The 71,573-nt window shown below is 47.7% G+C and overlaps 1 protein-coding gene across 1 annotated transcript; it reads right to left on the minus strand.

Annotated features, from left to right (window-relative positions):
• Positions 1-8,356: 8,356 nt before the first annotated feature.
• Ptpn5 (protein tyrosine phosphatase non-receptor type 5) lies at positions 8,357-59,536 on the minus strand. Its single transcript, XM_035441653.1, has 14 exons — positions 59,421-59,536; positions 44,595-44,671; positions 21,980-22,173; positions 21,339-21,446; positions 21,006-21,089; positions 20,352-20,593; positions 19,147-19,336; positions 16,788-16,872; positions 13,804-13,883; positions 13,476-13,613; positions 12,588-12,698; positions 10,032-10,192; positions 9,829-9,942; positions 8,357-9,506 (listed from the first exon to the last, which is right to left on the minus strand). The coding sequence occupies exons 1-14, from the start codon at positions 59,534-59,536 to the stop codon at positions 9,413-9,415; spliced, it is 1,794 nt and encodes a 597-aa protein (XP_035297544.1). The 3' UTR covers positions 8,357-9,412.
• Between the last annotated feature and the right edge of the window lie 12,037 nt (positions 59,537-71,573).

Genomic DNA, 71,573 nt, shown 5'->3' on the forward strand with positions numbered 1-71,573 from the left:
AAGACAGAAGAGTAGGATTGTAGGAGATGAGGAAGGAGCTGCCACCATTCATAGAATAGTCATTATGTGCTTGGGCCCAGGACAGGGACTCTATAATTATATGGTTAGTGCTTAGCAAGAGTTTGTCAAATAAGCCAATATATGACAACAGAATAAACAAATATATGGGAAAAGTATAAATTTTGCTGATGTAGAAACTGAAACTCAGAGAGATACCTAAGACAGTGGAAGTGGGATTTGAACCCAGGTCTGTCCGAATCCACATGAATGCAACTGGGGAGGTGATATGAGTAAAGGTAGGAGGGTGAGAGGTTCTCTCTCTGCATTTGTGGTAGACAGCCTGCCTTGTTTGAGGGACAGGAGAGAAACCCAGGCTTTACTCCCAAGCCCTTGCTCCCTGCTGGGCACTGACCTCCCCTCCACTTCCACTTTCCTCTTTTTCCCTTTGAGCTTTTTGAGCAGCTCTCCCAAGTCAGGGAAAACATACTCCATACTACAGACCTTTGCAAAGTCCTTCTTGGGTACCTCAGCCAAAATCCCCAGCATCTTTCTCTTCTGTCACTGTCTGCTTCATTTTTCAGGTCCAGGGAGCCCTAGATTGTTAGAGGGGGACCAAGATTGTTACTGACTGTCTCCCTCAGAACCAACCTTAAGATACCCCTCCACACTCTGTGGGTTCTTGAACTCAGGTCTCTCTGACAAAGCCTTTGAGAGGCTTCAGCTGGATGGGGAGGAAGTCTGCATCCTAGGCAGGGAACCCTTCGCCCAACCTCCCATCTTCTTCCACAGCTTCTCCTCCTCCTCCTCCTCTTCCTCCTCCTCCTCCTCCTCCTTATAAAATTTAAATTAGAAACAAGCTTCTTTTACATGTCAATCTCAGTTCCCTCTCCCTCCCTTCCTCCCCTGCTCCCCACTGACCCCATATCCCAACCCCTTTCTGCTTCCCAGGGAGGGTGAGGCCTTCCCTAGGAGAATCTTCAAAGTCTGTCATATCATTTGGAGCAGGGCCTAGGCCCTCCTCAGTGTGTCTAGGCTGTGAGAGTATCCCTCTATGAGGAGAGGGCTTCCAAAGTTCATTTGTGTACTAGGGGTAAATACTGATCCACTACCAGTGGCCCCGTAGATTAACCAGACCTCCAAACTGTCTTCCTCTTTCAGGGGGTCTAGAACAGTCCTATGCTGGTTTCCCAGCAATCAGTCTGGGATCCATGGGCTGTTTCTGTGGGTTTCTCCAGCCTGGTCTTGACCCCTTTGCTCATCACTCCTTCCTCTCTGCAACTGGATCCAGAGTTCAGCTTAGTGTTTAGCTGTGAGTGTCTGCGTCTGCTGCCATCAGCTACTGGATGAAGGCTCTAGGATGGTATATAAGGTAGTCATCAATCTCATTATAGGGGAAGGGCTTTTAAGGTAGCCTCTCGACTATTGTTTAGATTGTTAGTTGGGGTTGACCTTGTAGTGCCAGAATTCTCTTTAAAACTATAATGGCTCCCTCTATGATGGTATCCTTTTTCTTGCTCTCCTCCATTCCTCCCTGACTAGATCTTCATGCTCCCTCCTGTCCTCCTCTCCCCTCCCCCTTTCCCCTTCTCTTTCTTCTAACTCCTCCTCCCCTACCCCCATGATCCCCATTAGCTTAGGAGATCTTGTCCCTTTCTCCTTCTCTGCTGCCACAGCTTCTTGATCGAGTTTTTTCTTGATCTGAGGACAGAAAGAGGGCACAGTCAGACAGTCAGATACCTAGTTCCTAGGAGGAAAAACCAGGAGGAGGAGACAGGCTCACCCTGTTACCAACAGGGATGGTGTAATGGCATCTGTGTGCTCATTGCTTGCAGCACACCTGTTGTTTTCCCGAATCATCTGAGGTCAGCCTATCCAGCTGTCTCAGAGTCAGACCATGGGGAGGGATTCTATGAGATGGGAAAAGAAGAGTTTTAGAGGAGGGGGAAGGGAGCTGAATGCTGGGGTCATGTGTGAAAAACTGGGTGGGTATGAGCATCTACTGCCCAATTCTAGAGCAACAACATTGTCAGCTTCCCCACCAGATCCTCCCTTAGCTATGAGCTCCTAAAGGGCACGGACCTCCTGAGTTGGAATTTATATTCCATTTTCCTGCAGTGGGAAATTTAATGCAATTTCATTTAATGCAATTTATTTGTTCATTTCAGGCACTAGCCTGGAACCTCGAGGGAATGGGAGTGAATAAAAACTTCCTGGTTCTTGCTTGCATGGTGCTCATAGTGAGGTGGACTTTCAGAGAGCCTGCTGAATGGCTGGCCTTGTTCAAGGGGTGCCCTCTAGGAGACTCTAGGACAGCTTGTGTGTGGGCAGGAAATCCAAAGACCAGGTTTTGGGAAAAGAAACCAACTTCTGTTGAGGGAGGGAGGCTGAACTTTGCCTTTCACAGTGGGAAGTGGGGAAGGACCTGAGAAATTGTAGGGTCTTCCAGGGATTCATCTCTGCCGTTCATGAGCCTCTGGAAGCCAGACATTGCAGCTGGGCAGCCCTTTTCTGGAAGTGATCCAGAATGATACCTTAAGGATAATAAGGCTCTTCTGGAGGGCCCAGGACCTCCAGGCCTTACTACTACCCTATGTACCCTAGCATGGTCTCACTCCATCCATTATGGTCCCTCTTTGCTATCCTCACTATGTAGCTATCCTGAGTCCTTGGTTTTATCAGTTAATCATTTGGCTTTCATCTGCTGGACTCCATGCTTCCTCCATCTGGCTGTATTGCTGCCGTCTGGCTTGGCCCTAGTTGTTGCTTTCCCCTGCAGATAATTTTGGGCCCTTGCTTGCTCTAGCAACATCTCAGCCCCCAAGATCTCTCCCATCCTGCAGTGTCCCTTCTCGAACCACTAATTTGGGTTAGGCTTTCTGAGGCCTGTATTCGGCTCTGGCAGGGGGTCAGGTGAGGGGAGTGATGGGTGGGAGGTCTTTACCTCCTCAGTGTCCAGCCTCATCTTTAGCATGTATTTCTTGTTGATCTTGTCATAGAAGACCTTAGCAACCCCCCCCCCACCCCCTTCCAGGACACAGTGGGTTTGAGGTTTCCCTGCACCAGGGCTATGAACACTGCTTTATTCCCTGTGGTGGAAACATGCCATGTTTTACTTCACAGCCTGAAGGTTGGAAACACTGCCCATTCCTTACCTCCTCCTGGGGAGCTGGGTCCAGCCTGGAGCAGGCAGGGATACAATACTCAGCTTGTGCATTGGGGGACACTGGGGAAGGGGCTGGAGAAGAAAGAGGAATAGAGGAGACACAGGGAGAGACATATGCCCAGGAGAGATGATGGGATGAGGTTACTCATGAACTGGGACACTTCCCCAGGCAGGGTGCTGGAACTCCAGCAAATGAAGAATGACACTGTGCTGGACATCTTTCTTGTCACACTTCCTGTGGGCCAAGCGAGAGATCTGGAAAGGCTCTAGGTGGGAGTTCATCTTGGGATTGAGGGATCACATTTGCTTGAGTGGGTGGAGCATGGATAGCAAGAGCAGTGAGGGCCAGAGAAAACAGGAAACCATCTGTGGCTGGAATTGATAGTCATCAAATTCTGTCAAATTTCAGCCACTAGGGGGCACTAACACTGCTTCACCACTCAGTGGTCAAGGACCTTTATAGTCTTGATAGCATGATGCTGATATATAAAATGAGACTTCCCTTTTAGGATATCTATCTATCTATCTATCTATCTATCTATCTATCTATCTATCTATCTATCTATCTATCACCTACCTACCTACCTACCTTTCTTTCTCTTGAATTTCTCTCCTGGGAGTTCTGGTCCCCTAGTATAAGGTACTTGGGCCTGCTTCTCCTTGGGAGGGCTGCCACTTAGCTGAACTCTGTCCTAGATTTTTCCCAGCCAGTCTGTGGGCTCAGGATTAGTTTTCTTAGAAGTAGTGATTCCTGGGTGAGGACAGAACACATTGACAATCCAGAGGGCCTGTCTATGGACATCACCTTAACTGACAGAGCATATACCACCCCATCCCCTCCTTGTTTTGTTTTCCTGAGATGATGGGGAGTGAGCCCAGGGCCTTGCACGTGCTGGGCCAGTGCTCTATCACTGTGGTATAAACTACAGAAGATCTTCGTGGCTGATGAAGTTATCAATGAATAATAATTGCTTTGTTACAAAGCCCTTCTCCTGTGCCCTGGGCTGTGTGAGGCACATATCAGAGGTGATTTTGTTAATCCTCAGGGCAACCAGTGAAGTAGGTGCTTTTGCTATCTGCACCCAGGCTGAGATGGAAAACATTTTGTTAAGAAGCTCTCGGCTTGATTTTAAATAGCAACTAGAGTTCTAAACAGACGGTGTGGAGGCTGTACTTTGCCTGCAGATGTCTTGTCTTTGACCTCCACGGTGTGTAAACAAAGTAGCCAATCATGAAAAAGGAAAGATGTCACATGTGAATTTTGATTGGGAATTAGTGGGAGGTGAACCACAGCTGTCTCTTTAGAAGGGTGTCCTCTCAAGTGTCCCCCGCTTTCCCTCCCACATTTGTGTTTCCCCATTTCCTGCCTGACTCTGTTGGTCAGTCCCGTCAACCCTGGCTACACACCAGAATCCCTGAGGAGCTTAAAAAACATTCCGGATTTAATGGTCTGGGAGAGACCCAGGCATGGCTAGCTTTTCCAGCCCCACCCCTAGGTTGAGATGGCTTTAATTCACAGCGAGGGCTGAGAATGATGACTATAAACCATTTTGCAATTTTTGGTCTAGATCATAGATAGACCTTGAGTGCTGGCTGCTTTACTTCAAGGCTCTGTCTCACTGGCCAGAGCAGTATGGTGGTTTTTTTTTTTTTTTTTTTTTTTTTTAATCTCATGACCTTGTACACAGAGGACGTAGAGAGACTCTGTCCTTCTGGGACCTTGAAGGTAAATGCAATGGTTGTGAGGAAAGATACCTTGGCCTCCAGAGATCTTTTAACCGCTTCCACCAGAGACAGCTGAAAGTCTGTCCTGCTTGAGACCCCTTCTCTACTTTCCTTTGGTGCTCTCTCCTTCAAATCTGGCCTCAAAGGATCAAGAGCCTGGTTGCTCAGGGCATTTGTTTATGTGCTTGTGTTGCCTCTTCCTGTGGCTAGGTCTCCCATTTCTTAAGAGAACCAGGATTAGTATTGCTCAATGTAGGTAAGGTGTCTACCTTCCTGCAAGCATGACATTCACGCAACCCATTTGCCCCTGGCTCTGAATGTCTTAAGCAACAAAAGAGTTTATCAACCTTTTACACACATCTGTGGGATTGGTGTTTTTCCTAATCTGTTTTCCCACAGATTTGGCCATCCAGCTCAAACCTTAGATTAGAAGCACAGGTTGAGAGGAGGTTGCTGCTGGTATTGGGGTCTCCTGAAGGGCCAACTCACAGCAAAGTCCGAGGCCACCCATGCGTGGATACAGAAGAAGAAAGGCTTTCCTGTCCTTCCCTTCATACTCCCTCACCCATTCCACCATCTCCCACCATCTTGGTAGTCTGAGAGGTCTGCACGTCGGGGATGGAGCTGGAGAACTCCATGGACACATATTCCTGTACCATCTGCTGGTGGTAAGTGGTCGTCATGGTGACAGCAGGCTTGGGCACTCACCCTGTGTGGACCACAGAGAGGATGAGGCCACTGAAGATAAGGTGGTGGGAGGGATGTTCAGAGGGGTGTGTGTGTGTGTGTGTGTGTGTGTGTGTGTGTGTGTGTGTGTGTGTGTATGTGCGTGTGTGCTGTGTCTACAGACACAAGGGAGAAGGGAACACACAGCAAAAGAAAGTCAGGCAATGGACCTTTACTCTCTGGCTTCTCTTTGCTTCCCATTTACTTTTCCCTGACAGGTTACAAGGACTAATGGGCCTGTCCATTCACCCAGTAACACAAACAGTCCCAGGTTCCTGGAGAGGGGGGAGATGGGGCTTAAACTTACCCAGATAAGTGAGAATCACTCACAGGGAGCTGGGGTACCTGTTGAGAGGTGCATGGGAGAGGAAGACAGTGCTGGGCATTTCATAAGGAGGGAATGAAGTCAGGCAAAAGGAGGGATCCCCAACTATGCCTTTCAAGGAAGCTGACCAGCTTTTCTTTCTGGGTCCTGGGATGTGTGGTATTTGGAATGATGAGACAGGTGACTGTGCTTCCTCAGCTCTGTTTTCACTTGTCACGGGACAAAGGCAAAGGCTTAAATTTTATTTTTCATACTTCTTTTGAACTAGTAGTTTAATACATTAAGAACATAAGATACCATATACACTTTCTTCCCACCTCCCAGTCTTCCAGATAGGGACCTGCATGCAATCTGGGGTTCCCTCTGGAGCCCTTCCAGGGTTGTGTGGCCTTCCCATTGTACATTCCAGGCAGCCTGTCACACACAGTCCTGGCCCTGCTTTCTCTCTGTGCCTTGAAGATCTCTGTATACCGGTTTATGACAGCATCAGTGTGTTAGTGTGTTAGTGAATGGAAGCATCTGCCCCCTAGTTAACTTCTGTGGTGGTCTTTTTTTTTTCCCGAGACAGGGTTTCTCTGTTTAGCTTTGTAGACCAAGCTGGCTTCAAACTCACGGAGTCTGTCTGCCTCTGCCTCCTGACTTTTTTTTTTTTCAACATTACCTTTTTTTTTTTTATTAATTTTTTTATTTTATTAGTTCTAGTTAGGGAACAAGCTTATTTCAAGTCCGTTCTCCCTCTCCCTCCCCTCCCCCAAACTTCCTCCCCACCTCCAGCCCACCCCCACCCCATCCACCCACCACTCCCCAGCAGGGTAGGGCCCTCAACGGGGGCTCTGCAAAGTCCAACGTGGTGGCTTTTAAGAACCTATTTTGCATATGAGGAAATGTTTCTGATTGAAGTGACCTATCCAAATTGTCACCCAGAACAGATTCTGATCTTCTTGCTCCTCCAGAGAATCCAAGGCCTTCTTCTGAGCTGATAGTCTGAGGCTAACTCCCGTATTTCTACCTCCTACATCTTCACCTGGGTTGCTTCTGTCTCTGAAAGCATCCCATATTCTGCCTCACTTCGTCTCCCCCTCTGGCACAGAAAGTACCAGTTTATGTCTCTAGAGGGAATGGCAGGAAGCCTTACCTTCTTTACTAACCTGAGCCTTCCAACCCTTGAATGCTGTGCCTGTGGCCTGGAGGCTCAGCTGCTGCCCTGGCAGTAGGATGGACAGTCTCCTTCTTCATTCCAACAGTGGGCATTGATTGTCACCAGCCCCTTAGATGCTGCATCCTTGGGGAGGGCTTTCTTAGGCTCTTATTTCAGCTTGATGACACACAGCTTGGCAGAGGGAGTTGGGGAGTTGGGGGACGGAAGCAAGCTGGATGCAGGAATGGATGGAATGCTGGGGACCAGGCCTGGGGGAAGCTGATGTGGCAGGCCAGGAGTCCATTTCCTGTGCCTAATGGTTGAGGCTCTGTTTCTCACTGTTGCAGGGTAGGGCTTCTTTGCCCAGGGTTGCTGTCCCTGCTTGGACACATGAACACGTGCGGGGTGACAGGGTTGGGAGCAAAGCCAAAGGCCTTTGTCTCCCCAGGACTGGGAAGAGGTGAGTCATGTGGATGTGCCACCTTGCACAAATCCTTGGGACTACCATTTGTTCTGCATTGTGTGGCCTCTGAAATCTGGGTAGAGGGGCCCATCCTCTGGAGGGACATCTGTGTGAGCTGGCAGCCTTGCCCTGGACCTGTTGGACCAGTCTCCTTACATCCTGTTGGGCCTATGGGGCCCAATAGCAGCTGCAATTTCCAGCAGTTTCCATTGGAAGGCCTGAGCTGAGAGTAGCCCTTCCCAAAGGGCCCCAGGGAACTAGATCCTAAGCAATCTGGGACACTTCTCTGTTCTTCTCCCCTGCCCCTGGGATGAAGCAAAAGTAGCTGCCCCTGATGGTGAATGGAGGTCACCCCAGGGCAGGCTGCTGGCCAGCTAACACGGCTTTCAAAGATTCAACCATGGAGAGGATGGCACAGACAATAAGAAAAAAATAAGGGTGTCTGAAGCTCAGATGGGGTCCCAGAGAAAGTTAACTAATGCCCCCTTATTCCACCCCTGGCCTCCCTGACTCAGCTCTCTAGCTGGTGGCCTGCTAGCACATTGCCTTCCTGGAAGCTTTTCATACCCATCTGTGTGGTTCCTTGTGGTGCAGTGTACTTCTGTGGGATGGAGCTGAAGACCGAGTGAGAATCCTGGTGTATTAATAGACTAGGTTTTCAAATCCGGCTTCACCTATATTCCCAATCCCCACAGGGGGCGCCAGGGAGCAAGAGGGCCAACTATGTACATGGGTAGAGAAGGAGAGGCACAAATTCTGGAGTGCAAGGAAGCTGGGAATGGAGGGAACTGGAAATGACAGACCCAGGAGACTTAGTTTTGCTCAAAATGCTCTGTTTATTGCTCTATTCAATGACCATGAGCTAATTATAAAAAGACACCAAATGTCTCTGTTTGCCATGGAATAAATATTTAAAATCAGCAATAAAAACACGTGGCTCCAAGATAACACATGTTGCCAAAGTGTCATGCATGCCCTGATCATGGGCTCTCAACACACACGTGGACACAGGGCACACACGCAGAGCGACACGCAGCAAGACTTTTGGGCTTTCCCAGAGTGACACAGAAAGATGTCTTACAGGTCTGGAGTTGAGTCCCCATCCTACTCTTGGAGGCCCCCCTCAGGGCCCGGCTCTTTGGGGTTCCCCACCTGCATTTGTCCTCTTCCTCTCCAGTGCCTCACAGGCTGGTCATTGCCTCCTGAGAGTATCGAACACTCAGAAGCCATCTAGAGTAATGCCGACCCTTGCCCAGGAACCTTCTTTAGCTGGAATCTCTCTGTCAACCACCACGTGCTCTCCTGCCTGATCTCTGAATCCTATTCCTGCCATCCACATCCTGGTGGCAAAATGCAAAACCTGCCTTTCAGAGGAGCTGGTGGAGCCAGAGGCAGGTACCTCTGCCTTGGGGGTTTGGGGACCGAGGGGCTAGAGCTCAGTTCATTGCTCCTTTCCTGGCTGAGGGGACACAGTGTCTGGTACAGATAGCAGAGATGATGGGCAGACAGAACACATAGTGGTAGGACACTTGGGGCATGGCGTGGAAACACTTTGGGCCAAGTAGCAGTGGAACCATGGTTAAAACTGAGGCCCCAGGTCCCTATGATGTGGGTCAGGCCCAGGGGCCCCAGGCCTGGCCTGGCATATTCCTCCCCTGCCCTCCCCAACTCTGCAGTATGTACAGTAGAAGAGCTAGGCTGGGGGTAGGGACCAGGCCAGGATAACAGAGGGGGAGCAGACTGAAGAGAAGGAAGAGTGAGGGGAAGGGCCGGGGAGCAGGCCCAGGACCCAAGGCCAGATCTTGGGTTGTTGGGGTGAAGGCCCAGACTCAGGCTGGGCAGTGCCCAGAGGAGCTCAGAGGAAGAGTGTGGTCACTCTGAGGACTGGTGGGACAGCTGCTTCTCATAGAGGCTCATGACGTGGTGCACAAACTGGTACTGTTCGCATGTCTGGATCATGCCACCCCTGGCCAGTAGAGATGCAGTGGGCTGCGGGAGGGGTCCTCAAACACTAGGGCCACCAGCTATTCTGTAGCTCAGGGAGACTAACTCTTCCCAGTTATTGCCCTCTGCCCCCTCATTTCAGGGACACCCCTTGTTTTCAACCCCCGTCCTTTCTACCAGCTGTTTGTCTTGTCTTCCTGCAGAGAGCTGCCTGGATTCTGCACTGTCCCGTTTGTTTTTTCTGCTCCCCATCTGCCTTACAGACTATGTCTGGTTTGTCAACTGTCCCTCGATTCATGCACACATCACACTGCCACCGTCTCCTCCCCTGACCAGTGGCTGACCTGTCCTGACGGAGCTGGCATGTGGTCTTTAAGATGTCCACGGTGCCCTCGAGTCGCAGCTGCTGACAGCAGATGCTGGTGGCGATGAAGCAGCCAGTCCTCCCAATCCCTGCACTGAGGTTTGAGAGGATAGATGGCTTGAGGGGCACAGTAGGCCAGGGATGGGGGTGGCTGCACCCCAGTGGGTGGACAGGAAAACCTACCTGCAGTGAACGATGATTGGAGAACAATGGGGTCCCTCTTGTTGGGCTGCCTCCTCCACCTCCCGTACCAGGTGCAGGAGTGGGGGTGCCCGGTCCGGGGTCTTCTGGTCAGGCCAGGATGTGAACCAGTAATGCTTCAAGCCTCGCTCTTCAGTCCCTCTCTGAGAGAGAGACAGAGAGAGAGAGAGAGAGAGAGAGAGAGAGAGAGAGAGAGAGAGAGAGAGTCCTCCCACCCCCCAGATACATGTGAGTGTTCCAGGACCTAATTCATGCAAAGATGGAAATGGGAAGGGAGGCAAGGGAGGGGTGCAGAGAGTACAGGAATCCTTAGTCCCATTTACCATATTGCCTAATGGCACAAGGAAGATCAGAGTTGTGTGTGTGTGTGTGTGTGTGTGTGTGTGTGTGTGTGTGTGTGTGTGTGTCTGTGTCTGTGTCTGTGTGTGTAACATTGGCCTCTAAACTCTAAAATCATTCAAGAAAGGCAAAGAGCCTTTTCTTTAATTCATTACTATCTAGAAGTTCCTTGTTCTGACAGATGTTCCAGGCACCTCTTAGTCACATGACCTAGAGCACAGGGACTATGCTCTGCTTGCCCATCCAGCTGTCCTCATTATGTGCTGCCAGTCTCCTCTCTGCTCTACCTACCCACTGTGGGAAGATCCTACCCTCCTCCTTTCTGACTATCAAAGACCCATAACATCAAAATTCTCTCTCCCCAGCATCAATCTGGATACGTAGCACTGTGTTTAAGGCCTTTTGCTGGCTGGGCCTGATGGTGCCGGCCTGTAATACCAGCTACTTGGAAGGCTGAGGCAGGAAGATCAAGCCCACATGATCTACAGAGCAAGTTCCAGGTAAGTCTGGGAAACTTAGTGAGACTGTCTCAAAACAAACAAAATAATAAAAAGGGCTGGGGATGTAGCTCAGGGAGAGAGTTGTGTCTGAGTGTGAGAACCTGGGTTAAGTCTCCAGTACTGAAAACCTTACTCTACACCAAACCAGCAAACCCTTCACCACAGATTGAATGCTGTGGTTTCCTATCCTCCGCCTTCATATGTTGAAATCTCCTATCCATGGTGTGGGAATCTGAAGGTGGGGCCTGTGGGTTAGGAGTGAACACCTTCAAATGTGATCCATGCCCTTAGATTAGAGACCCCAGGGAGCTTCCTTACTCCATCATCCTTTCTGTTGTGGGAAGACATGCTATAGGAAGTGGCACATGTGTGTGCTTGCACATACAGCTGCTCCTTCTGCAGGCTAGGAAAGCGTCCCTACTTGTTTGCTCCAGGTCACCCCTTACCAATCCTCCAAGACCCCATACAGCACTTCTGGGAAGCACCCTCAGAGCATTCCATGTGTCATGTATCCTTCTGTAGCCTTGTCTATCACTAGTTGGTATTTAGCATCTCATGGGTGCTCCTTGAAAAGAGTCCAGAACGCAGCTTTGTCCTGAGTACCCAAGCCAGAACCACACCCAGAGCAGGTGCTTGTAAACACCCTAGTCCTTCCCTAGTTGGTCCCATAGCACTGAGAAAATGAGCAGCCCACACCCCAGCAGCCTGTTTCTACTTGGAAGCTGGTTCCTCGTGTCCTTGGGTTACATGGCTGTGACAGTGACCACAGCATCTGCCCCTCACTTCCTGGCCTTCAGTATTTCCAGGGAGCCTTGGTGTTAGATGCTCATGTGGACACTGTCATCTGGGGGTTCAGGCACCTTGGCATCTTGTCCAGTTCTGCATCCAGTGGGAGACAGGGCAGCTCAGAGGGACAGATGTCAGGCCCTGAACTACTTTCTGTGGCTGAACTTTGTGGCTGTCAGCATCAGTGACTTTTCCAGGCTGTTTCTGAACAGGAAATCAGCTTCCTGGTGCCCAGATTAACTTCCCTACCCTTCTGGGTGATCACAAGGGACTCCACCTTCTGCAAACACACCACTTCTCCAAACTAGAACCTTCTAATGCCCCAAAGGAACAGTATCTCCTCTTCTCCTTATCCTGGGAGAAGCGCAACTTTTGGGTGGGAGGAGACCTTCTCCCCCACTCTTTGGGGCTGCTCTGTGTTGCTCATATTTTGTGTGTTTTCCTTTTTCCTGCCATTTCCTGTAAGCATGATTGTGTGTCCTAAAGCAGCAGGGAGTGCCTGCCCTCTGGTGGTAGACATATTGAGTGCATCAGACCAGAAGCCAGAACCCCAATAGAAGGGACATTACCAGCACTCAAAATCATAAAGAACCTTCCATTATGATAAGGATAATGCTTGAAGCCTCCTCACCAGGACAGTCCTGGCCTTGGGAGGTTGTAGAGAAGAGCTAGAACTGTTGTGAACAGCAGTGCACAGGAACAGCTTGATGGTACATGGAAATAAGGTTTGGAAAATGTAGCTGAGGCTCTGTCTCCACCCTCGTGTCCAAGTCTATCCACCCTGCTTCCCGGTAAAACCTGGGTGTGGCATAGGCCTATGCATCACCCATAGCAGGCCTTTGAGCACTTTTTTCAGTTGGCAGTCCCAGTTAAGCCTCCCAGCTGCCCTGCCCTATCTAGCTCCAGGCCTCACCCTGAGAGAGATGAGTCGCAGCCGATAGTCCTCAGTATGGATAACTTTCTGCACGGTGATCTCCACGCCGTCGTGGACTACCTGCTCTTCTGGCCAGTATTCTGTGCACTTCTGCAAGGACCAAGATCAGGCTGTGTTATACTCCTATTCTCTGTACACATTTCCTTCCTGCTCTGCCGAGGCCAACAGGGCACATAGGACAGCAGGCTTTGTTATTAGAGCATTGTGTTGAAATCTTGGCTTCATAACCCATGACCTACTTCTCACTTCTGAGCCTCAGTTTCCCCATTTGAAAAATGAAAATGGTACTCCTTTAAGGACTTTGTATGTGTATGGAGCCCAGAGTTTAACCCCAAGTGTTGTTCCTCACATGAAGTCTACCTTGGTTTTTCGGGACAGAATCTCTCGTTGGCCTGGAACTAATCAAGTAATGGGACCGGCTGGCCTGTGAGCCCTAGATCTCCCTGCTTCGGCTGCCTTAGGACTGGGAGTACCATGCCTGGATTTATTTACATAGGTGCTGTGGTTAAAACTCAAGTCCTCAAGTGAACTATGTCCCCAGCCTTCCCCCGAAGGACTTTTTAGTGGAGATTCAATTAAATGAGCTGCTCATCATGAACTTCCACATCAATGGCAGACTGGGAGGCAGCAAAGTATGAGGGTTGAAAGCATGGCCACTGAAGGGGAGGGAGAAGTCAGCTCCAGACTCTGCTCTGCTCTATGTGGCCCTGAGTGTATACCTTAACTCTCAACACCTCCCATTTCCTTATGTTGATAGTTGAGTGCACACCAGGGTCACAAGATCCTCATAAAAATTAGTATGCAAATGAGATGCTTCATGTGGGGGCAAAAAGCAGGGAGCACTGAGCAATGGCACAGGGTCCCTACCTCGTTCATCTCCTCGATGTTGGTGATCATGACAATGATGGGTGTGTGCTCCTGCCACACCATGCGCCAGAAATCGGCCACCGTGCTGACGATGGGTCCCTGTGTGGCGATGTACACCTTCTCCTTCCCACTGTAGCCCTGCAGCCAGTCAAGTCCAGCCTGTCAGGTCAGGATCAGAGGTGGCACTCCCAAGAACCCATCTCACACTTAGAATCCCCTTGGGGCTTGTATGAGCCACATTGGCTTGGGGACAAATCTGCAGGATAGATCTATCCCACCAGCTCACGCCTCTCCTTTGGAGGAATGCTCTTGAGATGGAGCTACGTACCCGGACGTAGTTGGCATTGATATAGGAAGTCAGAGGATCTTCAGGGTCTGGTGAAGTCAGACACACTCTGCTGTGAGGATCTGGGGTGGGAAACAGGTGAGGCTGTGATCTGGGACTTCTGGTACAGGGTGCAACTTGTCATAGCACCCACATTTCCTGTGAGGTCATAGGCAGTATGTGCTCTCACAGGCAGTGCAGGGATGTCACTAAGAGTCATTACCTGATGACCTCCTTTATCTTGTAAAGACTAAAAGAGTTAACAGTGGGGATAGTTAGATGGCTCAGAGGGTAAAGACATTTGCTGCCAAGGCTGAAAACTTGAGTTAGATTCCTGGGGCCCAGCATAGCCCCAGGGGCAAACAGAATCTCACACATTATCCTCTGACCTCCACAAGTGTGCTCTATAATACTTATATGCATTGTATTCAAAATAAATATTATTAAAAGAGTTAAGGGGAAGAAACAGAGCCCCAGGGGAGAGCATACAATAACTTATGACAAATGCTATGCAACGGGCACTTGCTGTTATCATGAGTTTCCAGCAGACAATGGGAATGGAGAAGAACCTAGGGATGATGGCAGATGCCTCTCGTCTCCACCCCCTGCCAGCCCCCATCTCTGCCTGGGTCATGGCAGGTGATATGGGGGTGGACAGTTCTTGTCAAGAGGGTATAGAAGTGCTGCAGGGGTGGGGAGGGGTAAGATTAAGTAGGGGGGCTTCTGCATAGCCAGCAGAAGAGAGTGCTAAAGCAGACAGCTCTGCCTGGATGTCTTTGTTTTGCCTATCCAGGTTAGGTGCTGGAAGGACAGATGTGGACGCTGCCCTCTCTGGCCAGATCTCAGAGCTTTGTGATCAGGGAGTCACTGTGGTGATAGGAATGGTTACATTCTACAGCCCCTAGTTCATGCTGGCTCTGTGCCGTGCTTGTGAGAAGAGTCTTCCAGGTCAACAAGACACGCATGGTCCCTGCCACAAGGAGGGCAGAGTGTTGGGCAGGAAGACAACAAGCATAGTCAGAGAGCTCTGGGGCTGGAGGGACAAAGGGGTCAGTGATTGGGCTAGGGTGGCTGTGCTTCCCAGAAGATGTGGTACTTTTCAGAAATTAAAGGGCCAGGAGGATAAACAGGGAACACTGTCTGACCAAGTGCACAGGCCAAGGGTGAGTGAGATTAGAGAGATGGGAGTTGGAGAGGAGCCAGGTGCCACAGCCTCACACACCATGCTTAGAGAAGGTGACATTGACTGTTTCAGGAGGAAGGTGACATGATTAGCTTTCTGTTGTGCCCCATTGTGAGAGTGACAGGAAGGAAGGAGAAAAAGCACAGGTCAGGATGTGATTGCCACAATCCAGTAAGGAGTGTCAAGGTCACAGGTTTTCCTCCCTGGCACCTCGCCCAGGGACATTTATGCCAGTGTACCATGCGTCAATGCTTCTCATTAGAACTGGACAACATAGAAGACCGAACCCCCACAAAGTCATTTGGTAGTAAGGATGGAAGGGAGGGGGCTATATCTAGAGACTCATCCACTCATTCATTCAAGAAGGACCAGGCTGTCTTCCAGCTGCTTGCACTCTTTTAGAGCTTGAGGTGCAGATTGCGACAGTCATTGTGTCCTGCTGGGTCAGTGCTCACCCTGGGACAGAGCTATTTCTTGTGCCTGACACCAAGCTCTGTGCACAGAATCCAAATTTTCAGTCCCTGGGATGGGACTCAGGAAACGTGTTCAATCAATGATAGAGCAAATCTCAGGGGGTTCCCACCCACCCTGTATCCCAGAGGATGCCTCTGCTGAGCCTTCTATGACCTTTGTCCCTCCTCCCCAGTCTAGTCTTTTACACTTCAGGGTCAGCTCTGCCTGGCTGGGCAATATTCTATGTTGGGTTTGGGGGGCCTGGGGCCTGAATGTTGAGGGCTTGGTTGGAGGAGCTGGGAGCCTGTCAGCTATCCAGCAGGACCACATGGACTCTGGCTGACTTCAGTGGCCATTCTGAGGAGCCAGCAAAACCCTAGGTTCTGGGATACCCGGGCCCCTGCCTGTAGGGAGAAGAGGAGCAGGGGGGATAAGTTGAGAAAAGAGGTGAGCAGCCCAACTAAGGCATCCTGGCCTTAAATGGTGCTTTGTTTAAACATAACTACCTAGAGACTGTGTAACCATAGCAACCACAAGTCGATATTGTAAAAGTTAAAAATAAGTCATGACATCTTACATGCTGTTGGAGACGCTGATGGCAAACTGCTTTTTAAGGGCTCACTATTCCACAGACTGGTTGGAATAGGTTTTTGGGGATTCACTTTCAACAACTCAACCCCCTCCTTCTGAACTAGCCCCAAGAGGGCCTTGGTCAAAACGACCTGACAGTGACACCATGGGATGGAATAGGAACAGTAGTAGGTCACCTGGTCTGACCACCTCCAAAGGAGAGAAGCCCTGCTTAGGCCTTACAGGGGTTTCTCTGTGTAGCCTTACTCGGACAAATCACTACAGGATAAAGGTACCTCATTCCCTCTGGGAGGTGGCTTTGCTTGCTAGAGGACTGACAGTCAGGTCATAGAGAACACAGGTACACAGAAGAGCCTGAATCTGGGGCCATAGAAGCCCAGGTTTAGAACAGGTCTTTGTTTACTAACTGTGGCTGTGGATAAGCCACTTATCTTCTCTGAGCCTATTACATTATGTCTTCCTCTTAAAACATACACATTCAGGAAAGAAAGGCCCTGCTCATACTTCAGTCACTGCTCACTGCCTCAGAGCCACCCTTTCTCTCAGAGCTTCTACAGAGCTCAGTGCCACTAGCCAGGAAGGGCAAGTGTCCAGGGCCAGAAAGGCAGCCAGTGTCTGCTCTCATTCCCTTCTCCTCCTTGATTGGCCTGGCCTCTGCCCCATCTCCTGTGATGATTGTTTGTTGTCTCTGGACTTGAGGCCTTCCTGGATGACAGGACCCATCCCCTCCCCTCCCCACCCTGGGGCAGCAGGTACTCACTGGGAAGGATGGTTCTGTACCGATTCTTCCGCACCAGTCCTGGGATGTCATACTCTTTTGGATCCACAAAATTCATGGGGATTTCCTACATGAGGAAGACATGGGGCTGTGAGCAGCTTCAGGCTGGTCTCCTAGAAGTCCAAATTCAGGGGCTGCTTGCCTCTAACTGCCACTGCAGGGGCTGTCTTGAGTTCATGCATTCATTCGACAATTACTACTGAGTGAGTTAACACACACACACACACACACACACACACACACACACACACACACACACACACCACACACATTTAGAATAGTCACTGGCATATGCCAAGTGCATAAAATAAATAACACAGCAATTGTCTGTTGAGGGCCAGCTTGGTTTGAGATAGACATTCAATAAAAGGCCAAGCAAAAACAAGACCTTGCCAATCACCCTTTCCTTCCCTGCTCTCTGTGCAGCAACCAGCCAGGTAGTTTTGGGGATATGTGTTCCTGCTGTGGTCACTCTCACCTTGGACTTTTGTTTGTGATGTTCACTTTTTGGTAGTATTTGACCCACCCCCATCTCTTCTACACATCCTGTTTATCTGAGGTCTCTTCCTCTTAGAACTTTCCCTCATTGCCCAGTAAAAAGGGAACCGGCTTCTCATCCCATACACTGTTTGTCACACTGAAGCATCTCCAGGTCGGATGGGTACCCTGGCTTGTGAGGTCTCTTTGGATCCGGCCTCCTGCCATTGGGTCTGCTTCTCCTGTCCCTTTGCACATGCTCCTCTTATGCTGGACATTGGATCTAGAGCCTTGTGCATGCTGGGCAAGTACCCAACACTGAGCTAAAATCCCAGCTTTCCTCCCCCGTGACTTTTAAATCTGAGGCAGCCTTAGTAGGCTGCTCACTAACCCTGAACTCACTATGTGGCCCAGGCAGGCCTTGAACTTGTGTTCTTCCTGACTTGGATTTCTTTGATTTGTTATTCTCAGTCCTCTGCCCAGGCCCATGGGGGTCTGCATTCATGGCGCCATGCTTCCGAGAGTACTAGTTTTAGCCCTGCACCTTCAAATTGGCTCTAACTCTTAGGTTCACCTCGGCTCTATTCCTTCACCCATGGCTCTGGGATACCTCCCCAGGGATGCCTCACTAGGCACTCCTGTCTAATCTGTCTGCACACTTTAGCACCTGGTCATAAAGCTCACTGTTACTGGATATACTAGATGGTCTTTGCCCAGTGCAGATAGAGATACCATCTAGGGCTCTTGTGAGAATCAAAAGAAATAATAATTAAAAAAATCCCCACAATACACAATTGCAGAACTGACCATGGAGTTGGTGAGCAGACTTGTTTCTTCTCCCTGGCAAAATCTACAATATCTACTGAACAGGAAGGGACACAGAGGACTGTTTTCAAAGGGAGAGGATGATGGTGGGAGCTGAGAGCTGGAGCTGGGGTGATGGAGGAAGGATTTATGGGCTCACTGAGGTGGGAATGATGTGAGGAAGGTACTGGTCACTTGGCCTGCTGGTATTTGGGTGGAGCTCAAGGCTGGAGAAGAAAGCTGGTGCCCACCACTTTAGGTTTTTTGCAGGTGGAGACAAGCTCTGGAGATCTTGGAGCACTGAGCCAAAGAGGCACAGTGGATTAGCTACCTGGCTTGTGAGTTTGATGGGAAAGTGGGCTGTTGGGCTTCAGTTCCTCCTTTCCCCCATTGATGTTCTTTTATTAACTAGGGGTGCAGGCCTGGCAGTGGTAGCACACACCTAAACCCCAGCACCTGGGAGGCAGAGGCAGGCAGATTTCTATGAGTTTGAGGCCAGCCTGGTCTACAGGGCGAGTTCCAGGACAGCCAGGACTATACACAGAGAAACCTGTCTTGAGGTTGGGAAAGGATTTAGGGCCTGAGCTTGAAACCCAAGGGAGAAAAGGGGGGTGGGGACAGGAGCATGGGGACAAACATCTTTGATGTTATCAGGCAGAGGAGGGCGGGAAGATAGGAGAGGCTTTCTTTTCTCCTTGAGGGTTGACCAAGCTTTGTGTATGCTACTAGGCACATGTTCTACCCCTGAACTGCACCACCAGGAGGAGGTTGCTTTCTTCGGATTCCAGAGCACAGTCCTTCCATCAGATCCAGAAGTACTACTGTCTGCCTAGTATATGGTATCGTCACCCTTAACTCCTGCGAAGACCCTGCCATTTGTCTGAATTTCCAGATGAGGACATCAGGTCTCAGAGATTAAGAGCATTTCCAGGATGCTGGGAGAGACGACAAGGGGATACTAGTCTATTCCATGTATGGGTTTGTATACTCTGGGGTACTGACTGGCCGGGTGGTGGACTATTATGCATGCAAAGGTGGATGGTCACTTCAAGGGACTCACAAAGAATTCTGCCTGCAGCAAGAAGGGGTCCAGGGCCTTTTCATGCAGCTCCTCTGCTCGGAGGACACGGGAGGCACTGAGCAGGTACTCGTGGGCTGACTCCTCTCGTGGGGACACCAGGTAGCCGAAACCCTCCTCATTGCAGCCAGGGGTACACATGTCCAGGGTCAAGGAGACATTGGAGCCCCTCCTGCAAGGGTCATAGAAGAAGATACTAGCCTTAGACATGAAAGGAAGCAAGAAGATGGTCAGAGGAGAGCAGGGTGGGCTCCAGGAAGAGGGATGTGACAGGAACCTATCCTAAGGAGCACATGGTTCTGTCTACACCTCTGTCCACTCCTTCTTACAGTGGGGTGAGGGCCCCAGTTCCAAAAGCTCAACCCTTAAGCAATCCCTAATGGCCCTCCTCTGGACTCTGTTGTGGAAGGAGGCCCACTGGGGAGACATATGCTAAGGTGAGCCTCAAGCCCAAGAGCACAGCTTCAGACCCCAGAATCACAGTTCTAGAATGAGGTTGTCATGGCATCGAGTGCATCTCAGCTAGCAGAGGCCAGGGCCCTCTGCATCCAGGGAAGAAAGGAGCTCAAAGACAGCCATTCGCAGCAAGGATATCTATACTGGGCCAACTCCATCATGCTCAGTGCCTCAAACCTTCGGATAGGGGGGATCCTCGTTGTGTAGAAAGGGACACTGAGTTTCAGGAGGGCTCTAGCATTGTCCAGGATTTCACTATGATGAAGTGGCAGAGTCAAAAACTATTGTCTAGGTTTTCTGAGTCCTTATCCAGTACATTCTATGACATCTTCTGTGTACTCCAAACCGTGTGTAAGCTTGCTTACCCAGCCCTAAACTCAGATTGTCACTCCCTCCCAAAACTTGCTCATGGAATCCTATGGGGCACTCTAGGTTTTGGGAAATGGTACCTATTGTCCCTTTGTCAAGTCACAAGGAACACAGTTAAATTGAAGGCCCCAGCAAGCCCTATATAAGGAAACCAACTCTGACTTCCTCAAGCCAAGGAGAGTATGGGTGTGCACTCTTGGGCATTTATCTTGAAGTACCCTGGTCAATGTGCATTACTGGAAAAGCATGTGTCTACACACACTAAGTGATGAGGATAACCTTGTGCTCTAAACCAGGAGCTCCCTTCTAATGGGAGCTGAGAATTTGTGATCCCCAGCCCACCCCTCGTCTACCCCTCCCACCTCTCCTGCAGACCCATGGACTTGACAGTCAACGAGGTGGGATCAGTCTCAGGCTTGATGTCCATCACACAGTCAAACACAGGTGTCTCAGGCACCGCGTCCAGGTCCAGGAAGTCATCCTCTACCTTCTCCTCCATCCACTCCGAATAGGTGAAGGAGGGCTGGCGGCTCACTGATTGGCGCCTGTCCTCTGGGGGCAGTGGTACCGGTGGCTCTGGGGGTGCCTTGAGGAGGTGCCACACCTGGTTGGGAGCATACAGCCTGGGATCATGCTCGCTGCCTGCTGGATTCATGGAGGTACCCCTTGGGATTGAGCTGTCTGATGCTATAAGGTCTACAGCAACCACATTCTCCTGGGTCCTAGATGTCAGGTTCTATCCCCACTCTCCCTTCTCTGTCCCCAGTTTTTAGTGGGTTTAATCCCTCTGGGTAGGTACTAGAGGTTCTTTCTGCCTCAGCCCTTTCTTTCAGGCCTATCACTTCTAGAAAGGAGCCTCTTGCTTTAAGTAGGCATGCTGCTGAAGGCGACAAGGCTATCTTCACCCTATTCAGAACCCAGGTTAGCCTGCCTGGGGATCAGATGGATCTAATGGGAAATGGGGCTTTCTAGAGAGGGAACAACTGCCTGTGGCTGAAGACAAGGAGGCACTTTACCAGGGTGGTGATGATGACCAGGCCCACAGTTACAGAGACGAGCAGCAGACTTGGGATTCCCCAGATACCAGAACCCAGCCAGGCCTGGGGAACATCAGACAAACTGGTCAGTGTCCTGAGGGGTTGGGGGAGGACAATATTCTTATCTATTTCACAAGTAATAAGAAAACCCATCCTGGGTCTGGATGGGATGCACACAGATGGCCTTTGGGTTCTTGGAAACATCTCTTGAACTCAGAGATGCCCCAGCCAGGAGTAGTGAGGGAGGGATGGGAAGTCCCAGGTTATCCCACTCCACCCCCATTGTTCTAGGGGTCCCCAGAGTTTACTCACCACAGGTCCCAGATGGTTCAACAGTGTGAGCGAGGAGGAGATGAGGTCTGTGGTGTTCTGCAGCCAGGAGTGGCCATGGCCACTGAGCCAGAGCACCCCACAGGCGAGCTGGGGCAGTCAGGGGAGCAGACTGAGCGTATAGCTGCAGCCCGTTGCCCCTATATTGCCCTGCAAAGCTCACCTTCAGCCCCAACCTGGGTCCCAGGAAACTCGTGAGCCTCTCAGACTGGGCAGTAGAGGGAAGGGCCACCCAGCATTCTTTGGGAGAAAGACTAATCACAGGTGGCTGAGACAGAGCCCTTCCCACAGGAGACCCCACAGGCATACATAGAAGTGAAGCTCCCAGAAAGGCTTTCTTAGACCAGAAGTCCTCAGAGGGGACTCTGTAGGACCAGGGCTCAGGAACTGGGGATCCTGTCTTCCTAGATGATAAGGGTTGTCAGGACATGAGGAGCTTCATTCCTGAGACTGTAGCTCAGAACCCTTCCCTTCACTCTAGTCAGAAGACTTAGAGTAACTGAGGACCACCAGAAAGGTGCTCGTCCCTCAGCCTCCCCAGGCAGCCATCTTGGGAAGAAGTAGAAGGCTGTCCCTCAACCCACCCTCTCTTCAGGCCCTAGTGAGGCCTGTGACATCCTTACCAGGAACTGAGAGGCAGCGAACAGGCACAGGCTGCTTCTGACAGTGAGGGAGTGGCTCCCGGAGCCTTGAGGTGGCAGCTTCTGAGCTGGCTCAGAGGGTGGTGAGGGTGGTGGGGGTGGTGGCATCTCCCTTTGCTTGCTGGGGAGCCCTTCAGCCTCGTCCAGTGCTTCCATCTCTACCGGCTGGGGGAAACCTGCGGAAGATGGGACAAGAGGGGTTGGTGACTCTGGCCTCTGTCTGAGCACAGGGCTCTGCCAGCCTGTGGAGGTCTGGCCCCTTTCAGGGTTGCTGTGGCTTCCTCTCAATCCTGGCTCAGTCAGCGAGGCTCCACTTCCAGCAGTCACCCTCGATTAGCAAAGCAATATTCACCTACCTTCGTCAGAAAGAGCTACGTGTGGGTGGACAAATTATTTCTCTTTTATTTCTGCAGTAAGGGAGTTAAAATGGCAGGGGGTTTTCAGAGTTAATACCGTTGTATTTACGCAGCTTCATTCTTTTCCATTTCTTAAGGAAACAAAAACAACTACCTCAAACTCAATTAAAAAAGCAAGGAAAAAAAAAAAGAATACAGCATAAGCAGGCCATGACCCTGAACAACACACCTACGCCTGCTCTCCAGATTTTTGTCTTTTGTGATACGTGCCCCAAGTGGGGCTGGAAGACTGAAATCCTGGGGTGACTATGGCTGTGCATCTTTCCCACTTTGAGACCCCCCACACCAACTATGAAAGGGAAATCAGTGCAGTATGGAAGAAAATTTTGGTGAGACAAATAGAAAATGGCTATCTGGGGTCTAGTTTTAGTACGACTACAATTATCATGACTCAGGGCACTTGTTCTTCAAACCTCAGTTTCCCCATCTGGGAAGTGGGGGTTAAACATTAGTCTTTCCCTTTTAAGAAAATGAATACATTTTGAGGGGCAGTTTGGAGACAGGGTTTCTCTGTGGCTTTGGAGGCTGTCTTGGAACTAGCTCTTGTAGACCAGGCTGGTCTCGAACTCACAGAGATCTGCCTGCCTCTGCCTCCTGAGTGCTGGGATTAAAGGCGTGCACCACCACCGCCCAGCAAAAATGAATATTTTTAATTATGCATAGTTGTATGTTTCTGGATGTGGGTTTATGCATGTGAGTTCAGGTGCCCAAGAAGCTGGAGGCATTGGATCCCCTGGAGCTAGCGTCAAAGTTGGTTGTCAGCTGCCTGACATGGGTGCTTGGAACTAACCCTGGGTCCTCTGCAAGAACAGCAAGTGCTTTGAACCACAGAGCCATTGCTCCCACTCTCAGGCTTTCTCTAAAAGAAACATTATTCATTGAGAGCATGCATGCATGCGAGTGCATCGGTCACAGGCTAACTTTCCAGGCAGAGCCTCTCCTGTTTTGGTTGCTGTGTTGCAGGTGCTTCCAGCTGGTTCTTTTTCCTGTCTCTTTCTCCCTTCTCCTCCTAGAAATGCTGGGATTGCATACGCAAGACATATTCAGTTTTTCTCTGTGAGATCTGGGATTTGAACTCAGGCTGTCAGGCTTGCATAGTCACCCTCTTGGCCCCATTTTCTTTTTTTCCTCAGGCAAGGTGTCATGGAACTCAAACTCACTATGTAGCTGAGGATGGCTTTGAACTTGTGATCACTGCCCCTCACCTCTGGAGTGTTGTGATTACAGGTGTGCACCACCAAACTTAGTTTATGTGGTGCTGGGGATCAAGCCCAGGACCTGGTACAATCGAGGATAACCACTTTACCAATTGAGCTATATCTTCAGTCCACTCCTGGTTTTCTAATTGAGCTTTACAGAGCCCCTGCATCACCAGAGTGCCTCTGCCTGTGCCTTCAGGGCCCCAGTCCTGAGTCCATCGAGACTACTCAGAAAGAGTTCCATCTCTAACATGTGTGGGGAACCAGGTTCATCTGAGTTCCAGATGTTGGAGATGTCCATTCAAACTCAGCTCCGTATGCCACCAAAAAGAAAGAGCCTAGCAAAATGGATGTGTACAGCTGGGCAGGACAGCTAGGAAGGGCTGCCCATGATCACTATGCATGTGGGACTGTGGACTTGCTTTCTGGTTGGGTGACAACAGAAGCAGGTGAAGCCAACACAGCTGTACATGTGTTCAGTCATTCACTCAACATTTACTGAGCCTCTCACCAGACTTAGATTGGCAGGGTTATGCAAGAGCCCTGGGTCCTGGAGAAGCCTTGTTAAAATCGCAGGCCCCTTACTGACAGCTGTGGACCTCAGATGGCTTCCTGCTTCTGTGTTCTAGCCACATCCCTGTAACTCCCTAGGTGAGCTGATGCTGAACTTTCCCTATTATTCCCTCTACTAGACTATCTCTCCAACACTGTGCCTCCCCCTGTCTCTGTATATGTCACCAAGGAAACCCTATTCATCTTGTAGTTGTCAATTTAATGTCACTGGAACTAGGTTCTGCCCTGTTACCCATGCCACTCTTTCATGCTACCATCCATAGTAAGACACCTTGGCATGACTCTGTTCTGAATGATGGCATACATTGATTCACTTATCATTCACAGCATCCCTAGGAAGTTGGCAGTGTCATCATGCCCCCCCCATTTTGAAATTTTTAAAAATTTTTATAATTTTAATTAGACCAATTTTAAATTAGAAAAAGCTTCTTTTACATGTCAATCCCAGTTCCCTCTTCCTCCCCTCCTCCCCTGCTCCCTCCACCCCCTATCTCAACCCCTTTCTGCTCCCCAGGGGGGGTGAGGCCTTCCATGGAGGATCTTCAGAGTCTGTCATATCATTTGGAGCAGGGCCTAGACCCTCCCCCATGTGTCTAGGATGAGAGAATATCCCTCTATGTGGAATGGGATCCCAAAGTCCATTAGTGTACTAGGGATAAATACTCACCCACTGCCAGAAGCCCCATAGATTGCCCAGACCTCCAAACTGACACCTGCTTTCAGGGGGTCTGGAACAGTCCTATGCTGGTTTCCCAGCTACCAGTCTGGGGTCCATGAGCTCCTCCTTGTTCAGGTCAGCTGTTTCTGTGATGCCCCCCATTTTACAAAGGGGAGATGGGAGGCAGAGTGCTAAGAGGTTGTGTCCCCCCACCACCAAGGTGGCCTACTTGGTAGGTGCAAGAGATGGGTTCAGTCTGTGGCAGTCTCATGGGACTCTGCATGTACTACACTCACTATGGTTTGTAGAATGTCACTATCTCTAGTCACCTACAAGTCCCTGAAGGCAAAGTGGTATCAGTGTGATTTCTGTGATTGTCTATAGCATGCAGCACATGTTTGCTGACATGTAGGTTTTGATACACATTGACTGGGTGAGTGCCTGATGGACAAGTGATATTATTTTATCCTGTCTCTTTTGTTTGTTTGTATGTTTGAGACAAGTGTAACTCTGGCTGACTTTGAACTCAGAGATCGGCCTGTCTCTGCCTCTCAAGTGCTAGTATCAAAGGCGTGTGTCGCCGGGCGTTTGTGGCGCACACCTTTAATCCCAGCACTCGGGAGGCAGAGGCAGGCAGATCTCTGTGAGTTCGAGACCAGCCTGGTCTCCAGAGCAAGTGCCAGGATAGGCTCCAAAGCTACACAGAGAAACCCTGTCTCAAAACAACAACAACAATAACCCCCCCCCCCAAAAAAAAACCAAAACCAAAACCAAAACAAAACAAAAAAATCAAAGGCGTGTGTTACCCTGCCTGGATCTTCCTGCCTCCCCTCTTCTTCTTTTACTCAACGGGGATGGGGGATATATACTTTGCAAAGATGCTATAAGACTTCAGATACTAGAGAAGAAACACTGTATGATTCCTGATACTTCAAAGGTGCCTGATACAATTCTTGCTTTGGAATAATGGTTCCTACTTTCACAGGAAAACCAGAACAAATGAATGTGCACAGGTGATGAATTGGAGTGCTAGTAGAGTCTAAGAGGGAAGGAGGAGGACAGGCCACCATGGAGGGGCACAGCTGGTGAGCACTAAGTTCAGCTTGACGCTGGGTGCAAGGAAAGGCAAAGCAGCTGCTAGAATCTGGACTGTGTGGGAAGCCTGTTTCCACCCTGTAGGGGGTGGATTTCTCAGGGGCAAGGTCGTCCGCCCCCTCCCCGAGCACACATTGACTGTGATGTCACGTAGGAATGGGTGGAAGGTTGCATGCCAGGGCCACTGGCTTCTCTGCCTCAGCTTAAGCTGCAGACCCTAAGCGTCTTTCTCTCTTCCCTGGGCATTTCCTTATGCATACACACAGGGCCTTGAACTGGAATTCTGTTCTTGTCTGTTTCTAACCTCAGAGGGTAAGAACATTGAATTTACATAAATTGGGACTTTGTTGCTTTTTTATTTTTATTTTTTTTAAATTACAGGTTTTCTCCACCCAACACTGTGGTTTATCTGTGCTCATTTTGATATTGCATTTTTCCCCTCCCAAAGTTCTGAATCAAATTTGTGCTTCAGGAAGGTGACATTTATCCTGTGGCTTTGCCCTCAGGGTTACATGTACTCCAGTCTGAGAAGCATGAAACCTGCCTGCAATAAAGTATCATGCAACCATTATATTGTGATTCTGTGGATGAATATTTAATAACATGGAAAGAAAGTTTGGAAATTTGGAGTGTGAAAGGTGAGGCTATGACACAGTATGATCTTATTAGCTTTAACATTTAAGAAAAATATCAGTGTGCTTAGGAGAAGATGGAGCATGGCAAAGATAAAGATGAGTTGCTACTGCAAGCAAGCAGGTAGTGTGATGAGTTTGATGCACAATAGCTGTTTAATAAATGTACATGCTAAATGGAAAGAAAACAAGCCAGGTGTTAACTTTATTTATTGAGAAAGGGTATTACTGTGTAACTCTGTTGGTTTAGAACTCTCTAAGTAGACTAGGCTGGCCTTGAACTCACAGAGATTCATTTGCCTCTGCCTCCTGAGTGTTTAGATCAAAGCTGTGTGCCACCATGTCATTCATGGGGGGAAGGGATGGTGAGAGGAGAGGTGATTTTATTTATATATCTTAAATTCCCTGCAATATATATTATATACACACACATATATATTTATAATATTATATATATATATATATATATATATATATATATATATTCTCTCTTTTTCTATATATTTGTAGCAATAAAGATATTCTTAAAAGAGATAAGAGCTCTGCATTCAGGTGTTATGAATCCTAGTTGATACTCTCAAGTTTCAGGCCTTGACTCCACCTGTCACACTTAGAATCGTAGGATACAGAGACCGACTGTGCACATAGCTCTTCGAGAGTGGCTCACATGGCAGTCACTCAGAAGGCAAGCCAGCCCCTCTGAGAACCTGTGCTCATTACATTTGCATATAGGAGATGGCAGCCTAACTGCATGTAAATGCTGTGGGTGAGAGGGAAACATAGGCTGAGGGGCCCTGATTCAAGGTCTCAGAGACAAAGGTGGATGCTTTGCCCACAGTTTTTTCTTTAGACGGGGTCTCATGTGTTACAGGCCGCCTGCAAACTTACCAAGGTTGCAGGACAAACCTGAATTTCTAATCTTCCTGCTTCTACCTCTCAAGGGCTGGGATGATAAACACACACCACTGAATCTGATTTTATATGGCGACAGGAATCAAGCCCAGGTCTTTGTGCATTCTAGGCAGGCATTCTGCAACTGAGCTATATAGCTCTAGACCAAGGCTCTGCATTTAAAGAAGAGAATCCCTGGGGTTCTGATGAACCAAATGATAAAATTTACCAGGCACCAGGCAGATATACATCTTTGAGAGCTGAGTTTATTTAAAATAATTTTCTGGGGCCAGCTAGATGGACTCAGTGGCTTAAGGTCCTTGCCACACAACCTGGTAACCCGAGTTTGATCCCTGGAACCCACATAAAGTTGGAAGGAGAGAATCAATTTGACAAAGTTGTCCTCCGATCTCCACATGTGTCATGGCATGTATGACCTTCCCAATATCCAATCTCTCTCTCTCTCTCTCTCTCTCTCTCTCTCTCTCTCTCTCTCTTTCTCTCTCTCCTCTCTCTCTCTCTCTCTCTCTCTCTCTCTCTCTCTCTCTCTCTCTCTCACACACACACACACACACACCCATAATAATGACAATATGAAATTTAAAAACTTGGGGACCAGAAAGATGGCTCAGTACTAAGAGCACTTGCTACGCTTTCCGGGAACCAGAGTCCAGTTCCTGCACCTACATTACGAGGCTCACAACTCCCTGTAATTCTAGCTCTGCAGACACCACATGAATGAGTGATCTATCTATCTATCTATCTATCTATCTATCTATCTATCTATCTATCTATTTATCTATCTATCTCATACACATGCATAAAATAAAACAATAAAGTCTTATCCAGGCAGTGGTGGCACACACCTTTAGTTCCAGCATTCAGAAGGCAGAAGCAGCTGGATCTCTGTGAATTTGAGGCCAGCCTGGTGATCTACAAAGCAAGTTCCAGGACAGCCAGACCTGTTATACAGAGAAATCATGTCTGAAAAAACTGAAGCCAAATGCTGGGTGTTGGTGGCGCACACCTTTAATCCTAGCACTCGGGAGGCAGAGGCAGGCAGATCTCTGTGAGTTCGAGGCCAGCCTGGTCTCCAGAGCGAGTGCCAGGAAAGGCTCCAAAGCTATACAGAGAAAAACCAACCAACCAACCAACCAACCAAACAAACAATAACCCCCCCAAACCCTAAACAAAACAAAAAAATCCAGAAACTTTTTACAATTAAAAACTTGTTTCCTGGGAGCTGGAGGACGGCTCAGTAGTTGAGAGTACTGGCTGTTTCTCTGGAGGACCCAGGTTCAATTCCCAGCACCCACATGGCAGCTCACAACTGTCCAGATGGATCCAGTTCCATCGCACCAGACATGCATGTAGTGCATATATTTGTGCAGCAAGCAAAATACCCATACACATAAAATAAAATAGAAATCTTAAAAAATGTTTCCTAGACAGAAATTAGGCACTTTTTTTTTTAATCAGGTTAGATACACTGTCAAACACACACCATATTATGCATACAATCTGGAGGGGGTTCCATGGACCTCACATTAAGAAGCCCTGATCTCCAGGGGTGGGAGTGGGGGGTCCCGGAAGTGGTAGTGGTAGAAATCACAGATGTGGAGAACTGTGTTGGGGTGGCATTGCTGACTTGTGGGTGAATTCAGTGCACACTTATTTACCACCAAGTACAGGACAAGCACTGGGATCACAAGGATCTGCTTCCCTGCTGTTCAGTGAGGATTTGTGTGTGCTGATGTTACCAAGCACTGGGCCAACCTCTGGGGAGTGAACAAGCAGTTCAGCTCTCGAAGGTGCCAGAGTCCTGGCCCATTAGTCCTCTTGTCTCTTGTCCTTCATCTAGAAGTGATGCCTTCTTCTTCTTCTTCTTCTTCTTCTTCTTCTTCTTCTTCTTCTTCTTCTTCTTCTTCTTCTTCTTCTTCTCCTCCTCCTCCTCCTCCTCCTCCTCCTCCTCCTCCTCCTCCTCCTCCTCCTTCTTCTTTTTCCCAAGACAGGGTTTCTCTGTGTAGTCCTGGCTGTCCTGGAACTCACTTAGTAGACCAGGATGGCCTTGAACTCACAGAGATAGGCTTGCCTCTGCCTCTGAAGTGCTGGGATTAAAGGTGTGGGTCACTGCCACCTGGCTAATGATGCCACTTCTTATTGTCCTGTCCTGCCTTTCATTCACTCTCACGTTCTGGGAAAGGACATCACCTCACTGGGCTGCTGACTGTGCAGTTCCCAAAGAAGTTGCACTGGCCTCTCTATGGCAGGTATCATCATTAGCCCCGTTTGTCAGTGAGAGGCAGATGCATCTATCCAGGGTTAGCTCCTCAGTAGTTCACAGTAAGGTAGCTGCTTTACCATGCACAAAACCCACACAGAGGCTGCTTGCTTACAAGTAATTTCATAGGATAGGCTTGCCTCTTTGAGTGAAAGGGATTTTTTTCCAGGTGAGGAAATGCAGGCTTCAAGAAGTCAAGCACCTTTCCCATGTAAATACAGCCCCAAGATTTGAACTCTGGACTTTTTTTTTTTTTCTGCTGTATGACTTCTTAGGAGAGGGTCACTGCAGCACAGACAGGGAGGATAGTGAGAGCTTAGAGACTGAAGAGGGAAAAAAATATATGTGTGGGCCTTGAGCCCTAAACAGCTGTCCAGGGTGTTGGTTATTCAGCTTTTGCACCTGACATCTGGCAGATGGATCCTGGGATGTTAAGTGATGTTGAGGGAGGGGAAGGGTGACTGAGAGGCATGATCAGTAACCTAGGCCAAAACTTTGGATGTTCTGGGTAAAGGGTGGAGGCAAATGGCCTCCAGATGTCACCTGGAGCATGTGAGGACACGCTGATCCCTTTTTTGTATCCCAGCTCTCAAATCACACCATTCAGCCTTGCAGTTCCTCTGCCCGGGGGCTGGTTGGAGCTCCCTGGTGACTCATCTGCCTGCTCTCAGCGTCAGCCCACCATAACTGGAGCTGAAGCCTAGCTTAGCCTGCTCCTGTTTATGTGAGGAAGAGACTGTCCCATTCAGCTCTTCTTTCTCAGAGTGGCTAAGAGTGACCTCCCAGCCAAGCCTCCTAGTCACAGGAGACCATGCCTGTCTGAGCATGGCATTTAGTCCTGTTCAGGTTTCCAAAGCCACTGACTGCCAGAGCCTGAGAATTTGAGTCAGGGATATCAGGCTCAGCCTGATGATTTCTTTGAAAAGACTGAGGACAACTTGGGGACATGACTTGCCCAAGGTCAACAGGTGGTGGAGCATGGGGGCTGACTGTTATCCCAAACATTATAAGCAAACAGATTCCCCCTCCCTGCCCCCAAGCTAGCATCTTCTATAGTAAAGCTAGCCTTGAACTCTTCATGTAGTCAAGGATGATCTGCAACTCCTGAGCTTCCTGCTGTCTTTTCATGAATGCTGGGATTGCAGGTAGGAGCCACCATGCTCAATGTCTGGAAACAGACTGTTAGCCAAACACTGGTTCAGCTTCCAGAGCTCTATGAGTATTGGTTCTCAACCCTGCTAAAAGCCCAGGAAATAGGGGTGTGCACGTGTGTGTGCATGTGTGTCTGCGTGTATGCACTCACCTTTGCCAGGTGCAGGCCAGCAGGGTTCTAGGAATCCTGGTGAAAAAAATTCTGACTCCTCTCTACAAAGGCAATGGGCAGTAGATGTAGATTTCTGGAAATGTGTATTGGTTCCCCACCACACCTCTGCCTCATCAGTCCTGCTAGCCAGTGAACACCAAGACCAAGAGATCCATAGAAGGTGCAGTAGGATGACAAGAGCCTGGGGGAGGAGCAAGTCTATCCTGGATAGTAAGCTGGCTGATGGTGGGACCTGCATCTTGTATTTGTGTGTGCATTGTGTGTAGAGGCCAGAGGTTGACCTCTGCTGCTCCTCAGGCACTCACTGTCTATTTTTTTGAGGCATGGTCTCACCTGTTAGGCTAGACTGGCTGACCAGTCACTCTGTGAATCCTCCTGTCTCTGTGTCCCAGGATGGGTAGGGGATGGTGGATTGCAAATGATGCCATACTTTTTAAATTTGTTTTCGTGGATGCTGGGGATCTTGTGTGACAAGCACTTTCCTGAGCAAGTCATCTCCTCATCCCCAATACCACCAGCTTATTTATCTTCCTATTTCTCCAGGCAGGCAGGATGTAGTAACATAAGAAAACTGATTTGGACCTGAGAAGGTTCTGGACTAGGATGCAGGTACTCAACTATTCTCAGCCCCAGTGACTCGGGCAAGGTGTGAAACCTCTGTGGTTGTTTGAATACATCCCTCAACAGCTGTTTCATCAATAAGTGCAGTCTATGCCCCCACCCTAAGGCAGAAGGGATGTCACATACAGGATTGCCAGGCTGGTAATGGAAAGCCCACATAATGTTTGCTGGCTTCTTGCATGAAATTTGGCTGCCTGGTGGAGAGAGAAGTGACCTCTTTACAAGCACTGACTCAGTCCTTGAATAACTACATGACAGAGGACTTGCCCAAAGCCATCACCATGGGGTGAAGGGTCAGGACACAGCCCCAGGAGGCCTTGTTCTGACATCTGTTCTCTCATTCTGTCTCTATTACCTCCCCTAGACTGCTGTTGCTGCTTTTGCCTCTCCTCCATGACACGAGGGTTGGGTGGGGCCAGGTATCTGGAGCTAGGCATAGTCAACAATACTCAGTGGGTGGGCTTTTCTGCTTAGGGAGACTCTTATTAAAGTAGGGCTAGTGCCAAGGCAGTAGGGAGGGCTTTGGAAGTCAAGGGTATCCACTGCTTTGTCTGCAGTGGGTGTGTGGGCTGACCACTGCTCACAGACATCAGATTCTACTCTCTGGAAGAGGGCCTGGTGGGAGACTGTGTATGGAAACTCAAAGTAGCAGACTTCCAGGAAACTTGAAGTAGAACTAAGGTACTAAAGCTGGACCAGCCTGTCTTCTGGGCAGACAGCTTTGTGTAGTGGCTAGAAGTCCAAAGATTTAGAGTCCTACAGATTGGGGTTTGAGGCCCAGCTTTGCCATTTCCTACATGCGACCCCGGATAAGCACTGTGGCTAAGTTACAGTCTGAACCTAGTTCTCTACAAAATGGATGTACAAGTACTATCTCGTAGCAATTTTAGGATACTATGTGCTAAAAACACATGAATGCTTGCTTAGCCCAGTGCCTAGTAGATCATGAATGTGCAATAAATTGTAGCCAGAGGTAAGAGGTGAGGTGGGCTGGAGGTGGGGTGGAGAGGCAGGAGGTGGTAAGGACTTCCTTTTCATGTGCCATATGAGCCTCCAGCAGGACAATGAGTGTCCCACCTGGATGTGGGCTGGGGCTTTGAGACTGCTGGCTGAGAACTGGGGTCATTGGGAAGGTAGAATGGGCATGGACTGGGGGGTGAGGAAACAGCGAGGCTTTGTCTCTGCCAATTAATTAAATCCAGAATACTAACACGCTTTCAAAACAGAATGCAACTCAAGTACCCTTTGGATGGGATACAATGGAACCGTTCTGTGTGAAACTGCAAACAGCTTTGCAGCTGCCCACAAAGGCTGAGTGCCCCATGCTTCTCTGGAGTGGAGGCTCCAAAGTATGAGGGTGAAAAGCATCACTGAGACTCTATGGGTACATCCTTTGCCCTAGCCACCACACTGAGAGCCAAAGGAACAGACATCAGAGACTCTGAGATGATGGGTACCAGAACTCCCAGTGCCTGAGACCTAAGCACAAAGACACATGGAAGATGAGGGTTTCTCATTTTACCTTCTTGTTTCTCTGATGAGGAAATGGAGGTCCAGAGAAAGAGTCTGGACCAAAAGCAAAAAAAAAAAATTGTTTATTTTTGAAACGGGTCCCCTATAACCTAAGATTGGCCTTGAAGTCAATGTATTTCGGAGGATGATCTTGATCTCTGGCTCCTCCAGCCTTTATCTCCTGAGTGATGGGATTACATTTGTGCACCACTACACCCTGGTTCAGAGGTCCATCCCTAAATTCTCTCATTAGCTCTCTCATGAATGAGACAGCAAAGAGGTTTCACAAGTGCTGTATGGGGGTATCCTGAAGGACTGGGGCCTAAACCCAAGGCCGTGGCAGTCCAAGTCCTAGCTTGTAGTTCTTAGCAGTTTCTGCTAAATGACCTCAAAAGTCTAAAACAGTCCAGATGGCAGGAGGGGAATAAGAGCAATCCAAAGCTCTTATTCCCACCTCCACCCCAGACAGCTGGGTGACAAATCTCCAGGAACTGCCACCATCAGATGGCCGGCTGGTTGGTGGCCCAGGAGACTCATTCTCCACGTTCTCCAGGTGGTAGGGCCTGACGGCTCTGTGTCAGGCTTGTGACCCTGGGCATCCCATTGCCTCTCTAGGCCTTTCATGAATTTAAAGAGCAGGTCTTTAAGGGCCTGTCTGGCTTTTAAGACCCTTCTTAAAACAGAAGCCTGAGCCTGCTGCTTAGCTTAATTCAGTGCCTTCTCTTTGATCTCAGGATAAAGAACAAAAGTCCAGGCCATGGCCAATAGGAAAGGTCTATCATGCTCTAGCTCCTGTGTCTCTCCTTAGGCTCCACATGCAACTCCTGCCTCCAGGTTCTCTGTTGGATCTGGTATGGAACCAGAGGGTGTGCTCCAAGGTGCAAAGCTCAAGGAAATTTTTACATAGTCCCCGCGTGTTCTAGTTTGCTTTCTATTGCTGTGATAAACACCATGCCCAAAAACAACCTGAAGAGGAAAGGGTCTGTTTCATCTTACAGCTTACAGTCCTTTGGGAGGGAAGCCAAGACAGGCACTGTATGGGGGTATTCTGATGAACTGACATTGGCTTATTGCTTCTTATGTTGGCTTGCTTCCACGGTTTGTTCACTTTGCTTTCTTATGCAGCTAGGACTACCTGCCTCAAGGTGGTACTACTCACAGTGGGCTGGGCACTCCCACAAAAATCATTAATCAAATTGCCCTTCAGACTTGCCTACAGGAAATCTCTCAACTGAGATTTCCTCTTTTTGGGTGACCCTGAGCTTGTGTCAAGTTGACAAAAAATTTACTATGGTACTGAGGGAGGGGTAAGCCCCTATTTTTTTCCTGTGTTATTGATGGGAGGAGATGGAGCTGCATGCCTGTTGCCAGGGGAAGAGATATAAAGAGAGTGTTTGCATTCATTAGGAGCAAAATATCAAGACCCACATGGCACCATGGTGTAGCTTAGACTCACTTAGAATACCAAGTACTAAAACTGAGATCCAACACAAAGCGTGAGTGCTTGCCCTAAGATGGAGTTACTGCCCAAGAAACTCACAGCAAGTTGAAAATATCCTAAGTGGACATGCATTTATCCCACCTGTCCTACTGAATAGCAGGCTTAGCAAAAGGGCAAAAACTCAGTTATTTATCCTGGTCATCTGACTGGCTAGGAGCCTTGGGTCACTGTTCTGCCCAGCATCCTGTTGGAGCAGTGAGTGCACTTTATGTTGTTAGCATGGGAGAAGAGCAAAATTTCAAGTTCTGTTTCTACTGCCTCACCTTCACCTTTGAGTTAAAAAAAACCCCTTTAATTCTAACAGTTATAAGTCAAGAACTATCTGTACAATATACACAGTTTAAAATATAGAATATTAAATATCGACATTATTCAGCAAGGGCAGAAACAAGAATGAACATTAAACACATGACCTATGTATATAGGGGATAGCAGAGAGAAAAGGAAGCAAGTTCAGGAAGCCAGACTGGGGCCTCATGTGACCACTGAAGATGAGTTGATGGCACATGCTAAGAAACATGGTTGGCAGTGACTGAAAACTCTCAATACCCTTTCCATGTCTAAGGAAACCAGAAACCAAACTTCTGAACTAGAAAGTGGTCCAGTGTCTGAAGAGAAAGATAGAACAGAAGCCTGGGGCTCTTTGTTCTAGGTCCCGAGAGAGCCGGAGGGAGATAACTGTTTGGGAATCAACACCTCCCAGTAGGAAAGGCTCATGGCTTGGGTTGCAGCATAGATGATTGTCAAGGAGCCTTTGAATCTCCCCTTCCCTGAGTGGGTTCACCAATGTGACCTCTGAGTCATTTTGTTGGTTTTCTACAAGGAAACAGGATTCCATGTTTTGTGGTCATCTGTCCCTACAGAAGTCCTCACAGAATTGATTTATCAGCCCCCGTTAGGATTTGTGGGTCAGTCCCAGGTTTGGGGGTCTGCCAATAGAGCAAGCAGGGGTAGGGATGTCCCCACCACTTATAACAACCGTTTGATTAGCATTTTGGAATGCTTAGTCCTTTTGTGTAAAAATGATTTTAGAAAGTGCAGAGACCACCTTTCCATAAAAGAGTAAAGAAAACCCGAGTCTTTCGGAGTTCTGCCACCCCGAGAAAGGCACTGGTTTCATTGTGATGTATTTTTCAGCATTTTTCTCTTTTTGCAAGTGGGCTTTCCTCCCTACAGCTCATTAGCACATCTTAAGACTAGGTCTCTTTGGATTATGAGGATTTAACTATTTTAAAAGATGAACATTTGGAGCTGGAGAGATGGCTCAGAGGTTAAGCGCACTGAGGTCCTGAGTCCAATTCTCAGCAACCACATGGTGGCTCACAACCATCTGTAATGAGATCTGGTGCCCTCTTCTGGTGTGCAGATATACATGGAAGCAGAATGTTGTATACATAATAAATAAATAAAATCTTAAAAAAAGACAAGCATTTTACATTAAAACCTTAAGAACAGTAACACACTAGCCCGTGTATACAACTATACAGAACTTCACTTGCAAGTTGAACATTGAAAGATGCTAATAAGGAAGCATGCTGAAATAGTCTGTGTGTTGAAAATGGAGCTGAATGGAGTGTGATAGCGCTCTTAACCACTGAGCCCTCTCTCCAGCCCCTTGGAGTGTGATAGCTATGCTAAGCTTCATTAAAAGTTTCTCAAATTCAATTATTAACTTTTGAGCATTATGGTAGATATTCCTGAAGGTGGTCCTCAATGATCCTGCCTCCTGGTCCTCACAACCTTTCCCACATGATAACCATGGTAGGCTCTGTGGCCAAAAGCATATAGCAGAAGTGAAGGCATATGACTTCTAAGATTAGGTTAGAAGAGATTGTGACTTAATGTGAGATGCTCCCTCCCGAATGGCACACTCTTTGGAGTCACTCACAGTGGGGGAACCAGCTTCCTGACTAGGTAGCTATGGAGAGGCCTACTTGGAGAGGGACTAAGACCAACAGGCTGCAGGGATATGAGCCATGTTAACAACCTGTAGAATTTAGATAAAGTAGATGTTCAGCTTTGGTTCAGTTTTGAGATTTTTGTACAATGGCCAACATCTTAAGATGTTCTGAGAGGCTGGGCCAGAACTCTAAGCCCTTTAAATCATCCCCTGGGCTTCTGAATTAAAAACACAGTAAGATAACAAACATTTTAAGCTATAAAGTTTTTGGTAGTTTGTCCAACAGAATTTGCCTAACACAAGCAGATTTATTCCTTTTTGAGACAACAGACTCTCAGAACAGGCTGGACCCACACTGTATCATGGTAGGCCTGAGAGGCTGGCATGGCTATGGTGGGTCTTAATGCTGGGTGTGGGTTGTTCATGTTGGCAGAGGGTTGAACTGCATTGAGTAGACATAAGAAGCACATTCTCAAATGGCCTTGTTTGTGATGGAGAAATGGTCTTTTAAAAATTATGTTTGTAATTAATTCCTTTTTTTGAGTGTACGTTTGTCATGGCATGTGTATTGAAGTAGGAGGAAACACCTTGCAGAGTGGGTCTCTCTTTCTACCATGGACTTCCCAGGGATTGAATTTAGGTCATGAGATTTGGTAGTAGGCACCTTTATCTGACAATCTATCTTGCTGGTCCAGAAATGGTCTGTATTAAGCATGTTGAGAGTTGACTAGAATTTGGCAAAAAGACAATCTTTCTTAATAGTCACAGTCAGTTACAGCCCGAGTGGGCCTAACAGACACTTAAGAGTTGTGAAATGATTTGTGCAGATCCCAAGCTTTAAAAGGAAGAGCTCAGATTCATATCCAGGCCTGAATCCAACAATTAGAAAATGAAGAGACAAGCGAATAGACTAGTTTACCAGCTCCGTGCACATACCAGCTCACTGTGGCCTCATAGCTGCTACGTGGAAACTGATTTCCCCATTTCCCAGTGTAGGAGAATGACCGGGGGCTGGAATGGTGTGGGGTCTTGTCCTAGTCTAGTCACAAAAGTGATACCCAACACCAGGGCATACATGTGATTACACCAGGAAAATGACTCTTGCTCTGGACTTACATTTGAAGGGCTTATCTCTACTCTTTTACAAGGTATCTTTCTCAGAGGTGAGAAATAGATGGAGCCAAGAAGACATTTCCCCATTTATACATAAATCAAATGGCTCTCTGGTTGTTCAGCAAGATGTTCTCTTTTCTTGTTTTCTGACTTGCAACACACTGCTATGTGCATTTCTCATTTGCAGAAGGTATGTTTGGAGATCAGATGTGTGGGCCAGAGTACCCATGCACATAAGTGCATGTGAGCATCTTCACAGTGGCTGGAGCCAGCTAGGCTAGTACTAGCATTCTCTAAACCTTGTATCTTGATGCATAATGCCAAGGAGTCACAATTCTATACTCCTTATAGATGAATACTTGTCCATGTAGAAGGACAGGACATATTTCATTTAAAATTTTATTATCTCTATTTCCAACATTAAACTATTTTGATATAACACACAGTGGCCTTACAAGTTATTGGGGATGAGACTGCACACAGCTGTACTCTTTGCAAGTACAGAGAAAAGTCAAAGACTTAAGATTTGCACAGGTGTGTAGCTGAAATAAGAAAGGTTTAGAAAAACCATGGGACATAAAAGAGGAGAAAGGAATAGATATTTAGGAAATGAGTGATATTTAGGATATGAAGAGCAGAGAAGCTGATAAAGGAAATTGTGGTAGATAAGGTTGGTGTAGATTCCTAGATGTGTCCCATCCAAAGGTGCCATGTTTCTTCCTCTACTTGAATCTGGGCTGAGACTGTGGCTAGTTTTGAATCAAAATAATGCTATAGTTTCTTTTCTGAGGCTTAGGAAACCTGAAGCTTCTGTTTCCACCCTCTTAGAATGTCAGAAGTCAGCTGCTATATGAGAAGTCTAATGTATTTATGAACACCATGCTGTGAGTAACCCAGGCTAACTAAAGAGAGAGCAAAGCCACATGGTAGGGACTGAGGCACCAGGTGCATGGACGTTGTTTCCCAGGCCTTAAGGAGATGAACACAGCCTGGGGATGACCTCAGCTGACATGGAACAGAAGGGCACGCTGCCTGACCCTGTAGCTCATGAGCAGGTAAGATGGTCCCTGTCTGAAGCTACTGAGTTTTGAGACTTTGTAAGGAAGTGATAGCTAACTAAAACAGACACTGTGATCTGAGAAGAATAAATGAGCTGGAGTAAAGGGTGATGTTGAAAGGACACATTTTAAGAAGGTTATAAAGAATATTTTTGAGAGCTAGGGTGGCTTGACACTGGACAAAGCAAAGGAAAAGGAGAAATCTGCCCCACGTGTCTTGGGAATGTAATGAACTCACATCTATCTCAGTGGGCTTTGGCATCAAGCTTTGTGGGACAGCAGCTCAGAGACTCTTTTCTCAGTGTCCCTGCACATCCAGGTACCTCCCTACAATATCACAGCATGTCCATCTCAGTAAATTGAATGGACAGAAAGTCTCTTCCCATCAGTGCTGGCCCCTATCCTACCTGATTTTGCAAGCAGACAACTCCTGTCTGAGGCTATGTTGTTTCTGTGAGATCTCAGGCCTGTGGTGGAGAGTCATGGAAGAGCTATGAGCTACACTGCTGAAGGACAGGCCAGAACTTGACACCTGAGCCTCTGAGCAGGCTCATAAAAATTTCTCTTTTCATATTCCATATTATGGAATGGCCACCATTGTTATCAGCTACTATTGACTGAGCACCGTGCAATGAACACTTTCAATCTATTAACTCATTATCAGGACCTCTGTGAAGATCTTATATCACCATCTATAGTTTAGAGAACAGAATTTTGAGGTCAAAATCAATGATTTACCTAAGGCCATAGTACAGTTAGTGGCAGAGCTGAAACATGAACCCAGTGGAATGTCATACATTTAATTCTCAGGGTAGCTAGGACTATCATAACTCTAGTCCACTGTAAAGGGCTTCTGGAGTACCCTGGTCTCAAGACATTCCTAGACATGGGACTTACATTTACTTTCATCTGGCCACACAATTCTTTGTTTGTTTGTTTTTGAGACAGGGTTTCCTCTGTACAGCCCTAGCTGTTCTGGAACTAGCTCTTGTAGACCAGGCTGGTCTCAAACTCACAGAGATTTACCTGCCTCTACCTCCCCAGTGCTGGGATTAAAGGTGTGTGTCACCACAGCCTAACTTGGTCACACCATTCTTATAGGGCAATGATTCACAAGGCCCAGGAGAGGTGCCCATGCACTTAACTGGTGTCCATGCTCTCTTCCCAAGCAATACTTTAATAATGACAACTTCAGAATTCCCTTTTACCATGACCTGATGCCTGCAAAGTTTTTCCTTCAGGAGCATCTTTCTGAGGCTATGTACTGATTGGGGTGAACTGTGGACCATGATTGATTACACACAGTGATGCGCTTACATGTACACATGCAAGGGTCCTTGCAGTACGAGATTGAACAGGAGGTAGTATACTATTAGAGGCCTCACTTGTGACCTGGCTTCAGTTCCTGCAAATCTTAGGAGGTGGCCTGCCCATAAATCTTCCCATTGGAGACACTGAAAGCAAGACTTAATGATGTCACTCCATTGCACAGCCTGGTTATTACTGGCGTCAGTGTTCTCAACCTCATGTGTACTCTAAGAAAGCTATTGGATTTGAGGGTAGGCTCATATCAGTGCTAGCTGGGGGAAGGAACAGAGGCCCCAGCATCAGCAGTGTTGTGGCTTTCATGCAAATGTGAACACCTACACAGGGAATGTGGCTTTGAATGTACCCATGTGTTTGGATGACTGCAAAGCAAGTAAAGTGAGCATGCAAGGGGAGTGGAAGATAAAAGAGTGACCATGGGAAAAGGAATGTATGCGTGAGGGGAAAGAAAAGAATTCTGCATATGCATGGAGTAGAGAAGGTTGACACCAACTGCCTACCACTGAAACCAAGAGTGGCTAAGCACCAAGGAAAGGGCAGGGAATGCAGAGGGAAGAAGTGTGCTTTCTGATCTTTGTGCATGCGCATGAGATCAGGGTGCAGTCCCAGGAGAGACCTAAAGAGAGTAAGAGAGCTAGTGTGTTTTTTAGTTGCTGGGGAGCTTGCATGGTGGACGAAGGCTGATGGAGCTGCAGAGCCGAGTGAGCTGGGCTTGCATGAGGAAGAAGACATGCAGGTGTGTGTCCTCTGGAGGTGCTAGTCCACCCCCACAGAACCTGTGAGTCTGAGGCAGGCCACGTGCTTGGGTTGACTGTGTGGGCATGTGCATGTGTGTATGTGAGCTTGCAGCTGTGTCAAATGAGAACAAACACAAGTGCGTGCGCATACCCAGGAGGGTGTGAGCAGCCTACCCACTTTGAAGGCAGCTGTGGGATTCCTGGGTTGCTGGTGATGTCTACAGACATCTTCACTCCAGGAAGCATTATCTAAGAGGTCTATATGACCTGCCTGACGCTGGCTCAGGTCCGGGTGACCGAGGCTCTGAGTGTTGGCCATGTCACTCTCTCTACTCTGAAGTTTGTGTGGGAATGAATGAGTCATCCTGGCGTGGCTGGCCCTCACTCTGCCTGTGTCTTGCCCAGCAGGGAAGACGGTAGGGAGGGAGAGAAACGACTTAGGACTGTATTCTTATACCATTATTATCATTATGCAATTGCTCACAGTGTCTATGGGCCTTCTAGAGGCCCAGCATCCCACTGCTCTTGGCCTCTATACATCCATTTGTTTTATGACCCCAAGTTTCCATTTAGGTCAGCAGACCTGGATGACCAATCTGCTCCACATCGGGCTCAGGTCCACACAGGCCATCACAATGCTAGCTAAACTACCTTGCAGTCCTTCCCCTCCTCCCTCTGCTTAGCTTTTATCTTTTTCTATAGTCTTTCCCACTGTTTGCCAAGCGACATCCCCTCCTTGTATGTTGCCTATCTTCCCTTTACAGTGAATACTTATGTAGCACTATTGTGTAGCAAGCTCTGCTCTTAGCTTCCTATTAATTCACCGAGCCATCCAACAATTCTGTATGGCACTAAAGATTAATCTTGACCCTTTATAGATAGCAGATCCAGAGAGGTGAAATTAACATCTCACTGATTAGTGACTGAGCCAGGTCTAAGACCCGAGGCCCCACTTTTTTCCTTTAAATAATGTATTTCATGTGTAGGGGTGTTTGTTTGCAAATATGTCTATGCACTACATGTGTTCATGGAGTAAATGGAACTACAGATGATTTGTGGGTGCTGAGAATTGAACCAGGACCCTCTGGAAGAACAGCCCATGCTCTTACAAGGTGAGCTATCTCTCCAGCTTGCAAACCCACTCTTTTTTTTTTTTTTTTTTTTTTTGCAAACCCACTCTTAATACATAATATAGTCCTGTGGGATAGGCACTTTCTAAGTTTAGTTTTCTATTGGATCTCCTGAACCTACTATAGTATTAGTCACATGTAGATGCTCAGTTAGTGGTGAATAAATGAAAACATGGCTGAATAAATGGTGGACATGGAAGACGGAGGACACAGAAGTGAGACCTAGAGGACTTAGTGAGAGCCTTAAAGAGCTCATGGTCACAAAACATAGATAATTATTACAATACCATATCTGTCTGGCATCATGGGTGTCTGGGGATATACACCTTCTTGGCCCTTGGCAGACAGGGCTTTCCAGAAGAAGTAGGACACAGAAAGAGACAGGCACAGTGACATTGCCTTACTCCTCTCTGGGGACAAACACACCTTCACTCTTTCACCCTCTACAGACACTGACTCTATGGAGACAACAGAGGTAAGAACAAACAGGTTAGTGATGAGGACACAGGCTCAGAAATGGCTGGACTGGGCATTCCCTTACCAAACATCATCTAGCTAAGGAATTTGGGAAGGAAGCCCAACTTCCCTGGGCCTTGGTACTGTCATCTGTAAGATGGGGGCAGTAAATGATACCCACTTCCTGAGTATTGCATAAGGCAGGCAATGTGCCAGCTTCAATGGAGATGACTAATCTCCTCTTCCATTCGACATTGTTTGCTGGCTCTGGGGGAGGAGAGTTAGAATTAAACATATTGTGCTTCTTACTGTAACCTCTCTGCTGTGGCTTTGTCCCATTTTCCAGAATTGGCTCAGTGCAGAACTTGTCTGTGAACCTTCATTAAGGTAGGGACTATGTTTTATCTATCACTGTATCCCCAGCACCCAATACAGTATCTGAGACATGGTGGGTACTCAATACATGGACTTGCTGAACAAATGAGTAGTTACATTTATTTACTTCCCCAGGACCTTTGTGAAGATGACTATTCATGTTGATGCTATTTCCATTTTCAGATGAGGGACTGGGGGCAGGTCTGGCAAGGTTGAATGACTCGCCCATAAACACACAGCCTGGAAATAACACAGTTAGACTCAAATGCCAAGCCCCATGCTCTTTCCTCCACACCATGATTCTCCTTGGGTTCCTATACATTATGTCCTACTTTCTGGGGATATTTTCTAGCCAGTGGGGCCATCTCTGATTGTAGAATCATCTCCAAGTTCTATGACTCATATCTGAATCACAGAAGTATTTAATAGTTGAAAGAGACTTTGATGTCACTGAGACCTCCCACCCACTGTGGAAATTTCCTCTCCATTGCTTATCTCCCAATACTTGAATGCCTCCAGTGATGGAACACTCATTTCCCTCCTCTGGAATCATCAGTTCTATGACTGGACCACTCTGAGAGTCAGAAAGTAAGTTCTTCATCCCGTGGGCCCAGATCTTCTTTCATGTCTGTGTGTTGGGCTTATGTCATACTCCTAAAATATGCAGGATAGATCCTCGGTCTCCAGAATACAGTGGTCCTTCATATGCTCAGCTTTTGTCACCTTTAGGGAACTCTTTCTTTTCAACTAGCTCCTTCTGGTTCCTCCAGGATGCCTCCTATGAGTTGCATCTTCCTCCACCAGCAAAACCAGGGGATCGTGGTGTGCAACGTGCCCCTACTGGATAAGAAGAACTGCACCAAGGGCTCGGGCTGTACCAGGGAGATGGGAAAGGGTGGGCAGTGGATGCTGTGACTGCTTATTTTGAAGTTACTTCTATTTGTTTTCAATGCCAATCTTAAATGTCACACGGAGGCTGCATTTTGAAGCTTCTTACCTAGCATGATCTCGAGGTTTCTCAGACACCACAGGTTTGAGGCTTCAAAGTAAGAATTCAAAAGGCTATTTTTAAAACAAACATTTGGGTGGAGGATATGGAAATGCAGGCTGTGCTACAAAGGTATGGCAAAGTTTCAAATGTTTCACTTGCCTTTACTTTGTAATATTGCTTATAAGAAAAATAATTAAAACATAGAAAGAGAAAATAAACCCCTTCCACTGTCTTCTCCACTCTATTCCTTTGAATGCAGTTTATCTTGACCAGGAATATGGTCTCCAAATGGAGGGCCATGCTGCCACTCTGTGGGCACAGTGCCCTGGCTGTCTCCATGGTGACAGCCATGGCAGGGGCTCAGGCCGGCAGACTCCCACATCTGTGGTCACCTGGACTCCAGCTGCAGGTTCTGACTCTCAGCCAGGCTTCTCTGTAGGACTGACAGGCAGCTCTGCATGCTGCTGGGCCACCCTCAGATCAAACCATACCACCTGGTTTAGATTTCCTCCATTGCTTCTGAGGTCATCACTGGTCTGCTGCTCTCTCTCCAGGCTTGTCTACTGTCTCCTTCCCCTCTACCTCCCAGCACACCTGCAGATGTCTGCTCTTCCTCCCAGAGGAGACAGAACAGCCCTAAATGACCCTAGGACAGAAAGACACTGAGGATTTGAGAAACAAATCCCCAACTAGTCAGAGACCTCGGAGCAGCAAGTTCACAGGCAACTGGACTTCTAGTTCTGTGTCAACTGTTACCCTCTTTCTCCATCCTGAGTTCTTGGGTCACAGGAGTGCTGAGGACACTTACCCGACAGCCTTTCACTGCAGCACATGTCCAGGGCCCCTCCCTCGGAGTCATCAGCAGCCTGGTTCTCTCTCTCACTCCTGCAGTGGGAGAGAAATTGTCAGGGGATGCTGGTGGTTCAGGACCCAGAGTCTCAGCCTCCAGCAAAGATGAAAAGCTGTCGTCCTCAGTATTCCTTTGATTAGCTCCACCTCATCAGGAAACCCGAGGGAAAGCTCAGCCTCTTAGGGCATCAAGCCGCAGAGGAGAGGCAGTGTTTGTAGGTATCTTCCATATATCACCACTACCATCATCACCACCATCATTAACACCACCACCCTCCTCCACACCAAAAAAGACTGGCTCACCTTCTAGAGACTCTGAAACAGAGACCTCACCATGACCCCATGCAACAGAGCTCATCAAACAAGGCTTAGGAAGTTTATGTGGCTTGTCCAAGGTCTCATCAGAGTGAAGCTGGGTTTGAAGTTACACTGGAGAACTCCAAGCTAATGCTCTTATTGCTGTGCCATTCTATCTCCTAATTCCTTTGTTAGTGGTGGTGGTGATGATGATGATGACAATGATGATTTTGGCAATGATGATGTAAATATGTGCATGTTGGTGCATATAGAGAGGAACTGGAGTTAGGAGTGATTGTGAGTCACTATGTGGGTGCTGAGAACTGAAGCCTGGTTTCTGTGAGAATGACAAATGCTCTTGACTATGAAGCCATCTATCCAACCACCAGAAAACCTTCTTTCTAGCCCATCAAGATACCAAATGAGACTGCCCCAGGCTTTAGTTTTCTTTTTTCACATAGTAAACTGGAAAAAGCTTGCTGGAAATCAATTTGATTCCAGAAAATGACTTCAGACTCAACAAATCTGGAGGGCAGACACCATGATGCTCACAGGGTCCTCTTCTCTGGCAATGGCCTGCAATGCAGGTGTGTGCCCCAATGGCTCTGGTTCCCTGGCAGTTGTGGGCTGGATCAGAGCTGTGCCTATCAGAGAATTATCCCTTCATACTTACTGAGCATTCTGGAGTCTGGGATCTGTGCTTCTTTGGTTGAACCATGGCTGAGAGAAGGATTGCAGAGGATTTGAGCCTCAGAGCTCCCTCCTTTCTGTGTCAAGTCTCTTGACAGAGCACACATCTGATCTGATTGTGAGATAGCCATGGTTTTCTCACTAGGTACCCACATCTTAGTTTAGCCAGTGGAACTGGCAGCTGAGAAACCTTTAATGCAGGCTCACTAGCACAAAGTCTAAGAAGTCCAGAAGGTCAGCAACTTCTCTTCCCACCAGTCCTGCAATGTGGCCTCTCATCCTACAGCCTGTTTCAATACCATTACAGAGTTCAGTAATAAGGCCAACAAGGCCAGGATAAGGCTGACTCTCCCCACTCTGGTATTTTCTACTCTTAACTTGCACTGTCTTATTTTTCCTCCTCAATCTAACTGGCAGCATCTTTGAGAATCCCAAGTTTTAGAGACTAGATGATTCGGAGTAAGAGGGACACTACCTCCAAGGCATCCCTGCCTATAAGTGTGCTCTTTACCTGATGGTCTTGGGCATTCATTCAGGCTAGCCCTCAAAACACTCCCCACCATAGGGCCAAAGCCTATCACTTGCATAGGTTGTGAAGTTTCCAACCTGCACACAGGATGGGGCAGCCTTGAGTTAGCACCAGTTCTTCAAAATTCAAAGTCACCATATAACATTCCTTGGAAAAATACCCCCACTGCATCCCAGCTCACTAAGAACAAAGACAAACATCCTTTAATACAGTTAACTAGATTATTTCTCCTTCAGCATTGTTTGCCCTTGACTGTTACTCTGGTCGCTTTGGACAGGCTCCTTCCGTCATATGTCTCTGCACTCACATTTCTCCACCCGGATAGTGCATTCATCTCTACTTGCTGAGACTTTTTATTCTGCATTTGACACAGTTGGGAAGTCCATTTTAATTGATGCTGTTGCTGGATCAACATCATTGTCAGCCATTAGGGTGTAGGTTGTAAAACGGCAATGACCACTATTCTAATTTTACTTAGCCTGCATCTTCAAAGCCCAGCCCAATGCCTGGTTCACAGAGGTTCAATAGATAAAAGATCGTAGGATAAGTGGGTGCCGTTGCAATGTGCTTCAGAAAACATCAGCTACCTAAAGCAACCACCATCTGAGCCACTTTATGGGTGGCTTTGTTAAGCCACCTGGAACCGTCCTCAGCAGCAGTCAGAGAATCTTGAAGAATTTTCATTTCACAGAGGAAGACACTGAAGCAGGTTGAATGCAAAAGCGGGGGCCACAAGGATTGATTTTGAGAGCAGACTCTCAGTCCTGAACTTGCTTTACTATAAGAGCCCCCTAGATGGAGGATACCCCAAGACAGTGGCCCATGATGTGGGGCAGAAAGGTAACCAAGGTATCTGGAAGGGGACGCTCATGTGACTCACACCTGCTTTCACACACCAGCCACATTCAGAATAGCTCAGCGCTGCATGTGTGCAGTGGACTCTATAAATAAGCTTCCTAGAAAATGACTAATTTCATAATCAGGAGAGCAGAAAGAGTAGCACCCCAACACTGTGGAGAAAAATGGATCAAGATGTAGTTCTGCCCTGTGGTGGACTCCAGTCCCCGCCTCTTCTCAGAGCTGCATGTCTAGGCTGTATCAGAAGTTTGACCAAATTTCCAAAAAAAGAGAAGATGGTCCATTCACACAGCACAGAGAAACCCTGCCTCTGGGTATTTCCCTTCGCTTTGCCCAGCAGGAGCAGAAATAGCAGCTTGGAATGGATCGCTGTGGGCAACCCTCTCCTCCTCCACCTCTATCACCTGGGCAACATTGGCTAAAACTCGCCCATGTCAACAGGCAGCAACTCACTCAATGGCTTCCCACTGCTGCTCTTAGAAGCAGAGAGCCTCAGAGATGATGGGTGCCTTTAGCCTGCATTTGCCAAGCGCTTCCTGTGATTAAGGCTTATGACAGTCCTGGCAATACAATGCTGGGCTAACCAGCACCCTTCTCATCTGCCCAAAGAGCTGGAGGTGCTAACACGATTGTGATGTGGCATCTCCTTTAACTGAAGTCTGCATATGGGGAAGAGTTCTACTCAAAAGCCTGGGGGAGAAGGAAGTGTCCTCCAAAGGGAAGGCATGAGCTCTTCTTAAAGGGTGTTTCTAGTAGATGATGGATTGCCAGAGTAAGGACTTGGGCAGCACAAGTAACCAGTGTTACACTTGGGGCACCAACTGGAAGCAGGCTGGTCAGAGGAATGGGAAATCAGGTGAGGCTTAAGCTTCAGCAGAGGCACTGAAGCAAAACATCTCCGAGAAGTCATGAGCCCTGCCTCTTGGAAGGGGTGACCTTTTTGCACTTAACTGTGTGGCTTCCCTGGATTGAGAGGCGGCATGTGCCTCCCAGTGCTAGCACAAGCTTGGGAGGTCTGCAAGCAGGAGGGAGGTGGAGGCTAGCAACACAGGACATTGGATTCGGCGGGTGGCATCTGGCCACAAAGCTTCCATAGTACAAAATCTACTGTTTATTTGTTTACTTATTTATTGAGACAGTGTCTCTATGCAGCCCAGGTTGGTTTTGAACTCCTGATCTTCCTACCTCTGCCTCCTGAATGCTGGAACTGTGGTGTGTACCATGCCTGGATGAAGACCATCACTGTGCACTGAATACACTTATGACATTCAGTACCATCATTATCTAGTTACATGTTTTTACCTCCCCAAAGAAAACCTCATATACCTTATACACTCCATCTTCCATCCTCCAAGGCCCTGGCAACCTCTGATTTTATTTCTGTTTCTATGGTCAATTCTGGATATTTCATGGAAGTAGAATCATGTATGGAGACTTTTATGTCTGGTTTCTTTCATTTAGCATAATGTCTTCAGGATTTATTCAAGCTGGTAGCCATTACCAGCCAGTACTTTATTATTTTTTATGGGTGAGTAATTTCTATATGGACAGACTACATTGCTTTTGTTCACTCGTCAGCTGGTGGACATGTAGACTGGCTCTGCCTTTTGCTTTTTGTGACTGGTGCTACTATGACCCAGTGCTATTATGATCCCCCCAAGCTTATGACTTTGGCTCATCCATCTCCTGCCCCAGGCCTGAATCCTCATCTGTAAATAAAGTAGTCACATCCCAAGCTCCTTGCAGCACAGATATCATTACCTTTAACTGTCCCTTTGTGTCTGTGGACATAAAGTTACCCTACAGTTACAGACCCAGCCTGGACCACCTACCCGACTTTTAGGAGCCCATGGCTGGTGGTGCTGGCACAAATAGCTGCCATGGATTGGGGTAAGTTGCAGCAGGGGCTTGTTCAAGGACAATGGGGGAGTGCATAGTTGGTACTACTTTGCTTAGGAGTAGGTGGGTGGGTGTTATTGGGGGCATCTAGAACAGATGCTAGCTTTGTGCAGTGTTTATGAAGAGAAGAGAAAAGTGATGGACTACCTGTGGCAGGAGCGGACCCTGAGCAACCACTCATCTTAGGTGATTTGAGGGAGATGGGAAGAGGACTCTTAGCTGGTGGGGGGACTGTGTGAAGCTGGAGCAATCCAGATAGACTTGTCTTCTACCACGGACTTCCTGTCTGCCCTCAGCCCTCCCAGCATGCCTCTCTGCCACACAGAGCTCTCCTCAAGATCACTTTCTCCTGAAGTCCCCCTATCTCTATTTACCAAATGGAACTTCTCTCACTTTCATGCCTTGGTTCTCTCTGCTCCTCAACCAGTGGGAAATTACCAATACAGAGTCAGGTAGAAATATAAGGGTATTTAATAGGGAAAAGCCTTACTTACAGAGCAACCTAGGCAGCCGGCATGGCAGCAGTCTGTACCACAAGTACAAAAGTGAAACTGAAAGAGAAAACAAAGTCCCCTGAAAGTCTCACTCTATGTCACCTTGACCACGCCCTCGCAAGCGTGGTCAGGCACACCTGTAGCCAGCCCCTAAGTAGGCGTGGCTACAGCTTCCCCTACAGCAACCTGCAATGTTCTTTCCAACTCCGGCCACATCCTATTCCTTTTCCATATCTCCTCTCAGCCATCACCTCTTTCATGGAGTGTTTCCTAATTGCAAGGGAAGAATCAAACCCTCGGGGCTCCCTAACACCTGGCTCACATATCTCGTGTTGCTTACTTTGTTCTGATGCTTCTTAGCTGTTTATGCAGCTGCCTCCCCCATCCACTTCAGTGATGTGGGAGCATCCCTTTCCCCTCCACCCCGATGCATCCCAGGCATCCAGTCCAGCTCCTGAGCCTTTGATGGGCACATTGACATTCAAACATAGGATAGTGTCAGGTTCTTAGGGTTGGTGGCTTTTGAATCTCTGAGATTTTGAATCTCTGGATTCAGCTAGGAGCTTCTCAACATAGAGAAGAAGGCCATGTAGAACCCCTATCCAGGTTTGTAATCAGTAAGTTTAGCATGCAGAGGCATTTGTTGGCTTGGTGGAAAAGAAATGATCAGGTTGGTCACATCATGCAAACGAGTCACTAGTCATAGAATATGCAGGTGTAAAAGTTCAGTACCCTGCAGGGACCACACACAAGTGCTCACACACCTAGGCCCCTCAAACTTAATTCCCAAGGTATCCAGGTAGAGAAAGGTGTCATCTGGGGCTAGGGCCCGGAATTTTCCTCAGCTAAAAGCAAACTGTCCATGTAAAGACAAAAAGGCTTGAGAACATCCAGATGGAGAAACTGAGGCACAGAGAAGTAACTCAGACCACACAGGGTATAAACAATTGTTTGCAGTTAGTTCACCAAATTCTGAATTCTGGTTAGGAGATACCTACCATCTCATCTAGTGCCCTGCCTGCCCTTTGTCACAGGAAGGATCCCTGAAGCAGAGCTCAGTGGCCCATCACATTTGTGTCATGTTCCAAGGCTTCTAATAAGTATCTTTGCCACCTGGGTTACTAAGTGTTTCTGTTGTTGACAGCCAAAGAGCTCAGAATGATGCGTGCAGCAAACTCAGGGAACAGACAGGCTCTATGCCCAGGACTCTCAATGCCTAGTTCATGCTATTTCCATCCCAACAAGCTGCTTACCCTCCTGGCCCATCTGTCCACTGTCCAGCCATCTGTGCCCTTGTCTGAGCAGACCACAGACTTGGGAGTGCTCTGGATCCCAAAGAAGGGGCCTGAGTGTTCTCTGTCTGAAGTGTACTCAACTGAACAACTTCTCTTTCATTCCCCACTCTGTGGGTGGCATTATGGAGCATGGAATTGCCTGAGACCCAAAGAAGGGAGGATGGAAGAGGCGGCCCAGCTAAGGGGCTTGGCAACTTGTCTTTCTGTCTTTTGGGTGAGTCTAACACGGGTATTGGCCCATTCATTTCTTCAATGTGTGTTTACTGCAAACAACTACTGTGTGCAAACCATACAAACACAATGAATACATACACATCTCTTGCAAGACACAGGTAGGAAAGAAGCCAGGCCCGTGTCAATGTCTGATAGGAAATGTTCAGGGTTCCCTGTGGTACCATTGAGGCCCCAAACAAGGCAGAGGAATCATAAGATTGATGGAGAAGTGGGAGTGGCAGTGGGATGGGAGTAGTGTCCAAGCAGAGGACATCAAGTGGAGTTGAGAGAAAGCAGGGCATATTCATGAAGGAAAGAACATCATCCTGACAAGGCAAGTGTGGAAAGGGGGTGGCGTGGGACGGGATGATTTGCTGAGATGAGTACTGGTGCTGTTTTCCCTCTTATTCTCTCTCCCCAAGAGGTAAGACAGACACGTCCTAGCTATCTTGAGTCAGGTTTGCCTGTAGATTCTCAAAGCCATGTTCCTGAAGAAGCTGTCCTTTATGGTTTTGTGTCTTGAGGAAGGTGGAGCTCCTCAAGATGGAAACTTCTGGATGAGAAGGTGGGTGGCGGGGATGTGGAGAGCTGTCTTCTTGCCAAGAAAGGTGACATAACCACCCTCAACCCAGTGTGTGCATGTCTGCATGTGCACTGTGGGAGTCTGTTTTTTCCTTCTGCCATGTGGGTTCCATGTATCAAACTCAGGTTGTTGGGCTTGGTAGCAAGTGCCCTTGTTTGCTAAACCTTATCAGCCCCTAAGTTCTAGCTTACTCTTTAGTTCCCCAAGGGGCTATCATACAATGTGGTAAAATAGCAGATGCTCAGAAACCCTGCAGGTGGCCAACAAAGATGGAGGAGAAAAAAGGACGGTGGTGGTGAAGGCAATTGTGTAGACAATGCTAACTCATGGAAAGGGACAAAGCATGCTTCTGAATGTTGCCTAGCTGCCTGGGGTAGCTTCAAGACAAATGAGAGACACCCAAGGACTGTGCCCATCCTTGGAGACAATGAGAGAGTATTGTTAAGCCTGCTGGCATCTGTGGTTTGGTCCAGTGGCTCAGCCTGAACTCTTTTCTCTTGCTCCCACAGTAATCTGAGGCTCAGGGCTACAGAGAGATACCAAACACCCCCTACTGTATTAGGCAGGAATAGCAGATATACAGAGGTTTTCTGCTGGCCTTGGGGCCAACTGTGCAAGAAACATGAAGAGACATCAGAGGCTTATGTATGGGGCTAAGGCATCTTGTCCTGACTTCATCTTTAGGGTGAGGGTCTATAAGGCTCACTGTGACCCGGATCAGGCTCAGTGGACACTGCACATTCCTTCCCTGGAAATCAGGAGGAGGAGGAGGAGGAGGAGGAGGAGGAGGAGGAGGAGGAGAAAGAGGAGGAGGAGAAGTTGCCCTCAGGAGGGAGGGAAGCAGGCAGAATCAGTCTTGTTCTTCCACTCTTTATGCTTGAAGACTAATGGACAATGGTGACTATGACACAGTTCCAGGCCTTTTCCTGAGCACTGTGTGAGGCATTTGGCCCTCACAACAGTCTAGAAAGAATACATGGTTACTTTACTTTTCTAGAGAAGAAAGTAGAAATTCTGCCAATTGAAGTGACCTGTCCAAAGCCCCCATTACCCCCATTACCCACATTCTGAAACTTTCTCTTCCATGTTCTAGCCTTGGATATAAACCATATTCAGAGATAGGAAGATAGAACATTCTAGCAGGTGATGGATGCTCTTTAAGAGAGCCCTTCCTGCCAGGCAGTGGTGGCATACGCCTTTAATCCCAGCACTCCAGAGGCAGAGGCAGGCAGATCTCTGTAAGTTCAAGACCAGCCTGGTCTATGAAGCGAGTTCCAGGATAGCCAGAACTGTTACACAGAGAAATCCTGTCTTGAAAAGAAAAAAAAGTGAAGGATGGGAAGATGGAGGGAGAGAGCATGGGGAAAGACAACTGGAATTGGTGGGGGACATCTCTGGGATGAGCTAGAAACCCATGAATCTATAAGGGTGACCCTAGCTAAGACTCCTAGCAATAGGGGAGGTGGAGCCTAAACCAGCCATCTCCTGTAACCAGGCAAGACTTCCTGGTGAGGAACTAGGACAGCAACTCAAGCACAAACCCTTCCACCTACAATTTGTCCTGCCTACAAGATGCAGGTTGGGTTAAAGAAATTGTGGGAGTGACCAACTAATGACTGGCATAGCTGGAGAGGGAGCTCCCACATCTTGAGAAGAAGCTCACCTCTGAGGGCCAGGACCCAGAGGCAGGATACCCCAGAGACCTAGGATAGAACCAAACACAAATGGAAAAAAAAAGGTCAATGAAATGATTCCTCATGATATTTTGCTATACTCATAGATTGATGCCTAGCCAAACTGTCATTAGAGAGGCTTAACCCAACAACCAATGAGAGCAAATGCAGAGACCTACAGCCAAACATTGGATTGAGCTTGGGGAATCCTGTGGAAGAGGGGGAGGAAGAATTGTAAGAGCCAGTGGTGTCAAGGGCACCTCAAGAAAAGCCACAAAACAAACTAACTAGAGCTCATAGGGGCTCACAGAGACTGAATCAACAACCAGGGAGCCTTCCTGGGACTGACCTAAGCCCTCTGCATAAATGTTACAGCTGTGTAACTTTGTCTTCATGTGAGATACCTAACAGTGAGAGCAGGGGCTGTCTCTAACACTGTTTCCTGCTTTGGGAACCCATTCCTCCTACTGTATTGCTTCATCCAGCCTTAATAGTAGAGGAGGTGCCTAGTCTCACTGCAACTTGATATACCATGGATGGCTGATATCCATTGGGGGGCGGGGTCTGCCTGTATCTAAAGAGAAACAGGGGAGGAGGAGTGGACAGGGTGGGTGGGGGAGTGAGGAAGGGTAGAGGAACTGGGAGAGGAGAGGGAGGTGAAACTTTGATTGGGATGCAAAAACAAAAAATATAAATGCCACCCCCCCCAAAAAAAAAAGAAAAAAGAAGAAGAAGCAAGCAAGCAATCCCTTCCCACAGATGGGGAAGAATGTGATGATTTCCATTTTACAGAGGAAGATTCTAAAGCTTGGGATTCAGTGTTTCTTCTGGGTTCACAGTGTGAGCCAATGAAGAGCTGAAGAGGGGTTCCTGCACCTCAGACCCCAGGGGCACTCCCACATGTCCTCTATGGAAGTAGAAGGACTGGTAGATGTGACCACCAGTTTCTCGGGAAGCATCAGCTTGCCTTGGGAGGCAGTGTGAGGAGGGTGTGATGATGGCAACCATGTTCCATCAGTGCATAGACAGATGCACACATAGGCCCAGAAACTACTAATGCTTGGCTACAGTCACAGGTGTGATATGATCTGAATATTAATAGCCTGTAATGAAAATGAAAGACATAAAATAACAACCCCCCCAAAAAAGATGTTTAATGAATGGGCCTATACCCCAGGTTTCAACTTTGTGGTTGTCAAGGTTAAAAGAGGCAGTGGCAGAGTGGCAGTGGCTCAGCAGAGGACACTCCCAACACCAGCAAAGTCAGGCCCTGGTCCAGGGAGGCTGCTGACCAGGTGTAGAAGGTGGGCCAAGCTGAGCCAACTGTGATTTTTGGGCAGTGTGATCATCCATACACCTGGATGGACCTATGTGATTGTGAACAGTGTTAGTCAGGCACTCAAAGGAAACTGAAGGTCTTGAGGGGCCAAAGGTCATCTGGTCTACCTGTGTTCCCTAAGGCTCTGAAAACATTCCATTCTGTTCCCCCCTCCCCAGGTACACAGTTTAATTTGCAAGAAGAAAACAGGCAATCACAAATGTGAAGGTGTGATCACACCTCCTGTTGGGGGTGCTGATGCTTCCTCTACTTAGACTCTCACCCTATCTCTAATGCCTTGGAAATGCACCTTCCTCTCCACTGGAAAAGTCCTTTTACTTGTCTGCCTGGGAAATACTAATTTTCCCTTTAAGAGAAGTGAGGACTATTTAGAGGGAAGGAAAGGCCAGCAGGGTGGAGAGGGGGGTAGGGGAGGGTAGTGGGGGATAAGAATAACATAAAATTATATCTACTTATGAAAATGCCATAACGAAACCCATTACTTTGTGCTAATAAAAATTAATTTAAAGACCTTATTCAAATGTCACCTTCTTAAGAATGCCTGCTGACTCCCTGAGGGAGTCTGGTTTCCACTTCCCTGTTCTTATCTCTCTGCTCCTCACTGGGAAGACTTGCACCCATGCCTATGGGTGCAAATACATCCCCTCCTTTCTCCTTTTACACATGTATATGTAGGCCTGGGAGGGGGGGAAAGGGAGGAAGGGAGAGAGACAGACAGAGAGAGAGAGAGAGAGAGAGAGAGAGAGGGAGAGAGAGAGGATTATTTGTTCAAGGGCCCACTTGGCAAACAGCAGAGGCAGGCTTTAAACTGTTTCAACCCCAGAGTCAGGTTCTATTTGAACCACTTGGTTTACAGTCTCAGATACGGGTGTTCCTTTTTTCACACTTAACTTTATCCAGGCAATTGTTCAAAAAGTAGCTCTAAAAAAGTAAGTAAGTCAAAGTGGGCTAGAGTTTGAGTATTAACAAGTGGCTTATTAAAATCACCACAGAAGAAGCAAATATGAGCCTCTGTTGTCACTGTACAAACTAGGGCTCCTGCCTGCCTGCCTGTCTGCCTGCCTGATCTTGGCCAGGGTACCCCACTCCCAGGTCTCCATTTCCTCACCTGGTACACACTTTAGATTTGGAGGTTTGTTACGAAGATTAAGTAAATTTTGGTCCCGTACAAGGTTTTTATGGGAGATGTACATAAAATGTTCAGGTTGTGATCCCATAAGCTCTTAAAGACTCCAGCTGTCGAACAATTTTCAAAGGTAATTGTGTAAATGGCCAATGAAGAATGAACAAAAATGCCTGCATTCTTAGCCAACAGGAAAACTAGGTTCCACTCCACTCTAATCAGAATGGCCATCTTCAGAAAACCTTAACAGCATACTCTGGAGAGAATGCTGGGAAAAGGAACCCTTTTATACCATTGTTGGGAATGTAAAGTTAGTGCAGCTGCTACAGAGATGAGTATGGAGGTTCCTCAAAAAGCTAAAAATAGAGCTTCCATAGGATTTAGCTATAGCACTTCTAGGAATTTACCCAAAGAAAACTAAGTCAGCAGATGATGGAAACCCCTGCACACTCAAGTTTTGGTGGCACTGTTCATAATACTCGGGTATGGAATCAGCTTATATGTCCATGAACGGATAAAGAAAATGTGGTGTATGCACACTATGGAGTTTTATTTGTCTGTAAAGAATGAATTTATATCACCTATTATAAAAAGGGTAGAACCAGAGAATATCATGTTAAACAAAATAAGCCAGACTTAGAAAGACAAATATCACATTTTCTCTAATAAGTAGAATATGGATTAAAAAAGGCATCTGGAAGTAGTGGTGCATGCCTTTAATCCCAGAACTTGAAAGGCAGAGGCAGTTGGAGTTTGAGGTCAGCCTGGTCTACAGAGGGAGTTCCAGGACAGCAAGGGCTACACAGAGAAACCCCGTCTGAATAAACAGAACAAAACAAAAGCAAGCAAACAAAAAGAGGCCTGAAAATAGAAGTGAGATTAAGTGGGAAGAGAAGGAATAGCAGGAAGGAGGGAGGAGAGGGACAAGACCATGGTAGGAGGCTGAACATGACTGACATACATTGTGCACATATATGATGGAAATGTCATAATCACATCCATTGATTTGTACAGATTTATGCTGAGTTTTAAAAGGAGGGAATGCCATTTGCCACTCTTTTATGTGAGGTTCTGGGGTGTTCTCCAATAACTACAGCCCCTTTCTTCCCATACAAGTTCTGTGGAGATTCGAGATGAGTCCTGAATCATGCTCACCCAGAGGTTTCGATGACAAAGCTCTGCTTTGTAACATTTGAAACATTTGCCAATTTCCATGCTACTATGCTGTGATGGCTACTCTTGATTGTCAAGTTGGCTGTCTGTAATTAACTACACCCCAGAAATGGAGGGCACACCTGTGAGAGATTTTTTTGCTTGGTTTGAAGTGGTGAATCCACTTCTTTGAGGTAGGAAGGCACACACCTGTGATTTGGGTCTTGAGGCAAGAAGACATACGCCTTTGATCTGGATCTTAAGGCTGGAAGACACAGGCCTTTACTTCGGGCCATACCTTCTGTTGAAGTCACATACAAAAAGGAAACTTTTGCTCTTGTCCTGCTCACTCTTGCCTTGCTATCACATTCCTTCCTTCACAGGCCTTGGAGCCTACTTCTTCAGGATTCCAGCATATGCAGAAGACCAGCTGACACACCCAGCCTTGTGGGACTGAGCAACTACCAGATTCTCAGACTTTCCATTCACAGCTAGCCATTGCTAAATTAGCTAGACTGCAACTTTTAAGTCATTCCAATAAGTCACACACACACACACACACACACACACACACACACACACACACACACACACCACATAATGTAACTCTAGAAAACCCTGACTAACACAATGGCTGACTTCAAACTGTGACTATGAGGGGTTTTGCTGCCAGCCTTGGATGGGGTCCAAAGCTTTGTTCGATTTCTCTGTGCCTAAGTTTCCTTACCGGTTAAGAAAACTGGACCTGGAAAATTTGGTAAAGTGAACCAACAGAAATACCTGTGCCAAGTAAAACTGAAAAAACCTTCAAAGAGCACATAGCACACAGTACCATAAGTGTTAGCCATCAGTTCTGTTCAGGGGGAAGCCAGGCCCAGCATTATTTGTCTGTCTTTAACAGTAGACCATCCCTACCCCTGGCCTTTGTTTTGTGCCCTGGCAGCAGAGTCCCTACCTTCTAGAACCGAGGCCTTGACTTCTGCAGCTCTCTGCTTTCCTTCATGTTTAGACCTTACCACACTCTTTTGTGCTTTGGTTCTTTACTCACCTCTGACTTCACTTAGACTTCCCTGACACAGCTGCTCACTGTGTGTCAGTGTTGCTGTGACTTGCTATGGAGAAGCTGTGAAGACTACTTCTTGAATCTTCTGTGTTCCTTCTCATGAGGCTTAGATGCACTTATGGAGGGGAAGGCTGAGGCTTACCTCAAAGTCTGCCTCCACCTGTAGCTAGGGAGTCCTAGGTACTGTCACATCCACATTGGCTCTAGTTCCCATTATGGTCCCACCCCAGTCTCTGAGTAGCTCTTCTGGGATCAGGTTTGGATCAGGCTTCAGCGGTACCTGTGGGGATGATGGGGGCCACTGAAGGGTTTGATGGGGGAGTCAGACACAGAGTCAGAAGCAAGGCCTAGGAGAGCCCAGGTGCAGGCTAGGCTCAGAGACAGTTTCTGGACTCAGACTCTTTTGCATGAACGGGGTGTTAAGTAGAAAAAATATTAGAAAGGTCAAAAGGGTCCAATTTTCTGAAATAAATTTAACAAAAGACAAGCCAGGTGTTTCTATGTGCCACATGCTTCCCATGCTCTGATTTCCTTAGACAAATCTGGGAGGGTGTCTGAGCCATTGTTGTATTACTGTGAAGAGACACCCTGACCAAGGCAACTCATACAAGAAAACATTTAATGGGCGGGGGGGGGGGCTGGCTTACAGTTTCAGAGGGTGAGTCTATTATCATCATGGCAGGGAGCAGACAGGTATGGTGCTGGTGAGTGTCTGAGACATTTACATCCATAGGAATCAGGGAGGGAGGGGGGGGAGGGAGAGAGACACACAGAGAGAGACAGAGAGACAAAGATAGAGACAGAGACACTGGGACCTGTGTGGGCTTTTGAAACCTCAAAGCCCACCTCCAGCCTCATACCTCCCAATCCTTCCAAACAATTCATGATCTGGGGGTTGAGCATGCATATATATGAGACTATGTGTCAGGGGGTCGGGGGGGGCATTCTCATTCAAACCACCACAGAGAGAAACACTATCATCCACTTGTAGAAGTAAAAGAAATTTAGGGAGATTTAGGATCTGACACGGTAATCACTATGGCCAGTGGAGAAGACAGGATGAAGCCTGGTCCTGTGCTCTGGACAGTGGATTCTTTTATTGTTGTGTTCTGGAAACAGCTGCATTCCTGGGGCCCTGGGTGGTCTTCAACTGCCATCTCAATCATGAGTTGACTCTCTCAAAACATGAAGATGACAATGGCAATCCTGTGGTCACCCACCTTAAGTCAACCACAGTTCTTTGGAAAAGGATGGATTTAGACATTGAAATACTACATCCATCCTACCACATTCTCCCTCCTAAAACAGCCTGGGCTGGTGCTTAATGTCTCTGAGGCTCAGCAGATGTGATGGGAGCTGTAGGTGAGCCATGTGGACAGAAAATGCTAGATAATCCTGAGATAGACATCCTCACTGTTGTTCCCATTGACCCAGCTCAAAGCTTCATCTCCAGTCTCCCTCTGAGCGAGGGGAGACCTCTTGCTTTTTGCAGTTGTGTCAGCTACAAAAGTCAGCCTCCCATTGCCTCAGGCTCTGCCAGGTGTCCCTGAAGAGATCTGCAGGGTGAGACAGCTCACCAGCCAAACTCCTCCTCTCCCCTTCGGAGAGCCCTGGCTATTTCCAGATCCTCATTCAGACCCAGAGCCCTGGGGAGGAGAGGTAAAATAATTGGATTCTCCAAGTCCTCTTCCATGATGAAACAGGTCCCTCCCCAGGCATGTTCTCTCCTGCTTCTTGGCCTCTGTCTCCTACGCTTCCTGCTTCCTGTTTGGACAGACTCTCCAAACTGTGGCCCCTTGCCCTCTCCTCCAAGGCCCACCTCAGTGCAAGCCTCCTTCAAGGAGGCTGCTATATGCAGCCTGAGCTTTGACTGAATTCTTTCTCCAGTGCTTTGGTGGTCTGGGATCTGGCAATGAACAAGACCCCACGCTAGGGCTGTTCCCTGGCTCTTTTGCCCATGACTATGGCTTCTAGGAGCTGCCCAGGCAAAAAAGGAGAAAGGGCTAGGTTTCAGCCAGTGTGAGGAGATGATGCAGACAAGAGATGAAAGGCAATGCAACAGGGCTTCAATCCTTCCCTGTGCACTCAGATTCTGAAGGAGATGGGAAGGAACGAAGTGAGAGAAGATGAGGGATGAATGAACAAGGAGAGAAAGAGGAGGGAAGGATGGCTTTTTGAGACTCAGCTTTCAGTACAGTTGAATGGATCATGCTTGAAGACTTTCTGTAGATTATCTTCTGATTATGAAACCCCTGGCTTCACGCAGACTCCTTGGAAACCTTTGAAGTTCACCTCCTCCAGGCAACCTTGTCTGACTGGTCTCTGCTTCCCTGTGGCTCCCTGAGCTGTACAGCTTGTCTTTGGCCATAAGTCTTGAGCTGTGAGTTTCATCTGTGCTCAGAAATGAGACTTCTTTTCACCATTTTTCTTTATCACTTTCAGAGAATGGCCCGAGATATATCTGCTGTTATTTTATTTCAAAATTTTAACACACATTTATTTATTTATTTATTTATTGTGTGTGTGTGTGTGTGTGTGTGTGTGTGTGTGTGTGTGTGTATGTGTGTGTGTGTGCACTCATATGAACACCAACATGGTATGCTCACAGAAGTTAGGGGATAACTTTTGGAGTCACATGGACCCCAGGTATAGAACTCAGGTCACCAGACTTGTCTGCAAGCACTTTTACTTACTGAACCATCTCACTGTCTCCCTTCCATTGTTATTCTTAAATTTGTGTACTTATGTTTATTTATTTTGTGGTCCTGAAGATTGAATCCAGGGTGTCTTAGATGCTATTCAAGTACTTACCACTTAGATTATCCCCAGCTGCACATGCGCGTGTACACACACACACACACACACACACACACACACACACACACACCATGCTTATTTTTATTTTATGTGTATGAATGCTTTGTCTGTGTGTATTCATGTGCACTACATGCATGTCTAGTGCCCATGGAAGCTAGAAAGTAGTACTGGACCCCCTGAAGGTGTTATAAATTGCCATGTGGGGTCTGGGAATCAAACCAGGGTCCTCTGCAAGAACAGCCAGTGCTCTCAACCACTGAGCCATCTATTCAGAAGCTGCATGCTTTTTTGTTTGTTTTTTTGAGACATGGTTTCTCTGTGTAACACCTTTGACTGTCCTGGAACTCACTTTGTAGACCAAGCTGCCTGAACTGAGAGATCTACTTGCCTCTGCCTCCAAGTGCTGGGATTAAAGGTGTGTGCTTCGCTTGCATACTTGTCATTTCCCCTTTCTTTTATTCTTCTCTCATAGATTACATCCTGACTGTAGTTTTCCCTCCCTCCACTCTTCCCCCACCCCACCTCTCATCTCCCTCAGATCCACTCCTCTGTTTCCCTTCAAAACAAGAGCAGGCTTCCCAGGGATATCAACCAAACATGGCATAATAAGTTACAATATGACTAGGCACAAACCCTCAGATCAAGGCTGGATGAGGCAATCCAACAGGAAGAAAATGGTCCCAAGAGCAGTCAAAAGACTCAGAGACACCCCCTCCCACTTCCACTGTTAGGAGTCCCACAAGAACACCCAGCTATAACTTCTATGCAGAGGACCTAGCTCAGACTCATACAGAGCTTGTGATTGTCATTCAGTCTCTATGATCCCCTATAATCCTGCTTAGTTGATTCTATGGCCTGTGTTCCGTGGTGTCCTTAATCCCTCTGGCTCCTACAGTCCCTTTCACTTCCCACTCCTGCAGGGTTTCCCTGGCTGTATGTGTTTGACTATGGGTCTTTGTATCTGCTCCCATCTTAAACTCTGTATCTGAACTTGTATCTGAACTAATCTTAAGACAAAACACAGTATAACATTATATCCACATCTATGTAGCTCCTTCTGGAGATATATAGCTGCTCCAAGTCTCTGCTCTCTACTATCTTACAGTCTAGTGAATGGTGCCAGATATGTGCAGAGTGAAAGCTGAGGATGCCTTATGGGGTGTGTAAATGGAGTCTGCACATGAGAGCTCAAAGACAAGGAGTCCCTGGATAGCAGGGAAGATGTTTGGGGTGGGAGCAAGCAGGGCACAAAGGCTTGGAGAGGTAAATGGGCAAGGAAGGGCCACTCAGTGTGGCTGGAGGCTGGGGAGAAAGACAAGATACTGACTTGAATCCAGAGACCATTTCCGCCTGGGGGTGTAGGGCAGGTGTCATTATTCTAGTTGGCATTTAGAAATCAATATCCAAATCAATGTCATTGGACCCATTTCTGTGGGTCCAGTTATGCAAATGGACCTCAAAAACTACTTTCTAATATAAAATACCACCCATGACATAATTCTACTTACATGAAGATCCAGAAAAGAGAAAACTGTACCACAGTGATAGAAATGGGGCTAACTATTGCCTTTGAAGGCTGAAGGTTAATGAAGCACTTCACATCTATATTTTTTTTTATTTTTTAGACATGGAAAGAAATTTAGCCTTCTGATTCCATAAAAATGAGAACATAAAAGCAACTATATGCTATGTAGCTAACACATGAATAGCATTCTTAAAGCATACAAACTCACAAGATTGGAAGGACTCAGTAGACCATTGTGCATCTGACTGAACACAAAATATACCTTCAGATTATATGTGAGCCCTTTTGGGCATGGTTTCAGGTTCAGATGTAACCCATTATAAAGAAAGGAGGGGGTGGCTCTCCCTCTCTAGGGTGCTCTCTTGGGTTGTGGAGAGCATAGGAAGGACAGAGACTGCATCTTCTGGAGCAGGAAGACAGAGGTGGTTATTTACTTTTATCTGTGGAAGAGCTTCCCTAATAAATACTTATTTATAACAAAAAAAGATTATATGTGAGCAATCTTTAGTAAAGTAGTTCAGGCTGGCCTTGAACTCACTATGTTGCCAAGGGATGACCTAGAACTTCAGATCCTCCTGCATCTACTTCTCCAGTGTTAGAATTACTGGCATGCACTATACACCCAGTTTATGCAGTGAGGACTGAACCTAGGGCTTCATGTATGCCAGACAAGCACTATACTGACTGAACTAAATCTCTAGCTCTACTACTCTTTTTTTTGTTGTTTAAATTCTGATTAGAGTCTCACTAGGTTACCCAGACTGGCCTTGACCTCATTATCCTCCTGCCTCAGCCTCCTGAATAATGAGGCTTACATGCTGGTACCACTAGGTCTATCTGAAAGTCTGTGTGTCTTGTTCTCATGACACACATTGATATGGATTACTGTTGCCAGATTGCTTTTCTGGTCCCCACTAGAGAAGAGTGATTCAAGGGCAAGGTCCTCCAGGTCATGCTGATTACTGAGGCATCCATGTCCACCTTGATGCCCAATGCAGTAAATACTTACATGCTTGAATGAATTCCACCCACTACACTCTCTCTTGAGAGCATTCTTTTTCCACCCACAATGCCTTTAGATCACAATAATTCTTCAGAAATGGAGGTTGCACTCATTTGTAATCTGTTCCTCTTTCTTCCTGTCTATTGCCTCCAAGATCACGCAGAGCTCACACAAAATTTACTTGTTTTAAATTAACGGCTTCTTCCTGCACCCTTCATTCCTAAGACGTCCATGGGAGGTCTTCTTCTGGCTAGGCAAACAAAAATCCTTTTTTAAAAAAATAAAAGAACCCCATAGCTTCTCAAAAAGTTAAACATAGAATTACCATATAAGCTAGCAATTTCACCTGTAGGTATATAGCCCAAAGAACTAAAAGCAGGGACTTAAGCTTTCCCTCTCAAGCACTCCTACAACTCCTCGAACACTCTCTCTCTCTCTCTCTCTCTCTCTCTCTCTCTCTCTCTCTCTCTCTCTCTCTCTGTGTGTGTGTGTCTCTCTCTCTCTTTCTTTCTCCATCTCCCTCTCCCTCTCCCTCTCTTTCTCTCTCTCTCTCTCCATTTTCCCCAAGATCCAGATCTTGTGTCTCATGCTTTTCTTCCTGTTCCAGGATATGGAGCCAAAGCATCTGCTAGATTCAGATGGAGTTTGGATCAGGAGGTTCAGATAGTCTAGTCTTTGATTCTAAGACCAAGACTACCTGTCAACTTGCTCCCCACAAGGTGCCACCTCACAGCTGGTCTCCTGTTCTCGGGAACAACTCATGTTGGCAAGAAGCCAACATGTTACCTGTCTTCCTCACACCTACAAATCATCTGAGGGTCATAGGGAGCCACAGCATCACTGTCACTGCACAGGCTAGAAGGGCTTAGTGTTGCAGTATCCTGGAAACCTAAACCCTGTACCACTAGAGATAGAGAAACTACGTTTGGGAGACAGAAAGAACCTTACCTAGGTCACCCAGACACAAGTAAGTTTAGGGTCAGAACACAGACACACACTTACAGCGGTGCCAGTCCATGAGTGCATGGGTAATTTCTGGTGACCTTTTGTTTTTGGCATAAGGTCCCATATAATTTGAAATATCCATACATGCCATGTTTAGTTTAATGCCAGAAGATATTCTTTTGTGCTAGAAGTAAGAACAAAGTCCTTAAATGTTACTATTTCAATTGTTTTCGCAGTCATTTCAGGTATGTTTTTCTATTTAGTCTCAATCATCATCAGTGTTTACAACACCCAGCCAGACCAAACAAGATGTGAAGATTTTAAAAGATTCCTATGTCTGTGTGTGGATGCATGTGTACCATAGTCTGAATAAAGAGTTCAGAGGAAAATTTTGTGGGGTCATTTCTCTCCATCTTTACATGGGATCAAACCAAGTATGTTAGGCTTGTGTGGCAAGCTATTTATCTCTTGAGCCATCTTGTTGCCTAAGATACAGGTGTTTGACTCAAGGCATTTGAGTCCCCTAAGTTTTATGAATGTGACTGTACTACAAGTTCACTATATCCTTACTATGACACAACATGTTTATTGATTCAACCAAATCTAAGATATGAAATTTGGTACATGAATGTCAAGGTCCAACACTAAATCCCTTCAATGACTATATTTAGTGAGCCAGTGTATATAACACTAGGATTGTTTTGCTGGGCACTAAGAATACACAAATAGGACTCAGGTCCTCTTGGACTCATTAGCACAAAGGTATTATAGGTCTCATTCCTCAGACCTATAAGCAGCCTATAAGGATGGGCTCAACCCTCTTTCACACACTTTTCCTTGCCAGAATTCTCCCTTGCCTATCTCTTATGGCAACACAGAGCTCCTTATAAATACCCATTTATTCTTATGCCAGGGCTTTTACACATGCAACCTCTTCAGAAAGTACTGCTCTCTCAAGTCTCCTCCTCACTTCCTTCAGGGCTTTGTTTGGTTATCAACTCCCTCAGTGTTGGTAAGGAGCATCCCTTCCTTTACCCTTACCTCCATTTACTCCTCATTCTGCTTTATCCTTCTCCAGAATACTGCTTGCCACCTCAAGGATTTTATCTTTGCTTAGGTTTTATTTTCTGTCTCTCCTGGTAGGGCTGACATAGGAAGTTTGTCTTTTCCAGCAACACATTCATTCCTGGAACCTGCAACAAGCCAGGACATCATGGATGTTTCTATGCATCAGAGGATGAGTGCATGAGCTAGCTCTTGACAATATCAGGGGCTTGGCAAACCAAAATTTGCATCAGGAGTCATTAAGGCTCCCATCAGTCACTTCTGCCCCTCCCAAGTCTCCTTCCCCCTCCATTCAACCTCAAAGCCTTGCTGTGGCTTATTCCTTCCCTGAAGTGCCCACATCTGGTCACTTTCAGGTTTTGATGACAATGACACCTCTTGCAGATGCCAGATCCCTTTTCTAATTATTCTTTCAACTGCCACCAGTCCAGGTCCTTGTTATCTCTCACCTATGCCACTGTCACCTTTTCATACTTGAGTTTCCTATCTACAGGATGTCCCCATCCAGCTTGTTCTCCATGTAGCATGGTCGATTATATCTCTCCTTGACTCAACAGTGAAAGTCCAGTTCCTTGGCTAGCTGGGCACTTAGGGCCCCAGCACCTGCCTCCACCAAACCTTCCTTGTCGTGACTTGCTTTTAACTCTTTGCTTCAGTGGGGATGGATTGCTTTCCAGTTTCTGACCATGCTCTAAGTCCTTGTTCTAAGTCTGTCCACCCTCTGCTCAGGCTGTTTCCATCTCTTGGAAATACTCTGCTGTCTTCTAATACAGAAGTCATTCAGCTCTAGCCCAAGTGCCGCCTAGTTTCAAGACACCACCTTGATTCCAAACTCTCTCAGTGGGTTATTTGTCTTATTTGTTCCCTGGAGTCCTTGTATTCTTCAGTCTTAACTTCCCCACCTGCTTAATGGAGTTGTCATCACTGTTGTGTTGAGTAGAGTAAATGCAAGTGACCAGGGGTAAGAAAAGCCTTGACACCATGTAAAGATTGTTAAGTCATTCAAGTTAAATGACTGCAAACTAATTGGTAAGCTAAAGTACTACTTCATCAGGGTCTTTACAGGGGTGTCTTACATGGGCTGAGCACTGAATCCAGACGTAGATCAGCAGGAAGAGGACTAGCTTTAGGGAGGAGGTGTGTGAAGACCTAAAATCCCACATCCACAAAGGTTCTCAAGATGGAAACAGGTAGGGGGCATATCTGCAAAGTCAAAGAACTAATGTGAGTATCAATCAGTTCCTGCATTCTCCGTCTGCCCTGGGAACTCTGCTCAGTAGCCTTTATGCATTATCTTTTTAAGTCAGGAAAGATTCTCTAATACAGTAAAAGGAGAGAAAACGAGGCCCAGAGTAGTTATATAAATAAGTGTTTTCCCCTCCCCCCACAGCTCTTCCCAACAAATAGTTCAGACGTGAAAGCTCTCCTGAACATTGAAGAAAGAGCTGTAGAACTGCATAGTTGTGAGAAGCTGGCCATGGGACCAAGGTCTCTCACTCTCAGGGTGGGAGCTCCTGCACAGACCAAACCTAAGGGTCACAGTTTCCTATGATGTTTGTGTCAATGGTGCCTTCTAGGAGGAGGATGCCATCTACATAAACTACAATGTTAATGGTGGCTCTTGGAGCTGCTTCATGGCCACCTTCATCCTGCTCCATGCTAGCCTGCTTACCTCATTCAAGGAAGCTCTATCTTGAAACAGCCTTATGGCCCTAGAAACAGAACTTGGTCCTCCCGTCCCATCAGAACTCTCCAAGCTGACAGACTTCATCCTTTTTCCATCCAGTTGCACTTGTACTCCCTTGATCCACCTCTCCAGGCACCTTCTGTCACCATGTAGTCCACTCTGCATGGGGACACCCAGCTGCCCTTGAGGGAGCTCAGTGTAGCTGTAACTCAAGTTTCCCTAGAAGTTTCCTTACTAAACAGCAAGATGAAGAAGGAGGCATCAATGGGGAACTGGAGTCCTCATCCTTGGTTGGATGAGAAAAGGGGGTGCTTAAGGAGGAGGGCAGAGTGACTAACTAGAGGGGGCATGCAGTCACCCCAAAGCTGGGTAAGAAGATAAAGCCTGGTGGTGAATGCCACATCACCTGGTTCAAGTGAGGACCCCCAGTCTCAGTGACTTCTGGAAGGACTGGGACTAACACCCTGGAATCTAATTTCTGCTTCATTCTCCTAAATTACATTCCAAACCACGGAGTGCTTACAAAACCAAGCCCTCTTTAAGATGGAATGAGGTAAATCAAAGCATCCACTCCCAATTTTTTAAAAAACAGTAAGGATAGCAGGAAATGAATGGAATTTTCAGCTTCAGTTGGGGGAAGGGCCAGCATTGCCAAGATTCACCTGGCCTACTCACGTGAATTTCTGGGCTCTGTGGCTTTGCAGGAATAGGGTCTGATTGTGTAGGAGAGGAAAATGACTATAAAAACCAAGCACCCCTGACACTGATGCAGGCTTTGCTACTAACTCTCTGATGACCTTGGCCACACCACCTCATTGGACCTCAGTTTCCCCGTCTGTAAAATGAAGCTGTCAAATGAGTTCCTCTGGCCCTCAAACCCTACCCCTCTCTATAAATTGATCCTTGATGAGGATTCTGACCTGAGCTTTGCAAGAGCCTGGGCCTCCTCCACGGGAGAAAAAAAAATAGCAATATGTCGGGGGAGGGGAACGCACCGGGATTCTATTTTGGAAACGGTGGCGGATGGCTAAAGAGTCGGGGGAAGGCAGTTTGGGGATCAGCAGGCTAGCTCTTATCTCCATCACCCCTCTCAGGGGTTCAGATTCTGGAGAGACGCTACAGCCTAGAGCTGCACACCAGCTTGGGCCGCAGAGGCTCGGACCTGGACCACTATCCGGATCCCTCCCTGGAACCATGCAAGAGCGCGGGGAGTGGCGGCGGCTCCCTCCTTAGTCCTCAGCACCAAGCTCCCTCCCTTGCGTGGGTACCCCACTTCCAGTCTCCCCGGAGCCCCACGGGGGGCGTGGCGGGGGCGGGCGCGGACTCCGGCTGGGGCTCCTGGGTCCCGAGGGTTGAAGGAGGTGTCAGTTTTGCTGCCACCTTAGAGGGGACCCCGTACCATCCCAGCTTCTCACACAAAGGCGCCCACCGAGGCGCCGCACTTACCGGCCAGAACAGGCTCCAGGCGCCGGCGAGCAGGCAGGCAGGCTGGCGGGAGGATGCGCGCTCGCGAGTGTGCGTGTCTGCGTGTGTCCCTGTCTGTGTGTGACAGGGGCCGTGCCGATCTTGGTGTGTCTGCGTGTGCGGGGGCGTCCGTCTGTCGGTCTGTCCGCGGAGCCCTCAGTCCCGCACTCCTGGCGCGCTCACTGCCCAATCGCCCTACCAAATGCGCCTGGGCTGCGGAGTCGCGGGCGCAGCTGCCGGGTCTGCTTGACACCCCCAAGTCCCGGCTCCGCCCCGCCCCCGGACGGGCTTGCGCCGCTCCCCGGGAATTGCGCAGGGCTCGCCCGCTTGGCGGGGTGGGGGTGGGGAGCTCTGGCATCGCCTAAGGCTCTAGAGGGGCGCACCACAGACCTTTAACCTCGGATCCCATCTCCTGCGCCCCCTCACCCTCAGCAATTCTGCGCGGAGTCCCCACAGGCGCCGCCCCCATGCCAAGGTTGCCTGGACTGAGAGGGCGGGGGAGTGGGAGCTCCACATCCATTTCATTCATGATTTTCTTTTCCCGGGAGCCCCGGGTCGGGGTTGCGCGACTACCGCAACCGCCAGAGGGACCCCACTAGGGTTGTGCACATTGAATCTGGAGCGGGATGGACAGACAGACAGACAGACGAGGGTAGAGGCAAGGTAGACAAAGGGGTCAGAGCTGGGGTAGGGGTGTGTGTGTACAGAGGGGTTGCTGTAGAGCTTTCTCCAGGATGCCGGCACCTGCACCCGTGGAGACACCGCATACCCTCAGGTCCTGTTCCAGGACTCAGAGGAGGTGACTGACTTCCCACTCCTTCCTTTTCTGTCTTTGTAAAGCAAGAGCAGGTGGACACCTCTTTCTCCACCAGGGTTAGCTCTCCTGACTTATGCAGCGGGGCAGGCACCATCTGCTTTGCTTTCATGTGGGCACCAGGATTCCAAGCGCTGCCCTGGTGCGGCATATTCCCAGTCTTACCTTCTCCGGGACTGGTTCCTGACATCTCGCTCCACTGGAGGCTCTATGAGGCAGTGGACTGCACACGCAGCAGTTTTACATGGCGAAAATGAGAAGCAGCATGCGGCTACTGAAGAGAATGGTTCCGAAAGCCCCAGTTCTCTGTAGCTTGAATTTCCGCAGTAGCCTCCTTACTAGTCTTCCATCCTTGGCCACTTGCAGCTGCTTCTTTATAGAGCAGTCAGAGTGATCCTTTGAAACATTCACCAGGCAGCATCCGTTCTTTGTCGGAACTCCCACGGTGGCTGCCCATTGAATCCAAGGGAAAGCTAAAGCGCATATTATAGCCTGGGATGGTCTTCTTGAGCAGGGGTCCTTTTTATGGTCTAACTTCATTTCCTACCCTTCACTCCTTCCTCCCAATCTGTAGCCATAAGCAAGATGGCAGCCACGCAGGCCCCAGGGCCTTTGAATTGTTAGTCTTTCTCCTCCAGAAAACCACGTGGATTTCTTTCTCCTTTTACCTGTTTAATGTACTAATTCCATGAGGTCTTTGGTGATTAGCCTACTTAGGCTTGCAGGCCTGCTCCCCATATTTTCCTATAGTAGTTATAACCTTTATTTTGTGTACCTGGAGGCACTCCAGTTTTTTATATCAATTGCCACTTTACTGCTGCCCTGCAGTCTGTCACTGTTACCAAACTGCTGGTTTCCCGTTTCTAGGCCACTGGCCATGCTGTGCTTTAGCCTGGAATGCCTTCCCCGCCAGCCCACTGTTATGCTCAATTTTCAACATTACGCACCACCTCCTCCTTAGAACCTCTCTGGCCACCTTCGGGTCATTCTGTAGGTGGCAATCTCAGTGAAATGTTGCATCGGTCCTTTCTCTGATTGTCTACAGTGGCTCTCCATTTCATCCAAGGGTGTTTCCAGGGACACTCAGGCCCCATTACTTTCTGTCTGGGGTGATGGAGTTTCCTTATCTTTCCCCCTTGATACACTGTAGACTTTCAGACAGAGACTTTGTTCTCTCTGATTCCCACACAGAAAGGCCCATCGGTCTGCGTCTGAAGGTCAAGAATATTGATCAGGAGGCCATACGATGGACCTTGATTGATCTTTTTGCTTTTGTCTATGAGGGACATGGAGACAAGCCAGGCCTCCTGAGTACTTTCTAGGAGTTTCCTTTCTAGGCAGTGGAGGTGGGAAGGAGGAGTCAGTGTCAGATAATACTCCAGGACATATTCCCTGGCTGCCTGGGAGTGTGGGTGGGGCACTTAAGGACATGCTGCCCCTCCCACACTCCCAGGCTTCCCCAGGCATCATTAATGTGACTAGCAGCTGTTGAGTGCCTGCTATGCATGGGGCAGTGCTTTGTCTATTCCCAGTGTATTGCTTTGTTTAATCTTTGTGGCTACTTAGGTGAGTGGTGGATATTTTTGATACACCAATAATCTGGAGGAATCAGAAAGAATAAGCAACTCAATTAATGCCACGTAAGAGGTGTGGTCTTCAAATGAAGCTTGTTCCAAAGTCCAAGCTCACCGAGTAGGCTCTGGGGGCAGTGGGTGATAGGAGTGATGGGGTCAGTCAAGCACAGGTTCATGGTCTGTCAGCACAGGAATCACAGAGGCAACACCATGGCTGGACCTGCAGGGTTCCTGTCAGTGCTACCCATGGCATGCTGTGGTGTGGGTTGGTTCTTGTCTTTCCTGAGGGCCAGTGTGGGAGGTCAAGGCTGCCTCCTGAACTTCCCTGGCTGTGTGCAGAGCTTATTCCCAGATGTTGTTGTGGCTAGTGATGCCTATCTCAAAGAGAGAAGCAAAGAAGACCCGTGAAGACCCTTCTGAAAGTAGTAGGGGCGGGCGTAGGGACTAGAGCAATGGCTCAGTGGTTAGGACCACACAGTGCTCTTGCAAAGGACCTGAGTTCATTTCCCAGCACCCACGGTAGAGCTGCTCACAGCCACCTATAACTCCTGATCCAGGAGATCCAACATTGTCTTTCAGCTTCCACAGGCATCTGCACTCACATGGCACACACACACACACACAGACATACACAATTAAAAATAAAATACAAATAAAAAATAATCAGGGCTCAAATGATCTGTCTCCTTTGTTTCTTACTGGGGTCTCTATCAAGTAGGGATGTATCTCAGCCAGCTTGTCCTCCGTGTGTCTGTGATAGCCTCCCCTATGAAGACTTTTGGATTTCATTGGCCCTCTAAGGGTTACTTTGGTACAGTCAACATTCATGGGAGACT

Source organism: Cricetulus griseus, chromosome 3 (assembly GCF_003668045.3).
Source record: "Cricetulus griseus strain 17A/GY chromosome 3, alternate assembly CriGri-PICRH-1.0, whole genome shotgun sequence".
NCBI classification, from domain to species: Eukaryota; Metazoa; Chordata; class Mammalia; order Rodentia; family Cricetidae; genus Cricetulus; species Cricetulus griseus.

Excerpts from the sequence above, each read along its gene's own strand:
- Ptpn5 (XM_035441653.1), bottom strand. The coding sequence starts at position 59,536 with ATGGAAGAGGACTTGGAGAATCCAATTATTTTACCTCTCCTCCCCAGG. Across the intron at positions 21,447-21,979 it reads TCGCTGCCTCTCAGTTCCTG|CTCGCCTGTGGGGTGCTCTG; the intron begins GTAAGGATGTCA and ends TGACTGCCCCAG. Across the intron at positions 13,884-16,787 it reads GTACAGAACCATCCTTCCCA|ATCCTCACAGCAGAGTGTGT; the intron begins GTGAGTACCTGC and ends TTCCCACCCCAG.